A 72089-nucleotide genomic window follows, 5' to 3' on the forward strand; every position below is an offset into this window, starting at 1 on the left:
ATCTTTATATTAAAAGTGCGGCTCACGTTTCTCAATTACAAGGAAATGTGCTGCTACTGTAAACTGCAATAGTAGCAGGTAGAGAGCAGAAAATAGGAGCTCTATGGAGGGAAGCAAAGTGCAGCATGGACCTGTGAGTAAACAAAGACGAAAATGTGCCTTTTGGTCTGTTTAAAAGAACAATGAATCAAAAGAATTCCTTTTAAAAGTGTTATATATGTTATTTTATAGTAGCGAACATATAATAGAAACCTAACCATAAATTCCTGATGGAAGGATTAGAGAAGAAATGAAAAATCCAGGTTTTTAAAAAAGAAATCAACTCTAAGTGTCTGCTTACTTGTCTTTTTTCCCTATAGAAATAATTCTTAATTGAATATTTTTCTATAAATAAATAAACAAATAAATATTCTTTTGTTGTTGTTATCATTAATTAGATCAGAAAATGTAATTATGAAAACCTCCAGAAACAAGTCCAAGATAATTCTGACTAAAAGCCTGTCAAGAATTAGAATATTTTAAGATTTAACTTTTGTTGCAAATAAAAAAAATAAAAAAAAACACCTGAAATTGTAGCCCAAATGAAAATCCACATTGTGAGTTATCTTTTGGGGCCCCGAGCAGGGGCCGCCCCTGTCGAATCAGGGATTTCCTAAAGCAGAACAGAGTTTATGAACTGGGTGACATGATTTTAAAATAAATACATCTTAGCATGAGTGGATATTTGTTCCCTATGCTCCCTTGCTTGTGTCCAGAGGTTGACCCGTTAATCCTGTATGTAAATCGCAGCCAATGGATGCTGCTGTTGAGCTGGGCTGGGATTAGCAGGAGACGAATGAGTTTCAATTTTACTGGATTACAGAACAAAGAAAAAGGGGAAAGGGACACCCTGCTCTGTTAAGGGGCATAAACAAGAAACAAACTCAGAAAATAAGACAGAAAATCACTCGGCTGCAGGAGTCGAAGCCGTTGTCTGGAGAGTGATGCGGATTACGGTGTTTTAGCGGACATTGTTGGATGGGAATTGCGGCTGTTTCTGATGGATTAAAACGGGGGAATAAACCGGGATTGACAGCAGCAACAAGGCTATTTAATCACTAATTAAGGTGGGATTTTACTACTATCTTTTAATAATTCTAAACGTCTTGATTGATTAATTTAATGTAGCGTGGTTTTTGTAGTGACAGCGCGGTGAAAATGTACGGATTATAACCTAATTTCTGGACTGGGGGAGGAGATGAAAGGCTAGCGTTAGCAAGCAAGCTAACGACTTGGAGCTAGCTGGTTAGTTAGCTTAGCGTCTGTTTTTGACCGTTAAACGACCCAAAACGGTCACTGAGACTAAGTTTGAAGACTTTATAATGAGTTTTCCAATATTTCTTTTTGAGTAAATTGCTAGACTCTATTTTTAAAACGCGCAAACAGCCTCTGTCTGCCTGTGAATTATTCTGGCTATCGCTGACACGAAGGTTACCCAGCTAACAACAAAGCCAGCTGGCTGGACGGGAGGTTGCGCATTTTAAACCGAAAGCGACGCGGTTGAAGTGTTACTAACACCTTAATAATGACGGTGTTGCACCGTTAGCAACACCTTACTATGTAATATAGAGCTGTCATCGGTTACAGCTTGTTTAAAAAGTCCTAAAAACTTAAAACTTGAGTGTATTGTTTTCCAGCTCAAGACAGACTTCTGACAGGGTTTGAAATTTCAGACTTTTTTCTGCTTTACTTCGGCTAAACTCATCTTTATATATTGACTTATTTAAATATAACCTAAGAACACCTGCAAACGACAGAGAGAAGACGTGGTACTGTATGAGGAGGTCTAGAGAGTCAGATAAGTATATTAGTGTTGCAGCATATAGAGCAGTAAGGCAGCAGTGAGGTGTCCTGTAGGTGTTCAAGGAGGAGGTGGGGCTGGATCATGGATCCACTCTAAACCCCGTCTTGTTTGCTTTGGTGATGCACATGCTGACAGATGAGGTCAAACAGAAGTTTCCATAGAATATGTCATTTCCAGTTGACATCTTGACTTGCAGTGTGAGCAGGGTGCAGGTAGCGCTAAAGCGACCGTAAACATCTATAAACAAAATTCATACATTTGTTTTTGCATTTCACTTTTCCAGGTTCACATTTTCAGTTTAAAACATTCGTGAACAAAAAAGGTCCTGCATGTTTTTCCATTGTAAAGTGACATAATATTCCAGACTCACATTTTTGCGATCTGAGTCACAATAATATCAGGGGCTTGTCACAATAATCCATTAATCACATTACATAAAAGCTTGATAACTTCCATTCTATTGATTTATATTTGAAGGGAAATTTTGTTTACGGAGATATGCATTTTATTTATAATTTTGCTTTTGCTTGGTTTTTATTTCTGTTTTATATTGTTTTTGGTTATCGTATTTTGGATATTTCAAACATCTTCCAGTTCCCTTGTTAAGCGTTCATTGCAAAATGAAAATAAATTAAAGATACTAACATTTGTTTTTACAGATACTAATATGTTAATGAAAATATGTTGTGCATTCCTAGTATCTGTGTGAACTAGTGAAAACTAACTTTTAGGCAGGAAATTGGTCCAGTATCCCAAAACATATTTGGAATGGAAACATTTATAGTTGATCTCCTTACTTTTTTACACCTAGGAACTTTGTTAGGAAGCTTTAACACTTCATTATGTTTTCTTTTCAGTTGTCCATATGTAGTTTGCGCATGTCAAGGTTGTAACAATGGAGAAACTGTCACCTGTTACAGGAAAACAGTTACAGCATTTTCTCGCTTTAACTGTGAGAAATCAAGTAAAAAAAAGTTCAGTGTTATTTACTGAATCCTTTTCTAAAGTTCTGTGGTTATGTTTTTTTTTTTTTTTTCCCAAGACATTTTTGTCCATCATTTTTCCAGCCCACAACTCCTCCAGAGACCATGCTGGGTAGTTGACAGTCATATGTCTTGCTGCTGGCTGCATATTACTCAGATCACAATTTATTTTCTTGACTTCCTGCTGCTCCTGTCAAATAAGCTCTAGTGATTCACTTGCATGGAGTCCTTTTGCTGTTGAAGTGGAACAACTGCTGTTACTCAAAAAATGTGTAGTTATTGTTTCAGTTTGCCTTATTGAGGCTTTTGAACATGACTAAAATCCGACCCTTCTTACACAAATGAAGCAATCCAATTGAATTTATTGACCTCATGCATGTTACTATAGTCCTACATTTGATAATGATGTGGCCGTTGGTACCTACTTCAAAGTTGGACAAAGAGGATGGACAAGAATTCACTGTTTTGGTCGACATCAGAGTTCCCTTACGCATTCACACTTAACCAGACTTTCTAGGCAAATGAACTAGAGTTCAATTAAAGCGGACTAAAGAGGGCTGGAGGGAATGCACCCTTAGAAAGACAAGTCCTGTATCTGAACTGTGGGATTACCCAGAGACAGCCCACACATGGATCAAGTCAGGATTTCAGTAGGTGCAAGCTAACAATGGTTAACAATTCTGGCTAGCACCAACAATGCTAACCAGGAATGGAAATGTGACTTGGTCTGAAAACGCAGCAGAGCTATCTCAAGGTCAAGCATGTGGTTCTCTTATATCTTTGATAGTGATGGATCCACCAGATAGGACTAACTCTGTGATAGATTACCTGTCCTGCCAGCAGCTGCCCCCTGTGGAGTGGAGGTCACACTCTCAGGATGTGCAGATTATTAGCAGTCACTTTCTGAGAACCAAGAGAGATCTTTTTACCGTACAGACCACAGCACATTATGCTCTTGGTTTTTTCTCTATTTCGAGGTTAATACTGTCCCGTTACAAGGTGACAGTTTCTCCATTGTGCCATTAGGCTGTATCCCTGCAAAATGCAGCCAAAGAACCATCTACTGTGTTAGCCACATTCAAACTTCAAACACAGGGCCTTGCAAAAGTGTTTGACAAATGTTGAGGTTTATTGGGTATATATAGCGTAAAAAGGAAGCTATTATCAACTGTGTTTGAAAGAGCACATCTGCTAAAAAGCAACCAAATGGATCTGACCACTCACCTATAGTCATCTTGATGACAGGCTGCTCTTTGCTGCCTGCATTTTCAGATGATCGTCATCATTTTGAAAACGTAGTGTTTCTTTAAATGGATACTTAGTTTTTAAGCAGCATTTTCACTTTCAACTTTCTATTTTTAAGACGCCTTTTTGCACCATCTTGTGTTAGACGATAAATCAGTTTTGAAGGTCGTCTGTTCATGTGACAAAAACTTCTTTTTCTAGGTTGTCCTGCTTTGGATTTGCAGAGATTAAACATAATATGACACAAGACAAAAGGTGGATGCCAGACTTAGAGCACAAACATAGGGATTATGCTGTTTGTTATGAAAAGCAAAATTTTAACTGTCCAACCACTCCCTGTCTAAAAGGTAGTAGAAGTAAATTAAAATATTGTTCTGCTTTTGTTTCCTTACTTTGTAAAAGAAATGCAACAATTTGACCCATTTTCAGATGTTTTCTTCCTGAATGTCTCTCAGGATTGTGTCGCCCCATTCAAGCTGCACTTGATTTGGAGATGATGACAGATTTACCTCAGCATGCGCAGTGTATTCTCACCGGACCAATTTAGCTTAGCTGAACACAGCTTCAGAGTAACTGTGTTTATGTCAGATTCAATGGATGGGATTGTGTGGAATGTAAATATACTAAAACCTTCTGTGAAATGTGGGCAGAACCAGAAGCAGCACAACTAAAACCTTCCTCTTAAAGGATTGAGATGTTGATTTATGGTTTTCTTCACTCTACGTCTCTCCATTGTTTGTGATCAATTCTGGGAAAGTCTTTAGGGCGCATTCACACCAGCCACTAGTCGCTTTAATCGAACTCTAGTTTTTCTAGAAAGCCCAGTTTGTTTGGGGAGGTGTGAATGTGTAATCGTACCAAAAAAAGAGAACCCTGGTCCACTAACAAACCTCAGTCTCTGTTTGATTTGGGAACGCCAACAACACCGCAGATAGCATGAAGTAGATTAGAGAGCAGGGCATTCTGGGTAAATACAACCAATACAAACGCACGTGTCCAGCTTTAGCGGAAGAAATGGCTCATCGTTTTTTGCCAAAGATAAAACAGAAATCTGACACCTCTCCATTTTTGTTTACATTTTGCAAGGAAGGAAGTTGTACTCAGTGTCTTCTTCAGAAGTTTTCTCATTGTTTCCTTCAGTGGTTCTTGGTGCAGGCCCATCCACAGGTGAGGCATTGAACCAACCAATGCCAAGTGTTTGGTTCGTTGGATAGTGCTGTGTGAAAACACCCTAACTTTTTGTAGACAGATTCAGATTTCACATCGTTGTTAATCCATGTCTAAAACAAATTCTGTACAGATGCATATCTTTTGACATGCTGGACGAACAACATACAGTCAATATTTTATATAATTAGTGGTGGTAAATTTTACTATTCAGACATTTTACGGACATTTGGATGTAGCATGTAAAGTCCAAGCAGTTTTGGTGTATAAAAGTGTCAACACAGTAAGATCAAGTGGGAGATGGATTGACTCTGGCTGCAGTAATATGGGCCTTACTCTAATCTGACATAGTGAAGAAAGAGCTAAACCAACTGAGCCACGCTTTCGATTTACTGTTCTGTTTACCTTCTGACCCCCACTTGTAGTCCTGAGATATGGACTGTGACTGAAAGAATGAGATCCTGAATACAGCTGGCTGAAATGAGAATGACATCAGTAGAGTTTCCCCCAGAAAACTTACTAAACCCAGTGGTTGGAACGAGAGTCCACCATGTTTTTGTGTTAAAAAATGGAAACATGTATGCTCTCACATCAGTCTCACTGCACGCTCAGTGTGGACCTCTAAAATCGAGACAAATCTTTTATAGTTGCACTTCTAGAGGTTTGAGTTGAGCGAGTCAAGCAAGCAGTGAGGCTTGTATACGCGTACGTTGGGGCAGTACGCACTGAAAACGTCTGCTCCACAAGAACACCTCCCAACAGACCGTTTTGAGTGTGTGGTGTTGTATCCGATCTCCAGCATATTACAGAAGTTCAGAAGTGCACAACCAGGTGCTGCAAAAGCGTGCGAAGACGTCGTGATTAGTGCACGTCCCTTGACCTTGAGCTCAGTTCAATGCTTCACCTGTAATTTTGCTATCAAAAGCTGCTTTTCGATTAACCATAGAATTGCCCAAATTGAAATTATGAAAACAAATTTGCTCGCTTTCATAATTGAAAAATGGCAGTTAAAAGAATCCTCCTGTTTTTCAATAGAAGGTCTTTGCACTAGGGTGAGGTCGTTTTTCAGCTGTATCAAAGTAGTCGCAAAACTGCAATGGAAACTTTTTTTTCGCATTGTGAGTCACATAATCGACAGCCAGATGTTACTACTAGTGAAAACGACAAAAAAGACGACAGAAAGGGGTAGTAGGATGATGGTTTGTCTTGTGCTTTTTGGGACAATCTGCTGCTGGCTCCACCAGAGCTCCCACATCATCGCACAGCTCATAAAAAGTTGTCGTTTCAACGTGTTGAATCCAAAGCTCTTCCATAAAGTTGCCGACTACAAATATCCAAAACTTAGCCACTCCCAGGTCTGAAGGACTTGTTGCTCCAACGCCTGAATAAGACGCAGATGTCTCCTCTGATGGCTGATAGATGAGTGCTAGCGCCACGGCTCAATTATCAGGATGATCTCTGTTTACATCTGTCGCTGCCATGGTTTTTAATCACTTATATTGTGAACAAACTTATTAAAGCCTAATTTCAACTTCATTTCTTATTTATTAGAAACACTACTATTGCAAAATTGTTTTTTCTTGACATCAGAATAGCAGCAAAGATTTTTGCACGTTTGCAATGGAAAGACAGCTACTGTTACTGTTTTATAAAGAAACTCTTTAAAACGAACAGTGCTTGGCCTGGTTGGGGTCCAAGTAAAGCCTGCTGGCCTGCCAGGCTTGTATGCTGTGGGGAAACTCTGCATCAGGAGCGATTGAGACGCTTTTGGTTGAGATAATAACTACTAAACTTTTTCTTTGGATGAAGTATTAGTGACTAATATTTGCATGGCGACCACCAACAGAGCAGCGGAGATCAAAGACTCCACCGAAAACCTTCATCTGGGTTCCTTAGAAACATGACCGTCCTCCCAGACTGATTATCCAAAGCCTCTGCTTGCTTATCTCCACCGTCCTCCTCCTAGCCTTCCGCCTTTCTAAATATGAGAGGAAAGCAGGCCATCTATTTTGAGGCCATAATAATTTTGGAAGGGAGGGAGGGGGTCTAATGTTTGCTGTGTGGCCTGAGGGAGGCAGATTTAGATGGACTTGGCACGCTCAGACTGGTGTGCAGCTGAATCCCACCACGCCCACCCTCCTCTGCCGCTCTGTCCTCGCCTCTATTGAGTCAGTGGTTTGGGTTTGCCAGAGGCTAGGATAATGGCTCCCAGTGTCTGGAGAGATTAAAGGCCAGAGCTGCATTGTTCAAATGCCCTGAGATTAGTTTCCACGGAGACGGGTTTCAGCGCAGAGCATTTTTTATCTTCTCTTTTCTTTTTGTTTCCATGACTGTTTGCCCCTTCGTGCGTGATTCAACTGGGATGTTTTTCATAAAACGATCTTTCGGCTGCATATTAACTGCAGTTGAACTTCTGATAGAAACTTAAGAGTCGTCTTGTCCACCTTAAGTCAATACTCTTCCTGCACCATCTGTCAAGGAGAGAAAATCCGGTGTAAAGGGGATCATATGACAACCTCTGAGCGCTCTAATCATCTTTAACTGACAACGGCAGCTTTTTGATGAATTTGCCTTTTAGATATTCCAGAAATATGACTCAAGGGATACAGGCGTCTGTCAAACGGATGGATGGATGGATTAGCGTGATCTTTTTTATTTTTTATTTTTACCATTTTGTTCCCCGGAGGATCAGCTAAGACAAGAGCAATGTGGTGAAGTCATAAAGATGAAATGTGAGAGGATAGATCTAACATGGTTTACAGGAGAGCATTAGAAAGAAGATGGAGAAACATGTGGAAGAGGTGCTCTGGTCAGAAAATAACAAAATGAAACTTTTTGGCCTAGATGCAAAACACTGTGCATGTTATTCTCAGCTAAAAAGTGATTTTACTGATTATAAATGATTCTTTTTGTTTGTCTTTGAAGATGACATTTTTGGGAAGTCAATTCTTTTTTGGTCTTCTCTTTTTCTTCTTCTTCTCTTTTTAAACGTGTTTTACAGCTTCTATTCACTTGAACTTTAAATTCAGGTCAAGCCTATGATGGGATATTAGGCTAAGATAATTTTTTTTTATTCATGAGAAGAAAGTCATAATATTTGAAGAATTAATTTGTAATATTAGAAAAATAAAATAGTAATTACATGAGGACTACACTGCAAAAACACAAAATCTTACCAAGTATTTTTGGTTTAGTTTTAGTGCAAATATCTCTGTGCACTTGAAATAAGACAAAAACTTTTTCAGTAATATTAAGAAATTATTGAGCTCCTATATTTTTGCTGAAAAATTACTTTTAAGTTAGTTTTATCTTATTTCAAGTGTACTGAGTCATTTGCACTATAAACTAGACCAAAAATATTTGGTATGATTTTGTGTTTTTTTTTCAGCAAAATCCTAATCTATGTTGTGCTAGTATTATGAGCATATTGTCATAATTAAATAAAAATTCTCATAGCCTGGCCCTAATGCAGAAGGACTTAAAAGCCACTTTTTGAAAATATTTTCTGTTATATGAATTTTTTTTTAGAAAAGAATGGTTAAAAAAACAACAACAAACCATTAAAACTGTCTCTGTTTTAAAACTCTTAGATTTGGTGAACAAATCTAAGAGTTTATTTTTAAGCCATATCGCCCAGCTCTTCTCAGAACAGCATTCCCACAGTGAAACATGGTGGTGGCAGCATCATGCTGCTCAGACATCTCACTTTTCAGATTTTATTTATTAAAAAAAAAGTTTGAAAAGCATGTATTTCACTTTTTCTTTGTAAGTGAAGATTACTCTGTGTAAAATAGATTAAAACTTGTTTGTCATACAAAAGAATATGAAAAAGTAGAAGATGCATAAGTGTTTGAAGGTCTAGTTTTTATTTGATATGTGCCTCCTTAAATGCGTGTTTGTCTTTGTTTTTTGCAGAGGTATGGCTCAGATGAGGAAGCTGGCGTGTGACGGCCTGAGGGCGAGCTCCCGTGGCGAGCCGCAGGTCCAGCTGCTGTCCGCCAGGCAGGAGATACTGACCAGCCTGGTGTCCGCCCTGGACTCTGTGGTACGTTCTGCATCTGCTGCCGTTTTCATGATACTATCAAACTGAGATCTACCCAAAACCGGTACGGATTTCGAAAGCTACTTTAGAGTTTGGTTCATTCAGGGTTTTTAGAGGTGCTTGAAATCCTTGAAGATGCTTGAATTATGTTTTCCAGGTTTGGAAAGTGCTTGATTTCTGTATGAAGCCCTTGAAAGTGCTTGATATTCAAACTGCACAATTTAGTAATAAAGTGCAATCTAATGTTTGATTAAAAACCTAAATTGAGTTTTCAGAAAAAAAAAGAAAAAAAAGAGACATTTTCTCCCTTCACTCTTCTCTGGTTTTAGGTCAGTTAGAACTACCTAAATTATTTCTATTTGCTAAACACCAGAAAACTTGGCAATAAATTTTTTGGATAGATTTTATTCTAACTTTCTTTATGTGTTGTGGTTGAACATTCCTGTAGCATTATTTATTTGGATTGTTTCCATTTAATGAATATTTATTATTCCCAATGGCTCGGTGACTTATTGATCTGTGTAACTGAAACAAAGTTGGATTATGTTTCACACATTAAGCAAAGTTATTGAAATTTTAGGATTTTATTTTGTTAGTGCTTTGTTCCCAGACCAGTTAGATGTATAGGCTGTGTGTATGTTCAAAACATGAAATTTAGTTATATTTTAGATGACTGCTGTAGAGTGTAGAATACTACCATCAGACATTATTAATAACAGTAATAAATAATATCTCATTTCATAGTGTGATGCTGGGAAAGTTTGAAAATGCTTGAAATGTGTTTGAATTTTACTGTGGGAAAAGTGTGTCAACCATCTAATTGGAGTATTTCTGTCTCTCGCCGTGTTGCAGTGCATGGCGATGTCTAAACTCAACGCAGAGGTGGCGTGCGTCACCGTGCACGAAGACAGCGTGATCGCCGTGGGGACGGAGAAGGGCCGAATGTTCCTCAACTCCAGGCGGGAAATCCAAACGGACTTCTATAAGTTTTGCCGTGAGCCTCACCGCTTTCCCGCTCTTGATTAGACCTTTACTTATTCCGTTTACTATTCAATACACAGTTGCGAGTCTTCGTTGGGTTCTAACATTCTGATTGAGCCAGAAGCTTATGTAACCGCAGCTGTTTGTGTTTTAGCTCAGTGTCAGATTACTTCAATGTGAAGTGATCAAATCAACAGAAGCGTAACAGAATCATGTTTTCTCTTGATCTCTTTAAAACTGCACGGTATCTGCAATTTGATGCATTATACGGTTTGTAGTTAAGGATCAGGTGTGAGAGGCTTACAAAAATTGCCAAAACAATCTGGATTAAATTTAGTTCCCTCAATAAAAAAAAAATAATAAAAAAATCACTACAACATGCCTCATTTGTTATGCGGTTGCTTTTCCACCTTTGTGTTGTGAAGCAGGATAAAAATAAACCTGTTTTAGGCTTTAAAGTGTGGGAAGGTATTTAATTTCACACTGTGTTCCTAAACTGATCAGTCATAAAACAAAATCAGTTTGAAGGATAAACTCCTGACCTTTCCCAAAAATCATTTCAATCCAGACAGTTTAAAGTTTTTGGGTTTTTTATTTACAATTTTGCCATTTCCATGAACCTTGTCTAATGTGATACTTAAAAATGCGCTTAAAAAAAGCACATTGATGGAAACACAGTGGGTAGAATAACCAAAAAGGACTTGACTTTCTTGGACATCATTTATTGTTCCAACAGTGAACGGTGAGAACCAACCAGAAAATAAACTCTACCTGGCCTCAGAAGAAAGGTCAATGATCCGGCAAGATTCATACCAAATTTTCTTGATGGTAGGGCGGCCATCTTGTTTGACAAGCATGTTTCACAGCTACCATTTGTTTAGACTTTGAATTCAGGTCAACTATACAACACAGTTTTAGGGCTTGGCTAAGATTTTAATTTATTTACGAGAATAAAGTCATAATATCACAAGAGTAAAGTGGTAATATTAGGAGAATAAAGTACGGTAGTAGCTTTTTCTTTTTTTACAGATATTGTTTTTGAGAAAAATAAAGAATTGAGCATCTTGTAAAGTTATACCAATGTATAACTTTACAAGATGCTCAACATTCCTCATTTATAAAGTTATACATTGGTATAACTTTACAAGATGGAAATACTTGATCTTTTAACACATCAGCAACAAACTATTATCAGCAGCCAGCCTTTGAAATGATTGTGCAGCTGAATGTCTTATTTTGAAGAAAGCACCATATGAACTGAGCTGCTCACATTACGTCCTGATAATAAAGTCTTTTTCCTCATTAAAACAACTTTTTTCACATAATTTTAACTTAAAATTTAATCTTTTCTTGTAATATTATGATATTCTCGTAATTCAGCAACAAGACAATTCACAAGGGATGATTGAAATAAAAGTAACTTGGAAATATTTTCTGTCATTTTAAATCTCTCTTTTTGGAAAAGTAAGTGAGTGAAATGGAAAAAAACCCAGAAGGATTTATCTTTAAGCCATATCGCCCAGTCCTAATTGAACTACAGTTGCGTATTTGTGAGCCGTTTTCAGCATATCACTTTTCATCCTGGCTTCAGGAGCGCCGTGTTTGCAGAGTCTGACTGCCATAAACACCCATACCAAAGACCAGGAAGGTGATCCCATCAAGCTGAGTAAAGACGGCGAGCATGCGAAACAGCGAGCGCCGTCAGACCCCCAGTCCAACGTTTTCGTTCTGAGGAAGATGGTGGAGGAAGTCTTCACTGTCCTCTACAGTAAGACTGTTCTGCGCTTTATTTGAAGGGTGGGGTTTGATTTTATCCGCCTGAACCGTGTCTTGTGACTTGCAGGCGAGGCTCTGGGTAAAAGCAGCCTGGTCCCTGTGCCTTACGAGTGGATCCAGAAGGACCCCGGCTGTGTGGTGGCCCACGGTTTGCCTGAGGGAGTCATCCTGAAGAAGCCCTCGGAGTACGACACCAAGACGTTGATGAAGATCCTGGAGCACAGCCACCGCATTCACTTCACAGCGAAGAGGTGAGTCCTTGTGGGGAAGCAGAGGCTTGCTGTTTAAAAGCTTCTATCACACATGTAACGCAGCTGTTTCACATTAGATTACTCATTCCAGCCTCTAATGGTTTGCAGAAATTAATACTTGTGTGTTGCCGGGAGCAGACTGCTGCTTCAGCAGGGTTTTCATCCTGACTGGACAAGATTTAGAGTCAGTTTGGAAGAAAAAAACTCCCACTCATATTACATTTTTAGTGTCTCCAGGACACATTTAGTAATATTTACTGGTGTTTAAACATGCAGCTTGAAGAGAAGTGGTAATATATTTCTTTTCACGCCACAAGAATGCTTTTAGGGAACAAAAATTGTCCCTTAAGAGTCAAACAACAATTACGGTGACACAAGTTTGAAAAACACACCCATGAAATTAAAGGATTATCAGCTGCATCACAGCTGTTGCACTGAGCTTGAGGATTTTACAAACCCTGGTCCAGGATGTGTCATAAAAACAGAAACCAAACTTTTTATTTGGTTGTAGACCCAATGAGGTCATAATGTTTTACATACTTTATACAACATTAAAAATGTGTTAAAAAAATCAAATAAACAAATAATTCAGCTCTGTTTTAAAGAAGGACACTAACATTTTACTGCCTAAAATACAATAACAGGTTTTCTTTAATGTACGTTTGAGCTGCAGATTCTGTTAGTTGAGCTATTGATTATTTTTTCAAATTAACCTATTAATAATTAAATAGCAAAAGGTGCTTAATAAGAAATCCTTTTAGATCATTTGAACCAGGTGAAGCCAAGTCTATGCTATTTAAAAAGTTCCAGGTAAAAAATATCTGCAGACGAATGCAACATGTAGATATCTTTTAAACAGTTTTGACTTAGTTACTTCTCTGAGTATGTTGTTCTTTTAGTAATTGGTCTTTTCAGTCTCTGTACTCTAGCTATCAATTAATCAGTTACTAAATTAGTTGACGGTTATTTCAGTAATCGATTCAGTAATCCAATTAATCGTTTCAGTCATTTTAAATTGAACTTGATATACATGTGGACAGATATTTAATGCTGCTTTCCAAGAATGTCCTTTAAAAGTTTGACTTGAACATCAGACCTCATCGCTTTTCCAGTCTGCCAGCTTACATGGAAATTAAACAGAGTTCTGCTACACGTTTATTTTACCTCTGGGCTTTAAAGTTTGAAAAATTCCAGTAAAAAATGTAACTTTTTCATTTTTCTTGTTGTTTTAATCTTTATCATTGATTTTTGAGAAAAACACAAGTTTAATTTGAAATACTCTTATGCAAACATTTTGTCCAGAAGGAATTTTTAAGTGTGGTGAATCTTGTTTTCAAAAGATTCACCACACACAAAGCAGTGTGTGGTTGAGGCAGAGCAGCGCGCAGGCAGACGCTCAAATGAGGCATTTCATAGGCTTGATGATAAAAACAGAAACGTCCAGGCATGGAGCATGGAAACGGAAGATTCCAGCTAGGAATAAATGAAACCAGTGAGCTTTTAAGCTGGGACGGAGTGCAGAATGTCGTTGGATCCAGGTGAGGAAAACAGCTGTTGAAAATGCAATAAAAGCATTTTTAGAGCTTTTTATTTTATTTGCACAGTTTTGCAATAAAGGTGTAATAAACATTATGGATAAAAGGTCAAGTGATTACTTAGATTGTGCTAAAGCATTTCATTTGAGCAGGAAGGTCATTTGCCTTAACACAAAGCAGTTTGTTCAATGTAATGCATATTTATGGTTCTTAATGGCCCAATGAGTTATTGATCTGTGTAACTGAATAAAGGTTGTCTGTTTTACACATTACTTATTGAAATTGGGGGATTTTTTTTTTTTTGTTAAATTAGTGTTTTTTTCTCAGACCAATCAGGTGTGTGAGGGATGCTTTGTTATATTTTAGTTTATTTTATCTCTGCTATGTGAAATACTGTCGTAAGACATTAATGACAGTACTAAATAATGATAAATATACATCGAATTGAAATCTGGTGTTGGAAAAGTCTGAAAACTAAACTTGAAAAGTTCTTGGAGGAAAAATGTCTGAACCCTAAAAATATTGAACACATAAACAACAATAATAAACGCAGAAATTAAATGAACATGGCAACAAAAACTAACACAAACTCAAGGAACGTGACAAATTTGTTGGTCCTTCAGATAAAATGCCATTAAACCACATTGAAGGTTGACAAAATTTACAATCAGCTGTCTCGTGTGTTGAGTTGACCTTTCACCTATTTGTGCTGAGATAAGAGCCTCCACATGTTCATCTCACCACAAATGAGAGATTTTCTGTTTCAGTAAAATATCTGATCAGTAAATACATGCCAATGTGCTTCATTGCTGCACAGAACTAAGTGCAGGCAACTAAATACAGGTTAGCTTGAAAATGTTCTAATTTCCTTCATTTCGACTGTGTTTTTTTGACTTTTTGAAGGCAAGCTGAGGATTTGTCTAGAGAAGCCAAGCCGAGCATGGAAGTGAGCAACAACCCCTCTGCCGCCGCCGCCGTCGTGACGCCGAGCAGCCACGGCGCGGCAAAGGCAGTCACCTCGCCGAGTCCCGCCACTGCCAATAACTCGGTTCTGTCAAACTTCCTGTACGGGATGCCCATGTCCTCCAAACCCCACCCTGACAGCAAGCTGGACTTCAAACCCGCAACCCTCCTCAACCTGGGCAAGGACAGACTGGCCAACTGGACAGAGAAGAGCTCCACTGGGAAGGACGGTGGCAACACTGGTTAGCCTGGCCTTTAAAAACTTCTTAAGACCCTCAGTCCCTTTTTGGTATCCATGGAAACTAAATAGGGACTGTATTTACTTTTTTTGGCATCAGCCAATATTTTTTCAGTAAAATGTGCCTAAATGTGTTGTAATTTTTTTTTTTTTTGCATTAGATTCCCAAAAACTCCACTTTGATTGGAATCAAGTACAACTATTTGTTACTGTTCTATTATAATTAGATGAATACAATACAACAGCGTATTTGGGCCATTGTAGAAACAAAAAAGGGATTGCATTTCCACTAAAAATAAAAAATCAAGGAAAAGTCAAAAATAAATTGAAAAATAAATTGTTTTTTTTTTTTGCCAGATCTTAACTCCTCTTTTTTTTTATCTATAATGGCCTTAATACACTGTTGTAGATAAAAAGTAAAAACAACCCCAACAGAAGTAGTTCTAGACAATTTTAAGTTTAGTAAGTAAAACAAACAGGACATCATTAGGTTGGAAATATTGTAGCCCAAACAAGAATTTTAACTTAAATTTCAAGCTCTCACAGCCTACAGACACCAGGTATAAATTATAATCGGAAGAATCTAATTATAATTTATTCATATAATTTTCCTCTATAAGCTTTAGAGGAAAGTATGGCATTTTTATATCATCTTCCACCCACTTTATTGTGAAAATTTTGCATCTTTCTTTGTTTTAACTCCTAAAAACAGAAATAAAATGATGGTACTTTAAGCATTATATTGTAGACATTTATGAAAAATCATAAGTAGTCTCGTTTTCAAAAGATTAAGTCAGATTAGTGGCACTAAACAAGTTTTATTTAGCTGGATTTATGACAAATATTGAACATTGCAGACCCCTATTCTAAACAAACCACAACCTAAATGATAGCTTCGCCATTGGATCTTTTTCCGTCGGAGTGATTTGACTCGAAGCCCAAAGATGTTTTAAATCTCAGCTTGACAGCTCAGCAGCCAATAAAACAACTTTAATTCTTTCTATTAGAGTAGTGCACTTTTACAGTCATTATGAAGGTAATTAAGAAAATGAGAGCTGGAATGCTGAATATGTGGGTACTAAATTAACATTACAGCCTTAAATGAATTGAGCCAAAGGTACTTAATTTGCCTTGTACTTTTTAGATGAGCCAACAAGGCTACCTGCTGAGCAGGGTCAGAGTCCGCCTGGAATCCACATCTCAAAGAGGCTGCTCTTCTCCATCGTGCACGAAAAATCAGGTTGGTCCAAATTTAATTTAAGAGCAATTACTTTGTATAAAAGTAAATTCATTACTCATATGTTTCTGAAGGAGCATTTTTATGGCATGCATTATTATATAGTTATCCATCCATCCATTTTCTAACACCCTTGTCCCCTAATGGGGTCAGGAGGGTCCTGGTTCATCTCCAGCTAACGTTCCAGGCGAGAGGCGGGGTCAAACTGGACAGGTGGCCAGTCTGTCGCAGGACAACACAGAGACACACAGGATACTCAACCATTCACACACACACTCACACCTAGGGAGAATTTAGAGAGACCAATTAACCTGACAGTCATGTTTTTGGACTGTGGGAGGAAGCCGGAGAACCCGGAGAGAACCCACCATGCACAGGGAGAACATGCAAACTCCATGCAGAAAGACCCCGGGCCGGGAATCGAACCCAGGACCTTCTTGCTGCAAGGCAACAACTCTACCAACTGCACCACTGTGCAGCCCTTATATGGTTATATCATAAATAATGTGATGACAGAGAGATAAATCTTACGTATTTGAATGGATTTACAGACAGTTTCATGTATTGTTCATGGAAACCAACATCTGTGTTCACTTACTAATCTGTTTGCTGTAATTATTTAAGAAGATGGTTTGGGGTGTGCTGTGGTGGCGCAGGGGGTTAGCACCCCCCCACGCTTGGAGGCCCTAGTCCTCGACACGGACGTCGTGGGTTCGACTCCTGGTCCCGGCGACCTTTGCCGCATGTCTTCCCCCCTCTCCTCGCCCTCCTTCCTGTCCGCCTGCTTTAGCAGAAATATGAGCCAGTAGCACCGCAAAAACTCTTTGGAGACAAAAAAGGAAAAAGAAAAAAAGATCGCTGTGGTTTACCAAGTTGGCATTAAGTGAGAGGGAAAAACACTATTTTCTGACATTTATTTGACTTTCTGAAGGTTTGGTTTACCGCAGCCATCAAATAACCAGGATATTGAGAGGATTCTCTTCTCTTGCAGAAAAATGGGACTCGTTTATTCGGGAAACTGAAGACATCAACACTTTGAGAGAGTGCGTTCAGATCCTGTTCAACAGCCGATATGGTGAGAAACAGTTGGTCGTTAATATCCCAGCTATTTTATAACCAGTCAGTGCAACTTCTGTTTTGTATGGAAGTTAGCACTTTATGTGATCATCTGTTCCTTCCCTGTAATGTCCATTACATTGCTTATTTTATTCTAAATCAGGGTTTTCAAAACAGTTTTTACAGATTGCAAACTAATCTCTAAAGAATATGTATTTGGTGTAGTATAGTCCTGTTCTAATTTCACAGTTTGCATAAATTGGTTGAAATGGACCACATGTTTTTGGTCGTTATGGTTTCGGAGTTCTGTTTTTTTCTCTCCCTGTAGGTGTAAGAGGCAGACTTCTATGATCATGTCTTGTATTTTTTTCTATCCTCTACACCTGTCTTCTTTTTTCCTTTTAAGCATTTCCTCCATAGTTTTTCTTTCCTTTGCCCCTTCCTTTTCCACCTTTGTTTCCTTTATATTTTGATTCAGAGAGAAAATGTCGGTGGAATAGCCCTTTAATTTGAAACCCAACTTCAGCATAGTGCTAAATATGATTTGTGGAATGTAAACATTTCAAATGCCAACAACATCAATGTTTTCCTCCTAAACGTCTCGAAAGCTGCAGAAATTTCACAAAAGAAAATCTAAGAATTGGATTTTTTAAAATGTTGGAAATTGAAAATAATTGAAAATTAGTTGATTCAATCCAGTCACCAAGTCCAGTTGAAGGCAGCCCATTGGTATCCACTGCCTGTAAAATGATGATGTTGCCTGTGTATTTACAGACCTAAGGAAAACATTTTATTAGAGTTAAATCACTAAACCCTTTTTTTTATTTTTTTTTATTTGTTCTTTCTTCAGCGGAGGCTCTTGGTCTCGATCACATGGTGCCTGTCCCCTACCGCAAAATCGCCTGCGACCCGGGAGCCGTGGAGATCATCGGCATCCCAGATCAAATCCCCTTCAAGAGGCCGTGTACATACGGCGTGCCCAAGCTCAAACGCATCCTGGACGAGCGCCACGGAATACGATTCATCATTAAACGGTGGGAAACGCATCCATTTGTGACCCCATGGCGGCGGCGGCCCAGAACCGCACACAGATCACAGCCGCTTTATGTGTCATTTTAAATTTACATTCAGTAAAAATGAATCTCCCAGCCATCTGCTTCCTTCAGCAACCGACTGCTGAGTCCTTTCTGTCCCGAGCGACTCTCCGACTCTCCAGCACGCTGCACTAATGGCTGCTCTTCCTCCCATTTGTTCAAGCTAATTTAAATGAGCCACCATGCCTTGTTTGAGATAACGCATCTTTTTACCCGTCCTGCAGGCAGCTCATTTGTGTTAATATAATTAGCAAAGATTGAAAATGTGATTAATTCACTATTATGTTACATTCCCATTGTCTCCCTCGGTGGATTTATGCCAAAACAAATGGACTGTGAGCTCAAAGCAATGCTTCAGCTAACTGAATCCAGAGTTTTCTTCTTATTTAAGCCACAGATCTACATGGTAGCACATGGATTATTCACTTGGTTGAAGTTGAATGTTGTGAAAACCTTAGTTTTAGTCTTTGATCAAGTTAAAGCTTGTCTGACTTGTAATAATTAAACCACATCAAGGCTTTTATCACACATGGTCACCACAGCTGCCTGCTGAAGTCCGTCCATGGACTTCATGGTTCCAGGACGGCTCTGAAACACCTAAACATTTACAGCATTGCTACTGTCATAATCTGCACAATTATTAGAAATGTTGAGGTTCAAAGAATATTGAAAAAAATTTTAATAGATGTTGTGTCTGTTTATTTATTTATTTATTTATCTATTGTCCCTTTGGATGGATAGCTTAATGCAGTGGTCCCCAACCTTTTTAGTACAGCGGACCGGTCAACACTTCATAAATGATCTGTGGACCGGGGTGCTTGGGGGCTGCGCTCGCGTGTTACAAGACCGCTGTTCCTCTTTCTTACGACACCGGGGGGGCGGCATGTGGCATTCTACCACTGCTTTCTACTCGCTGCTTTTTTACCACTTTACTGGAAAAAGCAGCTTTTTATACCATTGTACCTCAGATGAAAACCTTTTATTTGCTTCTCTGTTATTGTCTTTCTGCCACAAAGTTCAGCAGACCTCCATGTGTGTCACTGGTTTTATATGACAGGTGGCAAAATAATTACAGATGGATGAAATAAACACGGCTTCATTAAATCTGCTCTCCACAAACAGGTGTAAACAAACACGAGTCACAGAAATCTACCTTGAAGTGAATTAAAATCACAGCGAGAGGATAGAAAAGCAGCATGTGGCAGAGAGGATTAGGTTATATTTCATATCCAGATGACTATAATCATCAGGTTGTTTCAGCTGTAATAAGAAAACCTGACTGTTTTTGTGACACTGATTGTTCAAACAGCAGTTAATGTGCTGAACGAGTCAGTAATGACATCCTCCATTTGTTTCAGAATATTTTTTATGTCCCGAAAGCTGAAACAGCCTCTGAACTCTCTGACTAACATCCTGATTTTTTGTTTTTCTGTTGCAGGATGTTTGATGAGAGGATTTTTACTGGTAAGGCTGTAATTAATTCTGTTTTTCTTCTTATGCCATTATCGCTAAAATGTATAAACTGTTACCTGGGCCTTCATTACTGAAACCCTGCTGGGACTTCTTAAAATTACTGTTGGTGACTGCGGCTGAAAAGGTAGGGAAATTATTTCCAGGAAGACTAACTACCTGCAGAATAATAACTAAAAACCTTTTAGCTTTTCAAAAATTTACATTTGCAATATTTCCATTAAATAAGAAATGGAATTAAAAGTCACACGTGAATATGTTTGATCATGTGATATGTCATTATCGCCATCATGCTGCTACTACTACTTCCTGTCGTCTTCTTTGTTTTATTTGCCAGTAGTGACATCCGGTTGTTGACCATATGAGTCGTGTTTTGCGAAAATAGACTTTCCATTCCAGTTTTGCGGAATGGAAATTTTGGTAAAGCTGAAAAACCAACACATCATATCACAAAAACTTTTTAATTTTCATGTTTCCATTAGACAAATATATTTTCTTTATTCCAATTTGTGCACTTTTATGATCAGTGGAAATGCAGCCAGTGTTCTCTTGTTTTACTCATCTGTTGATATAAATGCTTTAAAACAATAATGGTACATATCTAAATAATATAAACCTTGCTAACTAAAAAAACTGTCAGGTTTTTATTTACCGGTGTACATTTACTCTCCCAAACACCCTCTCTGCTAATGTGGTGCTTTGTTTATTTATCCTCTGTTCCTGTTTGTTGAAGCTGCAGGCAAGATTGCCAGAGAGGAGGGCAAGCTTGACCCGGGCTGCGTGCCTGAAGACGGTTTCTCCGACTGCCTGGGCTTCCCTCCCACCGCAGCTGAGCTGCTCAGCAACGCTCACAGCAGCAGGTTGGCCCTCAGCCCACAGATTCACTGTCCAAGATAATGCCATAGTCTTAATGTGCTAACTGAACAAGGACACAACGTATCGCTGTCATCATTTGCTTGACGAGAAGTAAACACGAGCAGCTCATTAAAGCACTCTAATTCATCATGTGACTTCCTCTGCCAGAGCAGGAGTTTTGGCTCCTTCGTTGCTGTTGAACGTACAGGTCTTTATTAACACAATGCCAGGATGGAAAGACATCATCAGTGACTTTGGAGAAGCAATTATTGCTGCCAAAGAATATGGGAAAGGATGGAACAGTGTTGCTATTTAATTGCAAATATAATCAGACTGCAGTGTGGATGGTTTGCGCTCGCAAATCTGTTTATGGAAACAATACTGGATTGATTTTAAAATAGAATAGAATAGAATTCAACTTAGTTATCATTGCACATGTACAAAGCAGTAAAATGCAGTTTGCATAAATCCAGAAGTATATATGGATGTATATGTGCACCGATGACATTAAAACATTGGATAAAATATGACATGACAGTTCAGACAGCAGACTCTTTGAAAACTATCGGCTACGTATTCAATTTAGTACCATATATGGAAGTGTCACAAATCAAATTTTTGGGGAGTGAAAAGCTCAGAAACAGGCTGTTCAGACTGCTGTAAAAATCGTAGGTTTTTTTTCTTTCTCCATATGTGATGTAATATTTATGGGAGTACTGAGTGGTGTATAGGGAGCCCCTGCTTTACCCCACCGGGCTAAACAATGGTGGATTATTTGGAAGCTTTACCATTCACACAAGCAGAAATGAGGTGACATAATCTGTCAACGCAAAGAGCCAAGATGATTGTTGATGTGGGCTTGTTTTACAAGAAGAAAATCTGGGCACCATGCAGTCATTGACTGGACCATGAGCTTCTCACTACATGTATTCTAGTGTGAAAAAGAGAGGAAAATTATCCAAATCACAGCAGAAAAAGGAATCAAGTTGTCCGCAAACCTCCATAAACTGCAGCAGCTTTGTAAGGAGCGGGTAAAAACTCCTTCATGTGAGAAAATAATAAAGTCAGACAGAAACCCCAAAACAGAGAGTAAAGGTTTCTGGACTTGTTTGGTTTGTGTTGAATAAATACCAACACATTTTCTTTTCTACTTTCTCACAGATCAACAAGTGCTTGCGTGAGCCCCCAGGCTGACTCTGAAGCAGGTACCAGCCCAACAAAAATCCTCTCTCTCTTTTTTTTTTTTTTTTTTTTTTTTTTTTTTTTTAATAATTCAAAGTTGATAAATATTCTGGTTAAAGGGAAAGCTTCCTTTGTAAACACACTGATGACATCTGATTATTGATGGAGCGGTTAACTCTGGCAGGTCCTTCGGGAGACGGAGCTCCTGTCAGGCGGATTAAAACGGAGCCTCCAGATGGAGACATCATTCAGGTCACAGTGCCTGGTAAGTGAGCCGAGATCATTACACTTCCACCGGTTGCTCTCTTGCTGCAGTTGCTGACTTCTACAAAGGGCTTTTACTTACATTTTTTTTCTAAAACAAAAATTTCAAATAAAAAAATACTTTCAAAAAGTGGCTTTAAGCTTCAATCTTCCCTTCTGTGGGTTATGAGAATTTTTGTTTAATTTCGAGAATATATTCATTATATTGGTAGAATAAAGACGCAATTTTATCAGAATGTCTCAAGATTACAAGAAAAAAATCAGGGTTTTTTTTTTTTTTATATTTTTTACCAAAATATTTTTACTGAGATTTTTCACTTTGAAAATACAATTATGTACCAATCTTGGACTGTGGCAAGTCTAAGTCCTTAATAAAGTTAATAAAAGGACCAAAAATCTTCTCAAAAATATATTGTTTGGATTTTCTAATATATACTTTTCTTTCCAGCGGCCAATTAGATCCCATCTGCTTTAACCACTGGGTGGCGCTAGTTCTGTTGACATTTCTCCTAGCCAAAGCTGTACATTAGCATGTGTATGGATATCTATAGTCATAAAATGGGTACATCTATAAGAGTGCATCCTGTTTTACTAAAATTATGTTTCTCGGGTTAAAGCTGAAAAAAGTTAATTTGAATGCGAAGAAAGCTTGGATAATTAATTTTCTGCTATTTTTTATGTTGAAAATTAAAATGACTACTTTATCCTCCTAATATTATGATTGTATTATGGCAATAAAAGACTTTTTATTACTCGTACTATTTTGACTGTATTCTTGTAAAATTATGATGTTAATAATAAAAGTCCAAATAAATAGAAGCTGTAAAAAAAAATCTTGATTTTTACCAAAAATTAAATCTTCCAAAATCAAAAATCATTCAATAAAATCAATTAATTCTACATAATTAATACTCCAGTTTACTCTCTTCACCGTAAGCCCAGAAATAATTCCTAACTGCTTGCTAGTTGCTATTTAAAATGTCAGCCATGTATCTGTCAAACTAGATTATCACGTTTGTTGAAACAACAAATCCTTTAAGACAGCAGTCATACATTCCTTCTCTTCCAGAGCTGGTTTATGATCAAAACTAGAGGTCAATCTAATCAGCCACTAAAGGTTTGACTGTTTTTATTTCTTGCAACAAAGTAAAAAGTGGTTTTAAATCTGCTAAGGAGTAGTTTACTTGTTGTACTGAAGAATGGTCCCAACATTTGGAAGCAACTGAACTCTTAAAAGCCAAAATACAGAATTTCCCACGCTTGGCATTTATAATATAGTCTTCTTCCAGGGATTTGTCACATTTTTTCCCCAAACTTTAGAATACTGACCTCTACTGGCCTCGCTTTGGAAAATGAAGCCCTGAACTCTGGCGAGTTAAGTAACAATGGAACTGGGTATTTAATTTGAAGTAATAGTTAGAATGCGTTGGTGTGTGCTCTTGACTTGCATAAATAGTGTCATAAATAGTAAAAATGTATAAAATCTTAAACAGAGCAGCAGAAGTACAATGATAATCAATCAATAAGTTACAAATTAAAAAAAAAATTTGATATAACTTGGGGAAGTACTTTTCCTACAACTTGGTGTAAAATTTTACAATTACATGTAAAAAATTTTAAATACCAATGATTGAACCTGTTGTGAATTTTGCCGTTAACCTTGTTAGAGCACAGCGGTTTGTGATAAACATGCTGAACAGTTGTACCTGTGCATTCCAAGGTTTAGAGAAGGTCGATCTGGGGATGTTTTATTTATTTTCGTTGCAGATGCTGGGACGAATGGGGACGACCCTGTTGAGTGTTTGGGCGAGGCGGTTTCAGCCGCTCCGTGTCCGACCACGGCCTCGCCCAGCGCTCCCCCTGCGGCCCCCGCCCCTCCGGTTCCTCCTGCCCCCCCCCACCCAAAGGAAAACCACTCGGGTACGCTCATCCTCTTCAGATCAGTCCTCCATTTAATCCACCTCTTCACACTGCAGCTCCTCCCAACTACACCCTCTGACCTTCTTTAGATAGCAAAACGAAGCACGTATGGAACCACATTTTTGTCAATATTTTTGCTCCTTTTTTCACTTCCTCAGTCACTAGTGCCCTCTACCCCAACCTTATAAATGATCCTTTCCTTGATTTAACCTCCGTTAGCCCCGCCCTTTCTTTGAAGATTAGCTCTCATCTGTGAAAAGCACCATGCATCATCTGCAAGTCTTGATGCCTGTAGAGGGATTATTTGTTTGTAAGCCTGACTGTAGAAAGAGCCAGTCTGCCATTAAACTGTTGCTGATTGCCATGGTTACCTGCTGTTGTCTTGCTGCTTTAACATTAGCTAGCATGTTGTCAGCGTACTCCAGCTAAAATAAGTTGTGCTACCAAATTAACATTAGTGAATGAGATGTCTTATTGAGCCAAAAAAGTTACAAAATTCCCCAAACTTTTTTTTTTTGTACATAGTAATTATCTCTAAGTCAAGTCCCTCACCATGGAAACAAACATATCCATAATGAGCTAGGACGACGGAATAAAGTTTTTCTCAAACTGTAAATTTGAATGAAAAAAAAAAAATTCCTACTTAGCATTCTTTGACAAAAACGCTAAATGTCAAGGGTCAGATTTAATAGACAGATGGACAGCTCCACTGGCAGATTATTTTACTTTTAGCTAGTCCTTTTCATCAATAATAAGGAATTATTAATGTACAACAAGCTCCTATATTGTGCTGAAAGGTTATTTGTAAATTAGTTTTGTATTATTTCAGTTGTTTGTAGATATTCGCACTAGAAACTGGACAAAAACACTTTGTAAGATTTTGAGTTTTTGCAGTGCTATCAGCAGTCATTTTGACAGCAGGGAATTTTCTACTGTTCTAGTTCAGTTTCTTCAGCCCAGGCAGAATAAAAATAGATACCAGTTTTCTGGCGTTTGGTCGCCCTTACAGAAAAATCTGATGAATTCCACATGTGAAACATGGTTTCACATGTTCCATCAGAAATCAGAAGTGCAGCTGACTGAACGGGAGACACTTCACTAAAAATAAAACCTCTGACATCTGCAGATGCCACAAAGCTGTTGGATTTCTGCCATTCTCAGAGGTGATCTTGTGAATAATTTTGTCAGCATAATTGTAAATAGTTGAAATTGCTAGAATAATATCTTGCTTCCTTTCTGAAGGCGATGTGCGCGGTACAGCTGGTGCTGACGCAGCGTGATGTCGACTGATGATCCCTCTATAGTTTCTATTCATGAGTCACATGTTAAACCCAAACAGCTGGACATGTCAGTAATTAGAAATGGTGCATCGTGCATTTTGCAGGCTGTGAGTGTTAAATGTTGTGTAAAAAAAAACCAAAACACCCAATCCCTTATCTTTGACTTACAACTGGTTTCTCCCTGAAACTTTAGGTAGAGCAACAACACCAAGAACATTTGAGTAGACTCGACTTCTTTTGGTTTAGATCAGGAGTTTCCAACTTCAGACCTCCTGATCCACTTCATTCAAAATGATTTAGACTCAGATGCCCTGGTAGGATTTTCCTGACATTTACTCATTATATTCTGTTTAGCTCCATGGAGAGATTTGAAGAAAAGAACCGAAAGATCAGGGAAGTATTGGAATTTTACAGGATTTATGTTACAGTCCAAATTTCTGAATGTAAATTGAGATATTATATATATGGGGGATTTTTCTACCTCATTTGCTACTAGCAGAGTCTACTCAAAATGATCTTGGTTTTAACCTTTATTGCTTCGTAGAGGTGATTATCTTTTGGGTTTATTTGATTGTTCTTTCTTTAAGTTTTCTTTTCTTTCACAATTTACCAGTAAAGGAAGAAAAATGAAGGTAAGTGCTGACATCGAACGTAGATTTTCATTTCTGTTTCTTTGTAGGGAAACCCAGTTTGCAGTTGTTTATCTGATTTTAATTGAATCATAATCCTCTTTTGTTGTGTACAGTTGTAACCAGAATTTTACAAACACCAAATAAAAAGACAAACATTTTTATTTTCACTGTCTGAAGTTAAATCAGATAAAACTTCTTGTTAGATCAGTTAGAATTAACAAAATGATTTGTATTTGCTAAATGTCAAAGAATTTTGCAATAATTATTTATTTTTTTTAAAGAAATGTTATATTTCTGTATAGTTTAGTATGAGGTATAACTATGTTTTAAACTGTATGACTTCAGTCGAACCTTCAGTTACAAAAAAAAAAGTATTTAGCAAGTAATAATTATTATTAATGATTAATAATTTAGGTGATTCTGTCTGACCTAAACCAGAAGACGTTTGGTCTGATTTTATGTCAGACGGTGAGAAAACGTGTTTTTATGATGTGTATGTAAATGTCTGGTTTCAGCTGAATCAGGTTGTCTGTATCTAGGCAGATTTTGCTCAGTTTGGAAATTCATTCAACCTCAACTTGTTTCTTTATAGATTTTTATTGCAAACCAGTGCAATAAGATTAAAACTACCCTCAAATATTTATTTTTTAGGTTTAATATTACATATAAAAACATGTAAAGAATTTTACAGCTGAGTATGTGATTGCTGCTAATTATAAGAAAGAAATAGTTCTTATTTTATGTAATTTAAAATATTGTGAAGTTTGGTCATTTTGGGGATCACTAACGACTTTTTCCACTTGAAGCTGCTGTTGTTGAATAATTAGTATTTTGAGCCCTTGCTTCAGTTTTTAGTTGAAATTACGGTTCACATGGATTTATTTTGTTTTATACTATTATTTAACATCTCTGAACTTAAACATCCAGGCTTTTAACTGGTAATTAAATCTTTTATATTCCCTCCAAGTTTTTTTTTTCTTTCTTCTTTTTTTAATTAAAAGTTGCAGCGACTCACTGTTTGGCAGGTTATCGTAATATGATGTCTAGCTGGTGTATAATATGATTCCCGTCTCTTGTCAGTCTGCCCATTTATTCATGCAGCACATAAAAACTACAGATGTTGACCAAAGTGCTGCACAATTCAATGAAAGACGACAAGAACAAGAACAAGAAAAATATAGTTAAAAGTAAATATGACTATGTGTATACAAATATATTCCATATTCATACTTTATGCATTGAATCATATATTATTTGATTCATTTTCTTTTGGCTTCAAACCTGCTACTATCTCAGAGTTTAGTGTGTTTAATTGTTTAATTAAATAAATAAATAAATATAATTTTGCATGTGTCAAAGTTGGAATCTGCAGGTTAGATCTTTAAAAAGAAAAACCTGTTTTAGTCAGTATAAACTTGATTGGTGCATCACCATATAAAATCTGCAGATATTTCTAACATTGGATGCTTTTAATTCTACTCTGCAGGACGGGCATCTGTGGGTTTTTTTAGGACAAATTAAAAGTTGTAAAGTCTCTCTGCTGAGTCTGTGAATTAAATCTGTCCTCTTCATTGAAGAAGCTGAAGAAGTCGCGTGTTTCTCAGGTTTTTCTCTTTGCACCTTGCAGCTGAAGCTTCGTCTCCCAGTGGAGCGCCTCAGAGCATCAGGAGACCCCCTGAAGGTAGGCTGCACTCCTCCACAGTGAAACCTTGTCGAGACCCTCCTCCGTTTGTGACGTTCTGCCAGATTTAGCGTTAGTTGCTCAGTGGGTTTCCTGGTAGCACAGCTCAACTCTGCAGACTGTCATGTCTTCCTCTCACTGTGATTCGTTCAGCGGGGAGTCTGGTGGAGGACATCGGCGAAATGATCCTTCAGCTTCGGAGGAAAGTGGAAAACCTCTTTAGCATCAAGTACGGTAAGCAACAGGTTCATATGGAAAAATGAATAAAGATCACAATTTTGATGATCGTGGGATAGTTTTTGAAAGCCAAAAATCCAGTTTCACCAAAAATTGGACGACACAGCACAATAGGAATAACAGTTGCTAAAGAAGCTGGCTGATCAGAGAGAACTGAATGGAAATTTAGCGGAAGGAAAAACTGATTCACGAGGAATGTCTTGAGAGGATTGAGAAGCAAAGCTTGTCCTGCCAAAAATAAACAGTTACTGGAAAACATTTAACGATTCAGTTTAAAATTCAGAACAACTAGAAAAAACTCTTCATGTGTCAGTAAGTGTATCCTTAAACTGTGGAAAATTATATATAAGCACAAATGCAAAAAAATGAGCTCTGCTAAAAGCAGATTAGCACAGGTGTGTTAAGATTTATTTAAGATTTTTTTTCTCCTCTCCCGCATCCATTTAATTAAACTCTTTGTTTCTGTTACTATATTTCAGCAGCAAGTTTTATTTATTTAGAATTTTCTTTTGGTTGCTTGAATTAAAAATATGTTTCTATATATAAATGAGACCCAGGTTTGAGCTGGATGTCTGTCCTTGAATTATTTCCGTTTTGCGTCTCCAGCCGAAGCTTTGGGTCTTCCAGAACCAGCCAAGGTGCCGTACTCAAAGTTCCAGATGTACCCGGAGGATCTGTACGTCACCGGCCTGCCAGAGGGAATCTCCCTCCGAAGGCCCAACTGTTTCGGAGCGGCCAAGCTACGCAAGATCCTGGCTGTTAGCGGTCAGATCCAGTTTTTTATCAAAAGGTAGAGAACATCTACAGAAACATCCTTCATCCACTTTATCTTAAATGACGCCGTGAGGTTGTGTACATCTTAATGTTGAAATTTATTAACAAAGTCATTACTGACTGTCTCACTTTCCTTTTTCAGGCCTGAACTTTTAGCGGAGCAAGTTAAACAAGAGATGCCTTCGATGCCTGTTTGTGATGCAGGTACATCTGTCTCAGGAACTGGGACTGCAGTTTTCACGAGGGCAGCTGCTGGCATCTGATTTTCACTTCAATAAGCTTATTTTACACAATATTAGAAATACATAAGTGGAAAGAAATAATTCAATTTATTTTAAACTAAAAAAAATAACAATTTTATTTTTAAAATGCAATAATATAGCATTCCTTTAGTGTTTGCTTGATCATTCATCTGCAACTAAAAAAATACTTAAAATAAAACATCAGCATGTGTTGAGCTCCACTCTGTTTGAACATCAGTAGTGTTTCATTTTATGGATTAACTGATTAATAATTGGATAGCAAAAGTGCTTAGGAGGAAGTTTTGTTGACAGAGTTATGTCACAAAAGGAGTTCTGGGTAAAATAAAGTTGTTGTTTTTAATCTTAAGTGCAAAATATATATCTTTATGTAGACTTTTGTCTTCTTTACTGCTCTCACTGCGTTGTTCTTCCAGAAAATTGCATGTTTTGAGTGTTCATACTCCAGTTGACAATTAATCAGTTACTCAGTTAGTTGCTGATTCACGATTAATCCGATTAATCATTACAGCCCTAGTCATTTTTACTTTAACTTGAACTAGACGTGGGTGTTTTCAGGAAGGTTTTAACCTGAACTGCAGATCCCATCAGGTAGTTTGATTTATATAAATTCTGGGAAACCAATCTGTCTATTACACCAATAAGATCCAATTTTGGATGTTATAAACGTTGCTTTAAGCTGCAGGTTGCTGCTCTGTTCCTTATCCTGTGATATTTATAGCTCTGAATACATTGTGTCTATTCTCAGTGTACAGAAAAGAAGCATTACAAATATGATTATGCCTGTCCTCTCTATGATCAGAAGGACCGGGTCACTTTCAGTTCAGGCTGCATTTGAAAACGGCTTTTTTTGGAGACAGAACTGAAAGCTCTTACAGGGATTTCCTGCAGCAGCTTCTGCTTTAATCCCTGATGAAGCTCCGCTGCTGAGGCTGCAGGCTGCCGTCAACGTTTTCTGCTCGGTAAGCCTTGGGCAGACGACAAAAACAAGAACGTTTTGTTTTTCCACAGAGCCAGACGCCGAGGACAGCGCAGTAGCAGAGGACACAACGGCTTTATCCAAGAGACCCGGATTCTCAGGTACGTTCATGTTCCACGTTCGATCCGAGGCTCAGACATCAATTAACAGAGGATTAGAGCCTGACTACCTGATTGTTTTGCTTAACATTTTGAGAATAAAGTCAGAATATTTTGACAGTAGACAAAAACAACAACGTGTAATTTCTAGACAAACATTGTCTTGATGAAAGCAGAGCGTCAGTCCAGCTACTGATGATCATCTGATGCTGATGTGTTAACAGATTAAGTTTGATCTGTTTGTAAAATCAACACCAGAATATTACTTCACAAGATGCTCAAAATTCCTCAAACAATTATTTTTTTATTTTTTCCGCAATGAAATAACGTCTTCATTCGTTTAATATTTTGACTTTATGCTGGTAACATTCTGAGCTTATGCTGGTATGGTATTGACTCAGTTGTCATAAAACTTTTTCCTCATGTTAATATGACTTTATTCTGGTAATGGGACTTCATTCTTGTATTATTGCAACTTTATTTTCATATTATGATTTTTCTCGTAAAACTTTATTCTTGTAATATTATGATTTTCGTCTTGTATTGTTACGACTTCGTTCTCCTTTTCTTCCGACTTTCTGTCATACGACTTTATTACTGGAATTTACTTTATTTTTTCTCAGCCTGGCCATAACTTTACCATCACACCTTTGCAACTAAAGCAGTGTGAAAGGAAATAAAAGACTTTCAAAGTGTGCTGTCTGTGTCTGGTGTCCTCAGAGTGCATGGAGTCCAAGCTGTCCAGGATCGACTTGGCCAACACGCTGCGGGAGCAGGTCCAGGATCTGTTCAACAGGAAGTATGGGGAGGCATTGGGCATCAAGTACCCCGTCCAAGTGCCTTACAAGAGGATCAAGAACAACCCGGACTCGGTCATCATCGAAGGCCTCCCCCCCGGCATCCCCTTCAGGAAGCCCTGCACCTTCGGCTCCCAGAACCTGGAGCGGATCCTGGCGGTGGCCGACAAAATCAACTTCACCATCACCAGGTGGGGCGCAGGAAGGACGACTTTCAGGCGTCCTTCCAGCAGAGATCTTACTATTATTATTCTGTGTTTTCAGACCATTTCAAGGACTTATTCCCAAACCAGGTATTCCAAGAATTCCACTTTAGAACCAATCCATGCGTCAGAACATGGAGAACAAAGTTAACATGTTTTATGTCCTCCTATCAGCACCTCGTCGAGTCACTTTACTAAAGAAGGCCTACGCCTCAATAAGCGGTGAGGAGAAAGTCTTTGTTTTCTTCTTCTACTCCATCAAATGCTGCATCTTTACCCTCGGCGTTGTCGCTTTCTGCCGGCAGACGACGACGACATCAACCGCATGGGGGAGAAAGTGGTCCTCCGAGAGCAAGTCAAGGAGCTTTTCAACAAGAAATACGGTAACAATCATCCATCAGATCACTTCAGACCTGAACCTGATGCAGTTTGATGACGAGCCAAATCAGACAAAACTTAGAACATGCCAAAAGGTTCGAATACAAAGACAGAGAAGAGTTAAATAACAGATGTTTTCATCTGCAGGAATGCAGAAACCATAGATTTGACCATCTTTATAAAAAAATAAACAATGATTAATTCAGCTGGATTCAGAAGCCAATCAGTTTTTTTTTTAGCTTATCAATTCAAAACAAACATCTTTCCAACGTACTTTGTAAGAAAAGTAGGTCTAAGAATCAGTGAATCTATGAATCAACTTCATAACACAGTTACATAAACAGACTAGATGTGCCACACTGAGCCAGTCGTCTGTTAAATGAAGACATGATAGAAATATTTTATAGATGCTTCTGCTCTATAGTTTTGCAGCAATCCCTCCTCTGGAGCTGCAGAGTGATTTCATCAAAATGTTTAGTCATCAGTCAGTTTTATGGCCATTAGATGGAGGATTGCTGCAATCCCTCATATTAAACATGCATTTGCTGACAGTGGACATCTAATTATATCAAGACTGTGACTTTGCAGCAATTCCAAACCATACAGTAACAGTGGACATAAAGCTGTATTTCCACTAAAGCTAAGCTGAACTTCTTAAGAAACTAGCCAGAGCTTTGTGTCGTCAGCATGTGGACAGATACATAAATCTACAACAGAATTTCCTTCATTACTAATAGAAATGGAGGAAACGGTGAAGTATTGACTCCTTTGGGTTGCCATAGGTAACTGGGAGAGAACAAAGAAGAAATGATGTCATTTAGGATTAAAGGGAGAAGTTTTCAAACTTTTTGTCATGTGGGCCAAAATTATTCAAAACTACAAAAAAAAACATAAAATTGAATAAAGTAGCCCAATCTTTTCTTTTTTCTTTTTGCTGTTCTTTTTGTTTTTCTATAGAAAAGTGATGTTAATCATTGTAGAACATATTCTGTTTTAAAAAATGGCATTTAGTCTTCAAATCATTTTTGGCTTGGATAAAGAAATATATTCTGTTATAAGAACAGGACTTGGGTCACTTTATTTCAGAAGGTTTTCTGCTAATTTAGATAAGTATAAGATCAGAGTAAGTATAAGATCAGAATACTTATCTAATTTTAATAAAAGGCAATCTGGGTGCTGCAAGGTTGGATTTATTTGGAAAAGTCTCTGGACCTTCACTGTGGTTCTACTTCTTGGAAAGACTTGGTTATAAAAAGACAAATATTTTGTGCATTTTCCATTGTGAGAAGATTAGGCCAATAATACATTTTAAAATGTTTAACAGACAAATTTGTATCGTTCTTAAAATGCAGTCCAGAGCCACAAGCGGCCCGGTCAGACTCTCTTGCTCTGAACAATTCAAACGTTTGGGTAAAGTTGGTTTTATTCACGGCTCGGTTTAATATTTCCACTTCCTCTTCCTGTCTGCTCGGTCCAGGCGAGGCGCTGGGCTTGGACCGCTCCGTCGTCGTGCCGTACAAACTGATCCGCGGCAGTCCGGAGTCCGTGGAGGTCGGCGGTCTCCCAGACGACGTCCCCTTCCGAAACCCCAACACTTACGACATCGTGTGCCTGGAGAAAATCCTTCAGGCTGCGGATAAAGTAACGTTCAACATCAAGAGCCAGCTCCAGTGAGTGCAGAGCCGCCTGGAAGCTGTCGGCGCCTCGGTTCAGGGGAATTTAGGCTCACATTGTGTCGCATTAAAGCTCCTGACGGTTTAAACCCACCCTTTGATATGTCACCCACTGCATCCTCTTCAACAAATATATTTATATATATATGCATATAGAGATATAATAAAACAAAGCAGAGTCTGCTTTGACATCAAAGCGGCTCGTTGAAGGTGAAAGGAAATGAAAAATGTTTAAAATAATCCAGATTTCAGTCGGTTTCTCTTAACTTTTAGGTGTCAGAAAGTTCAGTAACCTGCAGGCTAATGGAAACCTTTTACCTCCCACAGGCCTTTTGCAGAGATCTGCAGCCAGGCTTGTAACACAGGTATGAGCAGCTCAGGTTGGATTTGTAGGATTCAAATGAACAAACCTCCCTCTGTTAGCTGAAACCTTCTGCTTGGTGTCTCCAGCAGGAACAGACGCCTCCACTAACCGACGGAAACGCAAGAGAGTCCAGGAGAGCAGCCGCATACCCGCCTCCTCCGACCTGGGGATATCAGCCAATCAGATTCCAGTTATGGTACTTTAACCCCGCCTCTTATTTTGTCCTAATTCAGTCTGTGATCCATTTCTATACAATAGACACCCATCCTTTAATCTAACACTGTTTATGTGGGACTTTGTGAACTCAGTTCTCCTCAGTTCATGTAACTACAGCTCATCAATCTGCTGGACATTTACTCATTTGCACACTTCAGCTAAAAACACAGTTTGCACGGAGGTTAAAAAGGATCAAAATGAACAAAGGTATCAGTCAGAAGAAGGATACAAAAAAATGAAACAGTGCTATGTTGTTTGTAAGCTGCTGTTTATTTGATCGATTAACAACCTGATGGTTATTCTGATAAAACAAAATATCGGCGCCTGCAGATGTTCCATTTAACCACTGGACTTTTGTTAGACAGTATTAGAAATACATCAAATAATCAAGTAAATAAATGCAATTTTAAAAAAGAACAACAAAAAGGTGCCTACAATGCAATAACAGCATTTCTTTAGTGAACGATTGATCATTTGTTGAAAAGGAAGCAGGATGATGGATAAAATACTTCTAACATCAACATGTGAAGAGATATTTTCAGACAAAGGGATTTTTTTATATCTTAACTGCTAAATGTTTTGGCTTCACTTAGTTCAAATTCTGTAAAAAAAAAAAAAAAAATGAAGGAAATAAAAAAAAAGCAAGAAACAAGAATCCCATTGAGCAACCTCTGCTGTTTGAATCAGAGCGCTGAGCTTTTCACATTGACTGATTTTAGCTGGACATGCATCCTTTGCTGCAAATGATCAAATGTTCACTGCTGTTGCATTTTAGGCAATAAAATGTTTATTTTATTATTTTTAAATGAGTTGAATTGTTTCTTTGCATTGTTTAATGTATTTGCAATATTATACACAAAAGGGTTCAATAAAAACCCTGCAGAATCAGCGGATTACTAAATGAATCTCTCGTCGCAGCGTTCCTGTGAAATAAAGCTGTGGTCAGAGGCGTTGCTGTCTGCAGCATTTTGTCCCCTGCTGACCCGTCCTCTCGTTGTGTCCCTGCAGCAGTGGCCCATGTACATGGTGGACTACAGCGGCGTCAACGTCCAGGTTCCTGGGAAAGTCAATTACTGAAGGGCAAACTCAGACTGCGGCAAAGAGGAGCTTGTTTCTCTTCCACAGAGGGACACCAGGACTTTTCCCTGGAGGAGTGAGACGTGCCCATCTCTGCAGGATGCTTTTCTAAAAGCTGCAGGTTCAGGTTCGACTCTTGAGCGGCAGAATGTATGTGCGTCAGAAAGCTTGGCTTGTTTTGCTTTTAAAACACAAGTTATTTCACTATTTTTTTATTTTTTAAAGCTGGAAAGTGTCATTATTTCACTTTGTTTGTTCCAGTTACAAACTGTCCATTCACTGAGTTATGATTTTAAATTGAGATGATCTGGTTCCACATTATTCAGATATTTGTACCTTTTATTTATTATATTTATTAAGATATAACATTATGTGCAGGGATGTAAAATATATTATTCTGTTTATACTTTGAGGAACTCACAACACTAACTCATAACTATAGGTTGCTGCTAAACACGAGACTGAAGCAGCAGATTTTAAGTGTCTTAATTTGTTGTTTTGTTAAACATGAGACTAAAAAAAAGGACTCAGTTTGGTCAGCAGGACGTACTGCTCCTCTTTATGTTAACACCACATTAACATGTAAAATATGTGTCAGCCTGAATGTATCATGTAAAGAAAAGAATGGTATGTTACTCTGCGATGACTGTCTCTGGACTAATTATATTTAATATGCTGTACCTTAACGCCAGTTAGGCCTTTGAAATAAAATGTGTTGCCTTGCACTTTGAATTTGTGGAGTTTGTTTTTAATTGGTTTTGAACGCAGAGTCCAATCGATTAGATTTATTCTTATAAAAATGTGTAAATATTCTTAGCTGATTTCTTTGTCGTTAGAAATGGATATTGTAAATGTTTTTATAGGGTTAATTGCAGGGTCTGTAATTAATCACATTTTAATCAAAACATAAAATAATCAATATTCAATAATTCAGTCTTGTTTTGCTGCTGAAACATATGAGCTCCAAAGCAAATCCATATTTCTGGTTTTTAATCTGTTTTAAGGTATTCAAACATCGGACCGGTGCAAAGTTTTTCCAAGAACCTTTGATCACCATGGAGCTTCTTTAGAAATGCTCACATTCGCATTGGGGACGTCTTTGCTGCTGCAACATGTTTAGCATTGAGATGCTACTTTAGGCTTGAACAGTTTAGCAGATAGGCTAAGTCCTGTTAGCACAATTTTAACACAACAGTCTTTTCCAGCGTCCAATCAGATCATTTTTAAAACAAAAATTAACCCTTAGTGGACCAAGAGAAGTGACTGTCGTCCATCGCGGCTTATAGATGTTACTTGTGCATCATATTTACGGGTGTACCAGAAACGTGCAAATAAAAAGGTTCCTGTGTGAACCTTTGCATGTTTAAAAAAAGGTAATAGCGTAAAATTTTACTTCATTAATTAATCAATAACATGTTAAAATCAGGGCAGTAGAAATATTATTACAAACCATAAAGAAACGGGTTACAGCAGAACATCTGTTAAAAAAAAAATCACCAGATGTTTTTGAAAAAACTAAACAAAAAACAAAAAAAGAACTTATGGCAGGTGAATCAGTGGTGCCTGATGTTGCTAATCTATTTAAAGGAATGGCGCAACATGAAGCACAACTGGGCTCCATATATATACAAATTAATAAAAATACATCCCCAGATTTCCAAAGCGTGTTGAATCATTTCAGGTGTAACCGTGTATGCAGATGATGCCACACTCTTTTCAACAATCTGTCCTGTCAACTCAACACACCAGAATGATTGGAATGATAAAAAAAAAAAAAAAGTCACACATAGTCATGGTTTTATTTTGCATTGTTTCTTTATTGCAGATCCATTTTTTCCCTTTTTTTTTGTAAGTTGTACACACGTCGAGGCTGAGCTGATCAGCTGTGACTGCAGCACTGTGAGCAGGATAATGTGAATACAGGAGGTTGCACCTCGTGGGAACATGGACACGTTGGCTGCAGCTTTGCTAGTCTTGTTTTAGTCAAGACAAAGTTGAAGACTGATTGTCACACTGTCAAATCTTCTTAACTAGAGATTTTTTTTTTTTTTTTTGTCTCAGAGGTGAGAAAATAACTGAGGTCAGAGGGCTTGTTGTTCTCTCTCGCACGGCAACTGCAACATTAAATGATGAAAAACAGCTGCAGAATGCCCCCAGTTTGAAGGCTTAAATAGAAGATGTCTAAACAATAATACTAACAAAAAATAAGTCACAACTTTTATGGCATTTTTTTTTTCTTTCATATTTTCGATGCATTTATATTTTTATTTACAACTGAAGTATTGCCTCTTCTCATCAAATCTATTTCGTTGAACTGACGTTGCTACTTGAAGTTTTAGTGTTCCGACTGCACGTGTTCCCAGCTTTTACCAACAGGAAGTAAAACAACTGAACAAAGTAGCTGTCGCCGTGTCAGCTGAATGCACTGTAAGAGCTAAAGTGCTTCATGAGATTCTCATTCCCAGAGTGAGCTCTGCTTCCCGCTGCAGCTGAAAGACCAGGATAATGAAGCGTCTGGGACGGGGAAGGGAGAAAAATCACGAGTTTTCCAGTGTTTTGGAGGTTTGAAGGAGCAGGCGAACACGGAGATCAGGCCTGCGGGACTTTTTTTTTTTTTTTTTACCCCCCTTCCATCGTTTCTGTTTTGTAACGTGCAGAAATGCAGCAGCAGAGATTATGGTTGTGTTTATTTCTTTTTCCCTCACCGGAGGGCTGAGCTGGCGGTTTGCAGTGGAGGGGAAACGTGTGAAGCTGCGACCTAACTGCTGCCGCCGCCGCTGCCCGGAGGTTTGAGGCAGTCCTCTGTCACGCCCTGCGAGGCCAGCTCTGACAGAACGTTGTCCAGGTAGTTTGGGTCGGGGTAGCCGTGGCCCGACAGGTTGGACATCATCTCGGTTTTGTGGTGGATGCCGTTCCACACCACCGTGTCGTGCTCCCCGGTGGTGCTGGACGTTCCCACGGTGAAGATCAGGCGCCGCATCCACGCCACCTTCAGCAGCTCCAGGACCTGACCGTGAGCAGAGAGACCGCTGAGCCACTTAAAGGAGACATCTTGCACTTCATTGAACAGGTTAGCATACATGCAAACATTCTCGTTTCATTTTTGGCACCAAATCATGCTTAGATGATGAGATTTTCGTCTGCCATTTAGGGCCTCCCTCAATTTAAATACAGATAAGCTGCTGCTGGCCACGCCCCCAAAGTCAAATTTCTAACACGTGAAAATGGCTGCCAACCGATGCATAGTTGTACAACCATACATCTTTGAAAAGCAAAAGTGGAGCCTCCTGCACAGCCAACAAGAATGCAGCAAGAGGATTCTGGATGGGAAGTCAACACTCTTTTCCAGCAGCCATTGTACAGCGCATACAGCTGCAAGACCAGCTGACCAAATGTGCTGTTGCTCAGCTTCTGTTGCTAGGTAACGACACGGTGCCCGTCAACGGTGACTTAACAATCGGAAGGTTTTAGAAACGGCTCATTGTCCAAACACCAAAAGCAACATTCATTTGTTACCATTAAAAGCAGTTTGGTGTTTTCAGCTCTTGGGTTGTTTTCAGAAGCAGCAAAAACCCAAATGGAAGTACAAACCTGCAAAACGTACATTTTGGATAACGGTCCCCTTTATGAGGTTCTGGGCGATACGGCTTAAAAATAACCCTCTGATGTGTAAGAGGGTCTTTTTGTGACCCAGTGATGTCATTTAAAAATGTATTTATTTTTGCAATATCTTTGTAATTAAAGTTTGAATCGTTTCACATTCCAAAAAACATCTTACTGACATCATGCAATTCAAATTTTTAATATGCCTTTTAAGAAACAGCATATAGTCTGCTCAGATATGACCTGCAGGCCTGGACACAAAAAGTGACCGGTTGGCTTTAATGTACAACATTTCCCTCCGTTGTTCTGATCATTAGCAAGTTGTCAGGCTTTGGTCTCCAGCTGCAACCGCCGACTATTCTAATAAACTTCATTTTGATTTGTTTCAACCATCGCAGTGATTGGTTCTACTCAACTCAATGTGGCTCAGTTTTCACCTGGTAACCTGATGAAACAGCAGAGCTGACACCAGAAACACTTCACTGGATGACAAACTGACTCAGAACTTATTACCATAAACAGGAACAATATTGTGTTGAGATCATTTAAGTAATGTAAAGATAATAAAGCAAGAACACATTCTCAAATCAATAAAGTTTAAATTTGAATGAAGATTTCAAACTGGAACCGGGAGACATTTTAAATAATAATAATGAACCAAAATAGAATTAATTAAGTTATAAACTATTATTATTAATATTAACAAAACTGTCCTTCAAAAAAGTGCTAGCTAAGACCAAAGCACCAGACTAAAGACTTTCATTATGCAGTTTCTGTCAGATGATTGATTGATTTATTGTTTATTGCACTTGGTCTATTAGAAAGCTGAGAATTTCACCACATTTTTACGTCGATTTCACTTTTCACAAGATAAAGAAAGGAACTCGGATTAACGAGTTGTTACCAACAGACAGGCTGGGAAGGTCAGAAGGTCCTGACCTGTTTAATGATGCTACTGACCATCTGGACAGAGAGAACTGAATGTTCAGAGACCGATGAATGTAGAAGTGGATGTTATGACCGGGTATGAAGCCTGCAGGTGGGCGTGCCTGCAGGCAGCAGCGACAGCCCGGATCGTTTATGATTGAATCCCAGCGTTAAGCAGAAATCTCCTCCATGTTTTACCTTCCTGCCCTTGTTGTTGTCGGGGAGGAAACAGAAGCGAGGAAACCCCCTGCAGGTGAACGGCTGTCCTGGGTTGGGATGCTCCGGGCCCTGGAGGAAGAGGAGGAAGAGGGACGAAGAACTGAGAACTCTTATACAGCTTGAGGCTGAATTAATCAAATTAATCATGATTGATTGTTGAGATTATCTTTGGGAGAGGCTTCTTAGCACCGCCAAAGTTTCTGATACTGGATGTTCTACTTTAGTTCTGGTTTCATTCGTCTTTGTTTGTATTTGCTGCAAGTATAGGAGGTGACATCAGTTCAATTTGCCACTTGAGGGCAACATGTTTACAGACAACAGTTATTTTTCACCTCAAATGTAAAATGTACATTTCTTGTATAATTTGGATTTAATTCCAACTCTGACTTCAGTTGCTCTTTCAGTAAATGGCCTTTTTTTTTTTTTTTGAGTCTGTAAACTCCAGTTAACGATTATTCCTATAGTTGATTAATCCTGATTAATCGTTCAGCACCTGTAAAGTGCGGTGTGGCTGGCGTACCTGTAACCCAGGTGGGATGCTGTAGATGATCTGAATGGTGCCGCAGTCGGGGTGACCAGGCAGCGACTGGCCAACGCTGTAGATCTCCATCTTGCCTTTGGGCTGCGTGCCGGTCTTCTCTCCATAGATGGTCTTGCAGGACGGACACTGGAGGCTGCCGTCCTGCGGGGAGGAGGCGGAGCCAATTAGACTGAACTCAGCGTTCAAACCAGCAACCCGATCAGGGCGTCGTCCACTTTCACAGCAACATTCAAGCATTTTCAAGGCAAGTTTAAACATTTCCAGTGCCACACCGTGGAGTTAAAAACAACAGAAATGAACTAAAAAAAAAAAGGCAATTTAATCACTTCAGTATTATTCATCACAGTTACTACTGGTAATTATTTTTTTCTGATGGTATTCTACAGCAGAAACAAGGTCGACTAAAATAAAACAATCTGATGTTTTGAAACGTCTCACTCACTGACTCATTTAACAAAATTCAATAACTTCAATTTTGATAACTTTATAATATAATGATGTTAGGAATAATACATATTAATAAGACCCAAACAAATCCTGTGGAGGTAAATGAGTGTCCTGCTCAAATGAAATGCTTGAAAATACAAAAAGTCATAAAAAATGTTTTAAAAAAAAAATAAAAATCTCACAAAGTTTTCGGGCATTTAGTAAATAGAAATAATTTTGGTAATTCTAACTAACATAAAACAATAAGTTTAATCTGATTCACTTTCAAACACTGAGGAGGAAAAAAAAAAGTCTTTTTATTAGGTGTATAAAAATGAACTGGTTTCAACTGTAAATATTTTCCACATTTAGGATTTTACTCAAACATTAGATTGCATTTTACTACCAAACTGTGCAATGTGAATATCAAGCACTTTCAAGGATTATATACAGAAATCAAGCACTTTCCAAACCTTGAAAAAAACCTAAGTGGAATTCAAGAATTTTCAAAGATTTCAAGCGGCTGTCTGAATGCTGCAGCCATGTTTGCCGTCTCTATGTATCCGTTTAGCGGTGCGTGGTTCTGGACCCTGGTCTGCGGTGTACCTTTGTTCCGTTGTTGTACATGGCCAGCATGCAGAGCATGTGCAGGGTGTGTCCACACTTGATGAATTTCCCCACGGCCTCCGGCACGATGCTCTGGCCTCCCTCCTCTGACGGCGGCGTCTCGTAGCTGGACGGATTGGACAGCTGCTCCATGCAGATGATGCAGTCCTGAGCAGGACAGAGAGCCACGCAGTCAGAAAAAATATTCACTTCCTGTCGTTTGCTACAAATGATCGGGTGTTCACTAAAGAAATGCTATTAAGGCATTTTAGGCAATAAAGTGCTTTTGTTTAAAAAGAACTGAGTTGTTGATTTGCATCTTTAATGTATTTCTAATATCGTATGAACAAGAAGACGAGAGCGGCTCCCATTCAGTCAGAACTTCATACAAGTTGTGAAGAAGGAGAATCAACACGGGAAATATTGAGTCGTTGCATAAATGTAATTATGTACCAACACATTCATCTAGAAGGAATTCATTTTAAAGTCCACCTCAGGAACAGGTTGGACACTAATTGAAACTGTTGTCGGTACGTGAACTAAGGACACAAATGCAGGGCGATAACTTTCCGTTTACTCGCCCGTGTCTGTCAAACGCTTCTCTGATTTGTTTCTGATCAGGATGCTGATGAGTTGGCGAAACGTGGGAAACCTTTACCTCCTCTGGAGCGTCAGCCACGACCTCCATGTAGCGCTGGATCACGTCTTCGGACCTCTGGCCTGGCGCTGGCAGTGGGACGAAACGGGAAAACAAACATCTGGTTATTTTCCTCAGGAAGACGACGTGAGAAATTCACGTCTACATGCAAACTGGTGAGGAGAGACGATGTGACGACGGGGAGATGGTGGTGATGGAGACGGACATTAATGATGGTTCATAGAAAACATTTCAGACCCGACGCTCAGCTCCACGTTAAACCATCGTTTCTTCCTTACTGTCAGTCAGGAGGGTGAACTGAACTAGTGCAGCGATATTATGACAGAGCACTAGAGTCAGACCAACAAATGCTTTTAATTATGAGTATTATTAGTATTGTTACCACAATGAAGTCAGAAAATCACTAGAAAAAAAAAAGTTGTTTTAAAGAGAGCAAAGTTTGAATAAGAGTTAAAGATCTGATGAGATTTTCTTCAGACTGGACTCGGTCGTCTCCACAGTCCTGCTGCTGATCATCTGATTTGATCATTTGTGTTAAAAGATTAAGTAAAAAAAAAAGGATTTCTTCACGATTCTCAACATTCCTCATTTTAATTCAGTTTTTGTGTCGCCGTTCTAAAACTACGTCTTCCTTCCCCTAAAACAACTTTCTTCTGGTAAAATGATGAGTTTCTCATATATCAGAACTTTATTCTCAGAATGTGCCATTATTTCATATTACCACTTTATTCCTGTAACATGACTGAGTTTCATGTAAAACGACTATCATGTTGTATGTTTTTCTTGAATTAACTTTTTTTCGTAACAAGTATTTTCATATGATTTCAACTTTTGTTGTATGATTTCATTCTTGTAACATAATTCTTACAACTTCCTCGTATCAAGTTTTTTTTTTATTGTATTACGACTTTATTCTAAACTTCTCACATTATTACAGCTTTTTCAGGATTATTTCAACTCTTTTGTATTCTGACTTTTTTTGGTAATATGACTCTATTCTTGTATTAAACCTTTGTCGTGCCACTTTTATTTCACGTATTTCAACTTTTTTCTTGTACTGTTACGATTTTATTCTTATAATGTGACATTGTCATAGGACTTTTTTTCTCCTATTATTAAGCTAAATTATTAAGCCTTTTTATTATTATTAAGCTAAATTCTTGCACAGCTTTTTGATTTTGATTTTCTGGCCCTGATACGTCTTGGTAGATGATAGATCCTCTGTCAGGTTTTCCAAATTCCTCCATGCTGAGCCATCAGGGCAGATGGTTACCTTCTCCAGCCGCTGCTGGTTGAGGTGGAATCAGCCTGAACTCCTGCAGGGCTGGAAACCAAAGGAAGCTTGAAATAGTGACATGGACTGACCACAACCATCACTGTCACTGTGTTCGCTTGTTATCCTCAGACAAATACCAGGAAAGTATACTGTGTATTACCAATCCAGCAAAAATATTCAAACCCATTTTTCTATTATATTATAGATTATACTGCATATTTTTGCCTTGCTCTTGAACAGACTTGAAATCAGTTTGCACACGTTTGTCAGCTTTGGTGAAGCAAAACTAACCAATCATTTTATCCCTGGGCCAATGGGGGTTAGGAGGGTTTATAGTCCCTACAAATATAAATCAGTTTAACTCTGTAATACTCAGAAAAGTATGTACTGGATTATCAAAGATTAAGAACAGAAACTTTAAAATCTTTTCTTTTTTTTTAAATCAATAAAAACAGGGAAACAACATAGAAATTTCAAAGCTTCCATGTTTGGTGCATAAAAACCACAAAGAATCCCAAAGTAAAGGACCAAAAATGAAGGTTGTCTTTTATGTTTATATCAACATAAAAGTTCCTCGTTTACTAGACACAAATTAATAAACATCTGGTAATTTGTTCTTTCATCCAGGCTATTTACATTTTTCCAGACCGAAATTCCAACTTTTTCAAAACCACAAGGAGCCTCAGAGCCTCAGAGCCAGGGTGAATCTACGGGAGCATCGCTGCAGGCACTAAGAGGATTTCATGTCTCTTTTTTTCTGGCAGCTTGTCGACACGTTCTGTTCCTTCACCGTCTCATGCTGCCGCGTCGCCTCCAACCCCACCTGCAGCCCTGGTGAGAGCTCGGATCTCTTCCTACAGGCACAGAGTTCCTCTGCTTCCTCATTTGAAAGCAAACTTTTTAAGTTCAGGAATGAAAAAAATAAATAAATAAAATTTAAAAAAAAAAGAAATCTGGTTTGAAAAGCCAGATGTGAAACAAAAGAACTTTCCTTTCTACAGCCTCCAGCTTCTTGACAAAATCTATTCCTTCATATTAAGCTAAACAAATAAAACGAGTCACACTAAGAGATTCATTTAGAGTGCAGGATCTCTGCACAGCAAGCACCAGCCTCTGCAGCTCGTCCTTCCATTAAACTTTAACTGTGACCTCTGCAGAGAGACGAGCTTGCATCACCAACTCCTGACATTTCTGGGGTTTTTCACAGCAGAGCTGCTGTGTTAAGAGTTGCTGCATCAACATAACAGTGTTACAGAAACAGCTCAGCCTTACTGTCAGCAGATCTTAAAAGCTTCTTTTCCTCCTTTGTTGTTTATTTTATTTAATTCAGAATTATTTTATTCAATCAAGTCTGGAGAATTAATAACTTTTACTGTCCACTTCTCGTTTTTTTGTTACTACAGTGTAAAGGTTATTGCATCCCTTAAAGTTGTTCACATTTGTTTTTAATGGATTTTATGTGACAAATAGAAATTATTAATTGGGAATGAAGATTTTTTAGTTTTTTTTTACTTTAGTAAACAAATACAAATCTGAGAAGTGTGGCATGCTTCTGTAATATGACCCCATCTCTACTGGTGGTACGGCTCATCTAGAGGTTCAAAGATAAGTTCAGTTTGATGGAGAACATCTGGGAACTTCAACGTCCTGCCTCTGACTGGGCCGTTCTAATGCGTGAACATAGTTTGGTCCTAATCCTTTTCCCTGTCAGCTGTTCTGGAGGAAAACCAGTTTCACATCACAACCATTCAGAGTGCAAAAATTCTTGCATCTGCAGAGCATCCAAAACCAGACGGAAAAAATGTCCAAAAGCCCAAAAACCCAAATCCTCAACGCCAAAATAAATTAAATGACAAAATCTACAGAGGAACAGCATGACGCTAGATGTCGAGGGACGCAGTAACCCAACCATGAACTGGTTCATTACTGCCCACTAATGGTTTCTAGTTTGCATTAGCAGAAGAATGTTTCTACAGTGGGCTCCAGCCCAGGGGCCCAGATTCTTGTAAGTCCGGCCCTGCTGATGCATTTGCAGCGGTTTCCAATCCAATGTGTTGATCTATCAACAACAACAATGAAGCTTTGGGCTGCAAAGGGAACCAATCCAAGCGGTTTGAATACTTTTAAAAGGTGCCGCGTTTTAAAGTTAAAAGCAGGACTTCAGCAACCTGACTGATTCTGGACATGAAGTAAAACAGCAACAATTATTTTAGTAATCGATTAATCAACTATTCTGAATATTAACCGATTAATTGCATGAAAACAATAAACATGAAAACAATTCTGCATCCTGGTGAGCCTTTTTTATCCTATCATTCTTTTTTTTTTTTAAATACTCTTTTTACTAAATGCAAAAGAGAATTTTGATTATTTGTAGCAAAGAATGAATATATGGCTAAAAAAAATACTTCAAGTGTGAAAATTAATAAAGACAATGAATGGCTAATCTGACTTTTTCGGATTAAAGGTTCTTCTTGTGGGTTTGTTCTTAGTGACATTTGGAGCTGATAGAGCTGAACTCGACCACTTGAGTTCTCCTTACAGAAGTATTATTTATTTTATTTTTTTAACTTGAATGCAAAATGTAAATATTTTACACAGTTTTTGCTCAATTACTGCAAAATATCCTTTTCTGAGTCTTTATAGTCCAGTTAGAAATAAATCGATAACTAAATTAGCTGACGATAATTTCAATAACAGATTAATCAGGATTAATTCAATTAATCAGAATTAATTGAATTAATCAGGATTAATTGAATTAATCAGGATTAATTGAATTAATCTGTTGTGGCCTCATTATTGTCAACAAAAAGCTACTTTTTAGAGCCAACAATCGACTACTAAATTAATTGACAATTATTCCAATAATCAATCAATCGTTTCAGCCCTAGTTGTTGTTGTTGTTGTTGTTGCCGTTTAGTTCCCGATGCTGAGAAAACACTTTTACCAAACCTGACATTTCCCACGCGTCACACTGACATAACAGGTGGAAGCAAATGTTTGAAAGCAGCGACACTGATGGGAACGTCACGATGAGATGACAAACCACACAGAGCGGGATTAGTGCGAGACACGAGAAAACAAAAGTCAGCGCTATGTGGAGGATGGAATGCTCCTCAAGCCGGTGGAGGATGACGATGGAGATGAAGAGGTGGATTTAGGCTCGTAGCGAGGTAGCTACCTCTCCTGTGCTGCCTCTTTGCTCTCCTAACTGAACTGCTGCTGCTGCTGCTGCTGTGGGGCCTGCTGGCTGTGGGGAGGAGAGGAGGAGGAGGAGGAAGAGCAAAAGGAGCAGGTTGTTGCTGCTGATGCTGCTGCTGCTGCTGCTGCTGAGGGAGGGGGGCGGAGGTGAAGTGCACGCCGAGTCCCACCGCTGACATCAAAATGGAGGCCATGCCTGGAGCGAGGGTGAGGTGGGGGTGGGGTGGGAATGGGTCGGGATGAGTCGGGAGCGAGTGAGGGGTGCAGGAGCAGAAAGGAACAAATCGAAAGAATGAGTAATGCAGCAGCGGCGGCGGCGGCGTCTGCTGCGACTCTCACTCACGCACAAAAAAGTCACAAAGTCTGAACAGCAGTCGCAGGTTTCAGCGGCCGAACTCTAAGGGATAACGAGACGGCGCTCTGGAACAAAGCTTTGAGCGGAGAAATGTAGTTTGTTGATGCAAGTAAGGTGATAAAACCCACTGCAGTGAACGCGTCGCACCTTAAAATGCATTCAAACCGATTCCAGATCGTAAAATTGTGACTCCAGAATCTAAATAGGAAGTATCAAATTTAATGTTCGTTCTAAAAGAAAAATAAAACCTCAATGAGGCTGCGGGGTAGAGTGATAAAGAGAAACTGCATCCGAGTCTGAACTGTAACTTAAACTAACTGGGATTTTGTTGCATTTACAACAAGTCATGATTCTTTAATGAGTTTGTTTGGAAAGTGAACATATTCTACCGTCAGCTCAGGAGGAAGCAGCAGAAACAGGTCAATATGGCCTCACCTGCTGAACATGGAGCACCTGAGCAACAAACAGTGTGACCAGAGAGTACAGCCACAGCATATTTGTCCACGTGAGTTAAGAAGAGCTATGGAAAAAAATTAGGGTCACTGAAAAAAAAATAAATTACCAGGTCATTATATTTTTTATTTTTTTGCACTGGCCATAATCCTTTCCTGTAAAACGCCATCTAGTGGCTATCAGCATGTGCTTTCATCTGGTCTAGTATATTATTATTATGAACCTGAGGAGTATTTTGGTAATTGAAAAGAAAAAAATATATATAGTTGAAAATGTAGACAAACCACATAATTTGGCAATAATATTGCACAGGTTTCCAATATGGTGTTGACTTATTTTTGTCACACTTTAAAAACTAATCAACCTCCTACATACAGCAGTAAACATCTCAAAAGGACACGGTGAATCTTTCTGTATGTTAACTGAACTCCTGCTTAAATTGTAACAGAAGATCTTCGCTGTGCTGTCTGCAAAAAAATAAAAAGACTCACTTAAAAAGTTTTACTTAAACGTAAACCAATTTCTTCAGATATGTTAATATCTAGGTTTTTATTGTTGTGGTTTTTAAGGGCCCAGAGATTGCAACCAAACAGTCCTCATGCAGTTTTTGTTTTTACTGCCTTTTTTACTGCCCCACATGTATTTAAACTCCAATTTAACGACTTGCCGTCAGGAGTTTTAACTGTACTCTCAGTCGGTGCAAATGTAGGTTTTCCTGTCTACTAAGCAGCTCTTGTTGTTGAGACATAATGACAACGATCCGAACGAGCTCCAAGAAGGAATCGAATTAGAAAACAGCATGTTTACAAAATGAAATGCGTCATCAAGCAAGCCATTTTCTAAACCGTAGAGCTGCTTGTGTTGAAGTTATTCTTGGTTGTCTGAAATTTAGATTTCAGACAAATTTGTTTTCTTTTTATATGCTGAATATTTCTGAGGGATTCAGTTCTCGGGATTTTATTGCCTCTCGTTTAACTTCAAACAAATAAAGAGCTGATGATTTCCTGCCCGTGTTCAATTAGACCAAAGATTCTCTACAACTTTTTTCTTGTTGAGAAAAGAAAGCAAGAAAAAGTCAATGAAAATCCAATCTGGTATGACAAAAATCTGAGATATTGTTTGTATTACATGTTGACCAACAGGAAATGTGAAATAGCCACATATGAAATAACACATTGATGTAGAGAAATACTAAAAAAAAAATAAATAAAATAACAAAAGAAAAGCCTACAGGGGGAGCTATTAAAAAAAACTTACAATTTTTCTTCTTTACATTTTCTTCTCCATCGCGTCAATAAACACGCTAAGCACTTAAAAACCAGCTGGGTGATTTTTGGAGTTTTTTTGTTGATGCTTTTTGGTGTCTGAAAAACCTCCAGAATGTAACGTCACAAATCAACAGGCGCCGTCCCTCACAAAACCTAACGTTACCTAGCAACCCGTCAGTCTCAACCCAAGCTGAAATTCAGAAGGTTTAGTCAGCGGGTTTACTACTGTATGCACAGTGTGTTGTTGACTTACAATCCAAAAACCACTTCACACATACAAGTGGCCAGCTGCTGCTTATTTAGATTTAAAGTGACAAGACGCCCTAAATCAGCCAGGCTTGAAACAGAACAGACTAAAATCCCATTATCTGGGAATCAATTTGTACAAAACATGAAACGAAAATGTTTGTACCTATTTTAAAATGTCCAAAGTAGCATAACATGTCACCTTTAAGAACTGAGAAAATTCATGTCCCCCTGACCAACACATAACCTACTGTGGTTCAAGCTAGTGGACGCTGCCTGTTTCAGACATGTTTCAGGGTTACTGCATCCGTGCACATCTGCATCAGCTGAACACCTTCAGCCTTTAGCTCCACATGACGACAGAAAAATAAATCTCCAAAACTATTAGGATTTCTGCCGCTGCAGATGTTGAAACATGCATATGATTCTTTAATATTTATGTTCCGGAGCCACCAGTATTTGTTCTGCGTGTTTGGTTATCATTGCTGTTCACTTCAGTCTGGTGAGCAGTAAAGCTGCATTAGGAGAAGATGCTGCGGGGGTGACCTTCCATTTGAAATCATTTACTCAAAGTCTCAGCTGGGTGCTCCCGCCTAATGAGGTTCTGGTCCAGCAGCCTCTGATTGGACTGATCCAGTCAGCTCGGCACCTGGCTTTTAAATTAAAAAAGGTGCGCAGCAGGAGAAAACAAAGTGACAGAAAATACTTTATCTCACATTTAATGACAGCCCTATCTAACGTTACCATGCTTAATTATGCAGAACTGCTTTTTTTTCCCCTCTGCTGAATGCATCGGTTCATTTCAATTAAATTCCTCAATTTTTACTCAAACATCGCTGATTAAAAAAAGGTTCAAAGTGAGGTTTGAAGCTCGACCTCAGAGCCAACTAGCCGGACTGAATGTACGATTTTGATCAAACCGTCTCTTATTTAAATACGATGACTTGATATGATTTTGAATTGTGCTGACGTTGGGGAGCCGAGCAGCATGAATATGCATTAAATTATGAATGTTTTCTGCTCAAGCTGAGCCTCAGTGAGTCTGTAGATACTCTGTTCTAATTAAACATTGAAGTATCTTATATACTTTATGAAAATTGAGCGCTTGGAACAAAAAGCAGCAGGGAGAATATGGCAAAATACAACTTTGAGCAAATTTGTAAAGTTGGTCCAGCAGAGCAGATTTCAATGCCAGAGTCGCTCTGAACATGCATAAAACAACAAGGCCCAACATGGAGAACGCTTCAGTGTAACAGCAAAAGTCTCTCCCCGTTTTATTCTGTTTTATTTAAAGCGGAACTGGAATCAAATCTCAAAATATTGATATTGCATGAATATCACTTAGTGAAACATTTCCCCAAAACATTTTAGGGAATCATTTCTCCGGCCCAAAACTTCACTTGTTCCGAACGTCTGTGTTGATGATGTCATTGTTTTAAAACGACTCTACTGTCCGGTTATTTACCAGTGGAAATGGAAGAAGACTGTTGTATATGAAGAGATGCTGGAAGACTTTATGGGAGTAAATGATGTACAGCCATGACAGGATGAGTAGTAGCACAGAATACCATAAAACTCACTTAAAAGTCTTTAAATTTGATCAAAAAACGACTTAGAATCTGGAGCGCCTTAAATATCGTTCTGGAGTTAAACCAACCAACCATCTAGTGAATGAATTAACAGAGCTCTGTCAAAATGCTTTACTCACGTTACAGCTACCGTAGTCAGGAGCGTCGTGGAGTTTTGTTTCGCTTAATGTGCCTTATGTGTGAAAATATGAAATTTGTGAATTAATAAAGATTTCTACTCTGGTAGTTATGTGCAGCACATGTTTGGTTGAGATAAGCCCTTTGTCGTTTTGTCTCATTGTCCAGGGCTAAACCAATAATTCATTCATGATGAAATGCTTTTAAGTTGTTTTTTTTGTTGTTGTTTTTTGGTCTGGACGGATTGTGATACGAATTTGGTCGCCCCACACAGGTGTGTGATGGCAAATTTATATTTTTAATTAGGAAGAAGCTATTACAAAGTAATACATTCTGACAACAGAAAAGAACGTATTTATCTCTTGTAAGAACCAGTGACTTTGATGCACCCAAATCTGCTTTCAATTCATTTTATAAACTTGGCTAAATATTTTCAAAGAGAGTGACAAAAATCCTGATATTGTTTTTCAAAATCGACTAAATTGTGGTTTTTTTGTAGGGTTTTTTTTTTTTTCAAAATGATTGGCAAAGTTACTTTTAATGACGTAAACTTTAGAACCCTTTTAAGTTTTGGATTTAGAATCATTTACAAATCCTTTTCCTGCAATCAATCTGACTGATTTATTTGTTTAAATAAAGTATTATATACTGAGTTTATTATTGAGTAGGCAAAATAACCTTTTTTTTGGGTAAGTGTCGAAAGTGAAGATTCAAACATGACATCCACAAGGTGCTTTTGGTTTTTGACATGCTGGGAAAACTATTGTGAAATCGAACTGGAGCAACAGAGGAACTGGTTTTTCAGAAACCGGTTCATCTGCATGCTAAACGATGGTTGGCAGAGATTAGAAAAGTGAAACCTTTTAATGTGGTTAAAAATAAATAACACATGCAAACCGTTCAGCGGTCAAAGACCTCTGGTTTTTCCATTTGAAAAATAATGAGATTTTAAATAAATGAGCTTAATTAGGTCAGAATATGTTGAATAGATTTTCACCCAGGAGGAAATGTTTCCATGTACTCTTTCTCTTAGCATTTTTCATCTCTAAATTCATAAACGTTGGACTCTGCGCTTCTTGTTCCTTTCCAGATTTCGGTCCCAAACAGGCAGAGACAAATGCAGTGTGGCGGCACCGAACTCGGCAACAACCTGCGGCCTGAAACCTGCATCCAGACGGAAAATGTGGTGTGGAGGAAACTGTGAGGATGGATGATTAGTGACCCGGTTACCTGCCAGGGCAGAGCTCACGCTGGTGGAGCCGTTCAGCTGCACAGAGATGGAAGGAACACTGCAGGCCGGGAAACACACACAAAAACACGCAATCAGTAAAAACACACACTGGGAAACTCAAGAGGAAGTGCAAAACAAAGACTGGCAACTATTTTAGTTTTCAACACACGTCACAGACTCGATATCGGCAGAAAAGGTGCTGTGACATGAAAACAGAAACCCTGTGATGGATCCGACATCCTTACTGCTGGGCCTGATGACTCCAGGTTTGACTGAATGACTCCACAGTCGATATGTTGATGGACATGCAGGAAACAAACCCCATCACAACCTCATTCAGATTTAAAGGTAAAAACAGGAGCGGAACGGAGCTTCGGTGCAACGTTAACATTTAAGTGTGATCCAATTTTTTTTTGAGGTTCTCATGGATCTATGGAGGACCGATCCTGTCAAAATTGGCAATAAATGAAGAAATAAATGAATGGCTTGATAAAGTAATTAATATTGTATCCCAAAAAAAAAACTTTCCCAACTTATTTGATAAAACAATGAGACAAGTTGATGTTTATCATTTTAACTGTATTAATTCAACAATCAAAATTATTTAATTTCCAACTTATTGCTAATCTTTGAGTTTATTTCTTTATTTTTTTCATTCTGAATATAAATAATAACAATATAGCTAAATTTAACATTAAATTGAAAAATTAAAAATGGAACAAGAGGGCCGTGCTGTGGTGGCGTAGAGAATAGCACGACCCACGATTGGAGGCCTTCAGTCCGCGACGCGGCTGTCGCGGGTTCGATTCCCGGACACGACTGACACTTGCTGCATGTCTTCCCCTCTCATTCCCCCTTTCCTGTCAGCCTGCTGTCATATAAGGGACACTAGAGCCAAGAGACCCCCTGGTGGGGAGAAAAAAATGTAACAAGAAAAAAAACTAATAGAACAATGCAATAATATTGATCATGTCCAATTAATAAAGAAATTCATTCATGCAGCTGGTTTTTTTTTTGGATTCAATATTTTGCACAATAATTACTTCATTAAGCCATTTACTATTTATCCAATTATTGCCAATTTTGTAACTGGATGCCTGCCACGCCGACAGGATTTGGAAATTTGAAAACCACGGATCGTTTTCATTCCATTTTAAATTAATGCACTACGGTAATTACATAAAGTACGACATCTGCAGCTGCAATGTGACAAAATGTCAAAAAAGGTTTAAGGGGTTTGAATATTTCTTTGACAAATCACCATCCAAGTCAACTACGCACATCTGTTTATATGGGAACAGCTGCAGAAATTAACTGGTGGATTAGCTCTGCAGTTTTTTACCCCACAATTATTAATAACCTGTGGTTGAGAAGAGACCAAATTAAACTCTGTGTTGAAGAAAATTAGACCCCAAATGAAGTGCCAGTGAACTGTGTATTCATTACAGTCATCAGTTTCACCGTTTGTCTTTTGGAAGCTGCTTTCTTCAACTTTAGAACAAAAGGAACTGAGCCAGAACAAACATCGCTAAAACATTCCTGTCTGACGGGACGGGTCAGCGAAGAGACAGACGGAGAGAAACGAAGCTGGGATCAGGGGACGTCAACGTCGAGGCTCGGGGGCCAAATCTGGCTTGATACCGTCAATCAATCAATCAATCAATCAATCAATCAATCAATCAAATTTGATCTGTATAGCACATTTCAGCAGCAAGGCATTTCAAAGTGCTTCACATCAAATCAGACACAGAAACACAATGCAACATAGAATCAATAATCAAAACACGACATTAAGTCAGGTTCCTTCAATAAATTTGTAATTGATTATGTTTAAAACACAATCCTAAACAGGTGGGTTTTTAGTTGAGATTTAAAGGAAGTCAGTGTTTCAGCTGTTTTACAGTTTTCTGGAAGTTTGTTCCAAATTTGTGGTGCATAGATGCTGAATGCTGCTTCTCCTCGTTTGGTTCTGGGGATGCAGAGCAGAACCAGAACCGGAACCTTGTTATGTGGCCCTCTAGATCTCAGAGACACATGAATAGAACCCACACAGTAACAGTTAGCTACATATTATTTTATCAATCAAATCGGAGCAGTTTTTAATCTGTTTGCTGCCTTTTTTAGCCCCTCCAGGTTTTTATTGCAATTCTGTGACGTCGCAAATTCACGCAAAAATCAACAAATGTGTGCATATTCTTATGCCATCGCATAACTGTGAGTTTACAGCAAATTTTATCACTACGCTGCTGCCTCAGTCATAGTTAACATCAAATTACAGTTTGTGATTGATGATTGATACGGCGGCTAACAAAAAGTTACATTTACTGCCATATAAGCATAAAGTTTCTAGCAAATATTTTCTAAATTAGCTCCACAAAATCAATGGTTTTGATTACGAAAAACCCTAAAAAGATGGTTAGAAGATGGTTAATATTATTTCCTTTTGAGGAGCACTTTGTAACGACAGAGTTTTATAGAAGAAATAAAGTAAAAATTACAAGAATAAAGTCCCAAATTGATGAGTGCGCAAGTGCATCCTGCTGCAAGTGATTCACCCCCATAGCAAGCGGCAGACACCAACCTTAACCCGTTAGCACTTGGAGAGCCGCTCAGATGAGGCGCAGACATCTGACCAGCAGAGGGCGGCGGCGGCCAGGGGCTGCCCCAAGACATCCCCCCCACAGAGAGGGGTCTCCTGGGGTAGGGCGAGTAGACGGAAGTGGGGTGAGCAGCAGCGACCCTCCCTGTCCCCTGGAGGATGGGCCGGTTCAGGCTACTGGAGGAGAAGGAATGTCGCGAGCGGCTGGGCATTGGTCCCGTGCTGCTGTGGCTCAGACACTGCTGGCAGGAACAGGTGGGGGGTGGGGGCCCGGAGGAGGCCAGTGGGTAGGGCAGGTTGCACTGCCGCCGCACCTGCCGCCTGAAGCCCGTCGATTTATTGACCTGGGCCAGAGACGTCAGGTCCACGATGTAGTTGTATCCGTGGGGGCCGAGGTCGGCCGTGCCCTGGCGCGCCTGGTAGCTGTGCTCCAAAAGGATGGAAGTCCGGGTCTCGTACGGAGTCCAGCTGCCTTCGTCGTTGGCCCATTCCCAGTAGACGCCGCTGCCGAGGCCGGAGGACTGGGCGAACAGCGACCGGCGCACGGAGCGCGTCTTTCCTGAAATTACACAGGAAGGACTTCAGCAAAACGGCGACACAGAACACCAGAAACATTCAGCATCTAAAACTCCTACTCATACTAAATATCTACTTTTTTATTTTTCCCTCCACGTGAAGAGCTTTTAAATCTATTTTTGGTATTAATTCCTCTATTATTCCATGCTTTAGTGTTCATTTTTTACTACAGTTTTGAATAAACCTCATTAATATGTTGCTAATGTGTTGCTGTCTTAGCAATAAGGCTGAAACGATTAATTGGATTAATTGTGATTAGTCAATTATTGGAATTATCACAATTATTAGGATTAATAGATTATTGTCATAACGATCAACTAATTCAATAACTGAATAATCATTAACTTGAACATACAGACTCTAGAACATTCAATTTAAAGCAGACGGACAGACGGATGGATCTAACAGAGCTGCAGAATGTACCAATTTGTTATGTGAATACTGGCCAGAATAGTAGATTACTAAAGTCATTGTTAGTTAATTTTATTACCAGAAATGTTAGCATCAAGTCATTGGGAACGTCCTAAAGAGCCTTCACCTGTGACTCAGATCTAAACTCCACACATGTTCATGGTCTGTTTGAATCATGTGAAATCCAAAAGCTTTCAGAAAGCCTGAGATCTAATTTTTAATCACACCTCAGAAACCTCAGGTACAAGAAGTTTGAGGACAAAAACTAATTCAAAACTTCAGCACCAGCTGGAAATCCAGTTCATTTACTTTGCTGCTCCTTTTCAGATCTCAGTCTGGCTGTTGGAAGACGTGCCCGACAGAAAACACTCTTCTGTTCGACAGTCTGCTCACTCTGGCCTGTCACATCCTTCATCTTATGGAGCATTTCAATTTGAATAAACATTTACATATGTTAAGAGTTACATTTTACATTTGAATTACAAAGCTAGGTAAATATCTCTTTTGTTTAATGTGACTTTTCTTGGTTCATTGTCACTTTTCATCTGGATCACTACAGAGTATTTTAGAAATTCTCTTTTTTTCCCCACAGATGCTCTTCAAACATTAAAATTAAATCCCAAACTTCTCCCATTGCATTTTTAAAAATTGAATATGAATTATGTTCCTATGTGTTATATTGTATTTTAACCATTTCTGCAGCACTGTTCATCTTTTTACCAATTATTTCTACTTATGAAAGCTTTTAGTATCCATTTAGTCACATTTCCAACAACAACAACAACAACAACAACAACAAGCACATTAACAAACTCAGCATTGCGACTGTTTCTAGTTATTAGCTCAATTATTAAATGATAATATAAAACAGTGAGCGTATAAAACATTGAGGCCAGCAGATAGAAGGCTGATTCTGTTCTGGGGAAAACCCTTTAACATCAGGAGATATTATTACTTTCAAGAAAGCAAATGTATGCTACAAAAAGGCCTTTATCCTCCATTTTTATTCATGTTTGTCAACATTTCTTTGCATCTCTTCAGACAGCACTTCAACTGTGAATGTTCTGCCGTACAACATTATGCTATATGCACTGGGCTTATGATAGCTCAATGTAACCCTAGAAATCCAGCCATCTGTTGCTATAGCGATACCTTTTGCCTCCTTTAGCATCTGAAGAACTTGCAGAGCTCATATTGCTTAATATCTTGTTGCAGTCCTATAAAATTAAGCTAATTATGCACAACACTGAACATGCATGTGACAGTTATAAAACAACGTGTCTTCAGTCAGTTGCTTCTTCAAAATTGCTGTAATACAGACTGCTACAGGAGATCTTTCCTGCCCACAGCAATCAGGATGTACTAAAACTCTGAAAAAATTTGGATGATATGATTTAAAACATTTAAATTCCCTTTGGGATTAAAAAAAAGTATTTTTAACTGAATTAAATAAATTTTTTAAGGAAGCTCGTCTGAAGCTAAACCATCTAGGCCTGTTAAGATATATGTGAGACACCATTATAAATACAACACATTAACGGCCTACAGAGGTCCAAACGCGTTGAATTTGTTCACCTGTGTCCTGTCGGAACTGCTTCAGGCTCGGTATGTCTATGAGGTAGGGCGACAGGCTGGGGTCCGACTGTCCGAGGCAGATGCTTGTCACGCCGGCTCCTCCGCCTCCCCGGTGGCCGCGCGGTGACAGACACCGCTCGATGTAGGCGCTAACCTGGCCGCTGTAAGGCCGCCAGTAGCCCAGGTCGTCCTGCCACTCCCAGACGGCTATCATGGGCTGAGACTGCCCCACGGAGCCAGAGGCTGTCGTGGCCGACACCGAAGGCCCGTTTCTGGAGCCGTTCACCCTGGCACAGGAGCCAGACACAATCGCCATGTTCGCTAACACAACGACTGGTTAGCCGATTGTGGCTACGACGAAAACAATGTCCGCAGCGAGGCTAGCTGGGCTCGTTAAAAGACTCCATTAGGAATGTGTTAGCACGCCTGCGAGGAAGTTACGAGGAGGGGATCAAACTGGAAACGGCCTGAATAAACATGTTGACCATGTTGACGTAGCTGAAGCATTCAGATCGCTTTACATGAGCAGAGACGTTAACAGGAATCCTTCCTTCTTGAGCGGCTGCCTTCACGGACTGTCGGAAATAGTAGTGGTCCGTTCCATTTGCGCTTCTAAGCAGGAGATTTACACTTCCGAGTCAGAATTATGGTATTCACATAATCCAAGCAACAGAAGCAGATAGCAGTCTATTTCGAATAGAATAGGATAAATGAGGAAAAAAAAAACCTTTTGTTGCCTCAGTGGGAAAATTCAGCGGCAAACAGGGAAGCACAAGCATGCAGATTTAGACAACAATAAAAGTAAAAAAAAAAAAAAAAAGAAGAAGAAGAAGTAACAATAATGTACTGTACATAAGGGGTATCCAAAGCGGGAGTCACAAAATGATTTGCAAAATCATATTATACACCGGAGGTGTACGACGGTGTTCTAGGGAAATAATAGATAAAAAAAGAGTACATTTCCGTCGTAAAACCCAGAATTTATGAGATAAATCTCTAACGAAATAAATTTCAGAAATTGTCTAGAAAAAACAAGAAATTGTATTAGTGGAAAATTTAACAGAGAAGACTGTCAAAATCTCAAAACTAGATGCAACTTTTTGAGTTTGAAAAGCCGATTTTTAAATTTTTTTTTTACTTTTCTAACTCCGAGATTTCAAAGTTTATTTTGAGAAAGATTATGAGATTAATCTAAAAAAACTTTAGGCTTTAACTTTTCAAGCTTGGAAATGTTTTTGTTTTTGTTTTGTTTTTTTTCTAAGAAAAGTTGTAATTGCTCTAATACACTGCCATAGATGTATGGGTCAAAAAGAACGAAATCAAATACATAAATATACCATTAAATGTCTCATTACATAATGTTCAATAGTATACCTTTAAATTGTCTTTATAAAATAAATATATTTTAAAATATGTGTAATTATTTGACTCCATATATGTATTTTTAAATAGAGTTAAATATGTGTATTTTTAGGTGATCTCCAGGTAGCTAATAATGAGTTGCCATGCAGTCTCTAGCATTATTATTTTTTTCTTTGAACCTCATTCTCAAAGAAATGTGAAGCTTGTGTAGGATAGCTGAAAAAAATCTATAAAATGTGCATGAATGATAAACTGACAATTACAAGAAGTAGATGCAAATGACAACATTATTTTAATTTTTTTTTTTAGCTCTTATTTTTTCCAACTTATTGACTTTGTTGGGAGCCTGGATTAGGTCCTTAAAGGTAGACCACGATACCTTGAAGCATCTCTATTAAAAGCTTTAATAGACAAACAGAAAGGAAGAAAAAAATCATGATACCACAATGTTTTGTGAGGTCTAACCACACATATCTTTTTATCTTTACATCAAATTGAAGGCAGGTTCTTCTTGTTGCACACCATTATTGTCTTTCCTCTCTCATTTGACTATGAACGATTTCTGCCCTCAGCTGGAGATAAACATGCATGACATGAGCAGCAGTGCATGTAAGCTTTCCAGAACCTCAGTGTGCTTGAGTTCATAACGGATGAATCATGACTTACAGTTTACAAAAGAAATAATAATACTAAAAAAAAAGAAACAGTACACTTTAGAAAGGTGGTTGTTGTTGGAGTATATGGTGGTTAATAAAACATGAATAAAATCTGTGCAGAACAGCTTATGGTAAGTGGCTTAAAGCTCAAAAGAGCTTTAAGCCAATACTGCAAGACAAACCTGGGCCTCATTAATTAAAACTATGTTAACAATTGATGAAAGCATTCATATCTTGCTTTCGATAAATTGACTAGAGCTCTACTTTGGACATGGTCTTGCAGGGCCGTGCAGAGACTTTTGGAGGAGCAGGGGCTCAAAGTTAAAAAAAAGGGTACATTGAACAAGATCTTAAAACACTGTACAACAACATAGCAACAACCCATATTGATCAAGAATTAGTTATTGTCATCACGTTGTGAAATGCAAAGCAAATATAGTCTATATTTTCCCCAGCAGGTATAAAGTTTCTGTTTCTGCTGCTGACAGTCCTGGAGGGCTGATCTGATCTGAGACTGTAGCTGTTAAACAGACCAGAGGAGAGAAGGTCTCTGGTTATAAAGTAATGGAATAAGCAGATTTGCTGCCATTTTACTAATTAAGCCCTAATAATATCTATTTAACCGCTACAACAACTTGGCTGCAGACTGATATATAGATCCAAATAGCTCAAAGGGGTTAACTCTATATAATGTTTTGATGTTAGCACCTCTGAGATCTAGAATTGTAAGACTGAGATATCAAGGTAAAGAAAACTCAGTAGCTGCTATGGGCCTCCAGACATTCAGGGGCCCCTAGAAATGGTTTAATTGTAACACAGATCATAGATCTAAACCTGTAGCATCATTTATAGAGAATGACAATGTTATTAAATTTTATTTCATGCATTCAGTTGAGGAAAACAAATTGTATATTTAGGATTTAATTAGGAAGTTTACTTTGTAAAAGTTTAAAGAATTATCTTGACAGTTTGATTGTTGTTACCATGGCTACAATATGGTGTAATCTTTGTGTTTCAATTGGGTTTGTTCACAAATACATCACAGCAAATAACCAATAATCAGTGATTGATTTTGAATTCAGCCAATAAACCTGGTCTCCCTCTCACAGATTCACCTTATCGATATTTAAACATGTTAGTGATGCTCAGGTTCTTAGTAGGACGGTTTTCGGGGGTGGGGGGGTTCTGTCTAAGACCCCATATTACCTTGGGCCAGCCCTGCATGAACAGTCACTGTGATGTGCATCTCTGAAATCTACCTGGAATCTACCTGGAATCTACCTGGAACCCTCCTGTGGCCTCTATGCCAGTCTGCCGATGCTTTGGGGACATTTTGATTTATTTAACTGTGGCATGTTTGGCTTTATGCTGCGCTTCTAATAATTGCTACAGTATTTTTGCTGATGTTTATTTCATGAACTCCAAGTGCTCTTTTTTTATACGACATCCTGAATTAGTTTTCAAAAATAAATCCACCAAAATAGAATTTAGTACAGTTAGACAAAAGTAGCTGAGAAGTTTCTGAAGTGTGGAAAATCTTTCAATTTTGCTGAGCAGAAACTTTTGGTTTGATGCACTCAGGTTGTAAATTATGTAAGTAGAGGATTCCTGGCTTCTCCCCGATCCATTGGAGGTAAATAAAAGTTTGAGTTTCTGCTGCGGCAGTGAATGATATCAGAAACAGACTCCCTGCTGAAAGAACGTGGAAGTTTTACCTGCTGAAAAAGCAGTTTTCAGTAGTTGGAAACTCTTCTACTGCATTTATGTCAGAGCAGATCAAAATTTTACATCAATCATAGATAGAAATTATGAACACTGACCAGACAGTGTGAAGCGCGGACTGCACTTGACCGATAAGGTTAGCTTTGGTATATTAGCTGCAGATCCCTGTTAGAATCTAACTTCTAATTTAAAGTTTAGAACAACAAATGTTAAGGCCTATGTTTAAGAAAACATAAAAAAAAAAGTTTTTACCATAATTCCTAATTAATAAACCCTTGTCATTTTTAGTGTGCTGTTGATTCTATCCCCTGTTTATGTTTTCAGAACAGAAAATAATTAGTTAATGTAACAACAATTAGTGTTTAAATCCCCTGCCACTGAATCAGTCTGGATCAGATGTTGAAGGTTCTTTGTTCATTGTTTTATATTTTTCCCTTAAAACATTAGTTGTATTTGTCATGCAAGTATTTATGTACTTTTATCTATTACAATATTTATGCAAGAGCTGACATTTTATTTTGATTGCCGTCATTAAATTGTGAGACAGATGTCTTTGATTAAATACGAGGCGCTGTCTGATGGAAGAAAGCAAAGATCTCTCTTTGCCATCGTTGTGACAAAGGGATGTTTCAATGATAATCTAGTTTCAGAAAATAATACTGTTTATTTGATCACAGTTTTGTCTTTTCAGCTGACTACAAAAGTAATCGGCTGAACATTGAAAGTTTGCGACACAGTAAAGTCCTTCCAAAAGTACTTTATTACAAAGTGTATGAAATCATTTCCTCCACTCTCGGAGAAAACAGAAGAATGCTGCTTTGCTCGGTCTTTTGTGCTTATGGATGATGACTAAATGTGACTTTTTCTGAATAATTTTGGCATTTTCTGTACCATAACTCAAAGGTGACCTTTGATTTATAGTTGTTCTCCCTGGCTCCAGATGTCTTGTGGATCCCTGGTTGTACCTCCCTGCCCTAAAGGAATTTCCTGGTAAAAGCTCAAAAATGTGAAATAGATTTCTGCTGAAGGAACGCTTGTGGACGAAGATCTGAGTATCTGGAGAAATTAATTTTTTTATTTCAAGATACTGCAGCTGCATGTTAACCTGGAGAACATCTTTGTTTTCATCTGGTCACAAGATTATGGGGGAAAAAATGTTGAGTTTCCTGAGAACCCCTGATGTGAAACCAAAATAAGATCTATGATAATAAGTAAAGTCAAGAATGTGACACAAAGTAGTCCCAAAATATAGCTGAGCACAATAGTTAGTATTTGTGCTGATTTGCAGCATTTTGTGGCCTTTTCACTTTTTTTTTGGCATCTTTTTATGTCTTTCCATCTTGAAAAGAACCCTTCTTTCAATTTGTGTACAGCAGTGCAAATGTCTGGCAGCAGTTGCTTCTTTATGATACATTTTTGTTTGTTTCATACATTGAGCCAACTCACTTGTGTAGAGGATCAGGAAGCAGCCAAACGTTTGCTTTTATAGAAATTTTAAGGCTTTTCAGTGATCAGTCTTTGAGTCACATTTGAACATCTTATTCCAATTAACCCTTTAATTACTGGAAGTAGCAACAATGCTTTTAGTATTATTACTTATTTTTCCTCTGGTCTTTCCATTAACCATAAATTTTAATTTCATTTCTTATTTAATGGAAACTCTGCTATTGCAAAATTGTGAGTGTGTTTTTTTGCTCTTTTTTTAGACATCAGCAGAACATGGACAAATATTTACACACATTTGTAATGGAAACACAGTTAAGAATCTGGTTAGAAAACATTGGGAAATTTAAAATAACTTTCTCAAACACAGTTGGCCTAATAAGTTCTGACGTAGCGACCGCTCCAGCCCACTGATGGGTCTATGTGCCTTACCAGGGGCACAAAGCCTTTCAACCAATTCTTTCCATTTTTCTAAGATGCGTGGCCCATTCTTCTTTGAAATCTCTACTTCCTCCTTACTGCAGCCATCTGTAGCATCAACGTCTGCCTTAATTGTGCAGCCTGGCTCATTTGCTCCTAGCCAGTTGATAAAAATACGCCTACTTCACATTTTCTTTTATGGGACATTTTAAAAGTTTGCTCAAAACTTGCACAATTGGAATTAAACGTAGTTATTGTTAAATCAAAAAAGTGTTCATCAGCAGAATATAAAGGCTCACATTTCCACACTAGACCTTCAAACAACAATCCATGTAACAGTGATGTCCGTGAAAAATTCCATAGAAAGGGCAGAGGATGCTTTCTATTTCTCAGTCACATCACACATGTTAAAAAATGTACAAAATTGCCTTGAGGGAAGAGTTAATGAAGACAAATTAGCCGATGTGAGTCATGACTCACAGATGACTGGATCACTTTGATGAGAAAAGACTCATTCTTGTACAACATTTCCGAAAGAAAAAGAGCATTTCCGTCACTGCGAAGTGACAAAGAAAGTAATTTTCCACACCACTGTTCGAAAACCCGCCTGTCGCCCTCTCTGTGGTCAGGGCCTCTGCACTCTGAATGGTGTCAATTACATGAATGAGACCCACTGCATTCAAATTATGCCTCTGATATGCCAGACTAACAAGACGAGGTGTTCCAGTTGGGGATGAAATAGTGGAATACATCCTCTCAGGAAGCCAGGTGCCAGGATAGAAAGAGCTGTGGCTGGCGTCAGGGGAGCAGAACAATTTCCATTATCCAATGGCTACTTGCCCACATTGTGGCCATCAGTATCAATGAAAGATCATCTCCTTCACTCCTTTTAAGACCATTCTGGAGAATGGGTCGTTAAACCAGGGAAATATAGGAAAGGCACTGAACATCCTTCTTAAAGACAAACGGGGTGTTTAAATGCTAATGGGTATTTTTAACTCAAAAACCAAACCGTGCAGTGATTAGCTAAATTCTAGTGGTTCAGTACTTGTCTAAGGTATCCCAGACGTGGCCACAGAGAACTTATAAAACATGATAGTTAAGAAATATAACTGGAAGACGCACATCTTTATATTTAAAGGAATATCATCAGTAATTTAGTTTTCTACAGTAAGGGAACTTCTTCATTAGATCACATAAGATATTTTCCAGTAAATGTTGAATCTTCTGTTGTGTTCTGAATATTTTACATGCTCATGCAGTGCAGGGAGAGAGTTTAAATACACATGTCGCTTTTATCTAATGCTTTCTGCAAATGTTCTTGCAACATTTAAACAGCAGCCTGTGCTTGTGAAGGCTGCTTCCAATCCAAAACAGCCTTTCCAAACTCAGCAGTGCTGTGAAAAGGAGTTACACACTTCAGAGAATCAGAAGTTTTGTGATGGACACAGAGGTGGTGTGTGTAAACAAGGCTATGTGTACAATGTTTATAAATCCAGTCCAATTGTGAGGATTTGGTTTTTCTGCGTGTTAATTTAGTTTCCTGTGTTCAGCTGAGTCTCCATGTTGTCCCTCCTACCCCTTGATTGTTTCCAGCTGCCTCTTGTTTGCCCTTAATTACTCCCTGGAGTGTTTAATGCCACCTGTGTCTGTGTCTCCTTGTTGTATGTTGAATGTCAAACAGTTGCATGTCATGCCTTCGCCTGTTACCTGTTACCAATTGCTACCAGAGACTTTGCTGCCTGGATTTTGGACTTTCTGTAAACCATCATTAACATTAAATCTTCATTTTTCTCAATACAACCTGGGTCCACCATGTCTGCCTCACCCCCTAAAACCGCAACTCATGATACCAATTCTTTATTGGTGTCAAAGGTCACTTTTAAGGGCATTTTAGACACAGTTAGACCTGTAACAATAACCAATTCTGCCAGATGATAATTTGTCCCAGAAGTTATTGAGATGAACAGTAATACTGTTGTTTTGCAACCATTTTCAAGTAATATAATGGTAATGACATAATAAAGCATGAACACATTTTTAAAGCTCAACAAACTTTAAATACGAATCAACATTTAACATAAGAACCGGAATACATTTTAAATATCCAAAATATATAAACAAGACAACATGTAAAGCAAATAAAAAACTTTGGTCCTTCAGAAAAAAGGCTGGTTGAGACCAAAGCACCAAACTGAGGACTTTTGTCATCCTGTTTTTTGGTAGCAAGAGACAAAGGAAAAACGATTAATCATGCATATGGAAATGATTTAGTTCATTTTAATTTATCATGCAATCAATTAATTAATAGATTTATTGCTTATTGTGAGAATCTTGGGCATAGTTCTCACATTGTTGGGTCCTTTGCTCTGACCAAACTAACATAGGTAGACTTTATAATGGCAAAAAACCCCAAACCTTTTGTGGAAATTCAATGATAAATAATAATGTAAAAAGTTGTATTTGTTATTATTAGAGTTGTATTTAAAAACATTAGCTGAGCCACTGTGGAAGTTCCAAAGAGCCACTTGTGGCCCCAGAGCCACAAGTTGCAAGGTTGCAGACCTCTGGTCTAAATAAAGCGCTACATAAGTACGGGACATTTAGCATTTAAAATGCCTCCAGAAAACCTGAGGAACTTCATAAGAGTACTAAAATCTGGCTGTTATAACGCAAAACATGAAGAGATAACTTGACAGTTTGGCACAGTACTGTGAATACTCACAGAAGAAGATGAGTCATGGAGTTGTGCTTCTTAATTCCCCTTAAATAAGATGCAAAAAAAAGAAAAAAGGATTAAAATAGGGTTTACATAAGAGTTCTTTAGTGGATGTAATCCTTCTGCATTCAACCAAAGCATATCACAGATTTCTTTAAGAACGGAAAATTTAGTCAGCACGTGAAACACAAGCATAATATATCTCCTTTCGGTTGTTAGTCAGACATTCATACATCGGCATTCAGCAGGATGTTCTGCTGCCAGGGTTCATCATCTCAGCCGACGCAGTCTTACACAACGATTTCCAGGTTTTCTACAAACTCTTGAGAGAGAGAGCGCAGCTTTTAGAGAGGAACAAAGACAAACAGCTGGACTAGAAGACAATGCACAGTGACATACAATCTCATCAGCTGCGCACAGTCATAGAAAGTCTGACAGTTTAATGGGGTTGTTAAGTTAAACTATGAAATCTGAAAGTGTATTTTTGGCAAGCCATAAGAAAGGTAGGCTTTTACTAATGAGCAGTGACTCAAATATGGCTAACACCTTGTTTACAATTCAGTCTGTCTGTCAGATGTCACATTGTGTCAGAGCAGACATGCCGGCACGGGGCTTGAATTATGCAGAAAAGTTTAGTTCCGGCTGCGTAGGTTTCCAGTGACACAGATTCGAATTCTGCTTTAAACTGCACTTCTTTTCTTCCCTGCAGAACATTGGAAAACACCCCTCAGAAAAAAAGATTAAATTATTTGGATGGTGTTTAGTGGAAACCCAGCAACCTAAGCAGTTTTGGGAATAGATTTGTAACATTAAAGAGGTCTGAAAATGCTTTGCAAGCCCCCTAAAGCTAAGATCGTTTTCACACTTCATACTCTAAACGACACACAACTTGCAGAGAAATTAAGACGCCGTTACAAAAAGAAAGACGGTGCGAGATTTGGGGACTTCTAGAAGTAGCTTTTGTAACAAGAACACACCATGTTCTGACGTTTTAAAAAAGATTGTACATGTGTCGTTTGCATGCAGAGATAATAATTTCCAGAGTGAGTAAAACTGAAACCACGTTAGGGAGATGGCTAAAGTTTAAGTAAATAAAGTAATTTGAAAATTAGCCTGCAGGTTTTTGTCATTAAACTCAGGCAGAACACAGAGATTTGCCTAAAAGGAGGAAGATTTAAAATTAAAAAAAGATTCATAAATTCATTGCCCTGAGACATGATTACGCAATACAAAATGCAACCCACATACTGTTCTGAAATCATAACATTGCTTCTCTTTTTAGTTTTTACAGAAGACATTGTGGCATCTTAAGGTTTAAACATGTGAAGTAGGAACTTTTAAAGCAAAATAAAGACACATTATCAGGACAACACAAATTTATAGCAGTGAAAAGCTTATACAAAAATTAAAATTGAAAAACAATGGATCAGCTGTGCTTTATCTTATATGGAAACATTTCTGGTTGATTAATCAGAGATATATGAAGTACTGACGCATTAATCTGTGGAAAATAATAGAACAAATGTAATACATTAACCCACCGGCAGGTAAAGACAATTTAGAAGATTGCAAATCAAAAATTAATCCCAGATTTATTCTCACCATTTTTTTTGTGCAGATAAATGTTGATGCCTTTTGGCTGCTTAGGCTGTCAGTATTTTAAAAAGCTCAATCAGACGCAAAAAGCATTTTCAAATTCAGTTTGTAAAAGCGCCACAGTTGGAAATCCAAACTGAGCAAGTTGAGGAGTTTTGGTTTAAAAAGCCACTGAAACATGGGCAACACTGAAACATGCTGTTTGTACATCATATTCACAGAAACCACAGAATAATTAGTGTCAAAACTAGGAATTAAATTATATCACTGTGACTGCTCAAATATATATTTAGCACTTTTTAAACTATTAAAACAACTTGGCTAGAGTGCAGAATTTCAGCATTAATAATCTTCTGATGTGAATGAAAGTAGTAAAGTTGCTGATTCGTGAAATCAGAAGGTGGATTTTTATGGTAATGAGATAGAAGGGATTCATAAAAAGTATCAAGGGAGATTTAGATCATCCAGATCTGTCAATTAATCTGAAGCAATATCTGTTATCAATATAAATTTGTGATGATGAAATATATACATCTTTTGAAATCCCCTGCTGATTAACAAACATCCAAAGTTTATTTATGTTCTGCAAATTACACGATTTTACTAAATATGTAAGAAATGTTGGTTATGTTGCCCAAACATTGTTGATTAGATATGAACTGATCAGGCTCTTCCTGGTCAATCCCAGTTTCTGGTTTTCTTCCAGATCTATTTTGAGATTTTTGTTTTCTTTGGACTTTGATGCATAAAAGACAAAAACAAAAAGTGTCCTACTAGTGTTTTGATAGAGGTAGGAGTTTTGATTCCACCAGAAAATGAAGTTATTACAAGATTATACCAATATTAGCCCTAGGGATGTAAAAATTTGGGTCAACATTAATATCTGACGTCATTATTGCTGTTAACCCACATATACCAATATTTTATATATTTCTCTACTTTTTAAACACCATGAGGAAAAAACTGACATTGCCTCTTTGCTTATGTATAAATAAAGTTTTGATGCAGTTTTGATTGATTGTTTCTGGGACATTCTGAGCAAAAAGCTTCACAAACATTTTATCCATACAGCTGTTAGCAAAACATTTTCAACTTGAGTTTCTTGAGTTTCTTCAGTGCTTCACATTTACTTTGATTTAAGTACAAAAACTATAACCGTCTGCCCAAGCAACATTTCTTCCAAACACATAAGACATCAGCAGAAAGCCAGTTGTTTGCCTGAGATGTTTGGGCTCCATTCCCACTGATGCTAACATGCTAATGTGTTCACCGAAGGTTATCAGATAACTAAATTACTAAAGTACTCGTTGCAGATTTTAAAATGTAATATTATACCACGCTGGACAAAAAACATGCATTATGTTACGGAATTAAATTTTTTCTCAGGACAAGCGGCACTAACATGATTAGTTGTTGGTTTTGAGGGATTTAACATTTTTAACATTAGGCCCTCTGGGTGTTCCCATTCTTACCAGGTCACAACTCTTGAACTTTTAAACTTTTGAACTTGAAAACATCAGATTATGGTGCCCTTTTCAAATAAATAAATAGATAAATAAATACAACTAAAGTGAGGATTTTGAAAAAAACCAAACAAAAAAAAAAAAAACAGCACATGGCAGGAACAGTTTGATCCAATAACACTGGGATATTTCAGTATCTCTTACAGGACTAAATCCTGATTACCTGAGGATTCATTTCCTGAAGTGAATAAATTTTTTTTTTTTACCTTGAATATTAATGTTTTTAATCATATTCTGCAAGCAAAAAAAAAAAGTAGAAGATTAAACCTACTCTTTAAATTAGTAATACCTCTTACAACACAGACAGTCTCTAGTCTATCATACTGTCCAGAAGGTTCGGCTTTACTTTCAATGGATAAAAAGATAAGCCTATCTTAACAGTCTTATCTCTGGATTGGTGAAGGCATAACAGCAGTGAATATAAAAGGAGTAGGATTTACATACTTAAACACTAACATTTAGCAATTGGGATGTAAAATAAGTCTGAATTAACAACATTTATGCACCTTTAAGATTCACATCCTTGTCATTACCATTTCAAGCTCTCAGCTTGAAAAGCTTGTTTGATAGTAACATTGTGACACAAACAGACTTAGTGGATAGGTTGAGTGTGATTAAAGGATTTGATGTGTAAAATAAGGTCACTGCCATCAGGGAGCCAAAGTCTTGATCCTCGTGTTCCCAGCAAACCGTTTCAAGGTTAAGGATATAATTGTTATCCCTGGAGGGCAATTAGTTTTACTGCTAGTAACCCCAGATTCTTAAATAGATGCCAATTGGATTTACCTTCTTGGTTCCTCTTTCAAGACTTTTCACTTCTCACTCAGGGCTTTTTGACTGCTGGAGAGCCCCAGGGTAGTGTGTCACTGGGCTCTTTGTTACCTGTATAATCTGGCCAGATGAGATTATTTGGTTGCATATTTTAAAGTGTATTTAGGTTATGAAACCACGGTTTGAGCAGAGTCAAAATTTTGTAGTAAATCGGTTTGGAGGGCTGTCAAATGTAGTGGCAATTGTAAATTCACGCATCTAAAATTAATGCCTTAAAATGTCTTTCATTCATTAAAAAAACATAAGTTAGCCTTGAATACGTTAATCACTGGTCTTATAATTTATCTTGAGAAGTCTATTTAGTGGTTTTTTTGTTGTATTTTTCTTCTTCTGGGACTTTTCAAACGTTTGAGCCGCATTCAGATTTCTATGTGACTCTAGACGGATGAGGCTACTGGTAGCTCACTGGTAACATACCCTTGCTAGTTAGCTAACTAGCTAGCTATTTTTTTGCATCTATCATGGATGGGTGCAAATTTATAGCCAGTTAGCTGGATGAAGTTTGCACATTTCTGTGAGGATACAGGTCTTAAATTTCATTCATAATGGTCTGAAAATGTTAAGTCTTACATTTGAGTTGGTGAAACCTTAAGAACAGATCAAGACAGTGTACAAACAAAAAACAGAAAACACCAACCAGACATGGTAGCATGCTGCATATGGATGATTTACACACATATTTTTCTGAGAAATGATCTGAATTGATGTTCTTTTGTGCATTAAGTAGACTTAAATAATATTTTTAGAAATCTAGGTTTTCTGATAGGGCACTCAACTCTTTTCTTTAAGCTGCTAAAGTAGCCTACACTTTAGGCTTTCACTCCCTCTGCTCAACATTTGATTCTAATCTCCCAGAATCATTTTAGACCAGCACAAGTTCTTCTTATTGGTAAATTAAGTATGGGATCAGTATTCTCTATCATGTTAAAGAGGTCTATTATTGGATTCTACAAAAAAATCATTCTGGCACAGAATGTTTTTTACATAGCTGGGGTACTTTTTACCCCATTTGTGGATTATAAAACTTTAAGGTTTAATCAGGAATAATATAAATTTGCTAAATCCTACAAAAGACTGTTTTCTTTAACATATCTGGACATCGGGATACTTAGTACAGTTTTAACAATACTAAACATTTCAATGAATTTAGAGAAAAAAAAAATCCTGATGCAATGGCTAATTAAAACTAAAACTTCATATAAAATATGTGACATTCGTTACCCTTTTCAATAAGGTGACAATATTTTTGAATGTAGAGGGCTCTTTTATTGCTAAAAATAATAAGCTAAATTATGACAATATTTTAACTTCTTTTATTAGGGCATCACTAATAACTAGGGAACAATTCAGCCAACAATTCCGTGTCATTACCAAGCTTGTCAAACAATCTAGTTCCTTGTATGTGTTAATATCCTTTATTTAAATGTTTATTTTTGCAATATTTGCTCCTCTTTAGTGTACTATTGTGTGCTTCGTTTGTTGATATGCTTGACGAGACATTTTACTACCTAGCAACAGACAAATGATCAAAAATGTGTTTGAAACCAAGATCTAGCAAATGCAAAACCTTTTGTTTTGTTTTTTGTTTCAGAATCTGATTCATGCAGATGTTTTCTGCTGCAACCCTTTTATAATTACTCTCTTTCTGGTGGTTTTGCTATTTACTGATTACAGCAGGAGGATAGGCTGCTATGAGTTTCAACTTTTTCTGCTCTAATTACACTGGTTTGTTTTGTAGCTTAACATTTCCTGCATTAATTCATATCACAGCGGAACGGAGCGTAGTATGGTCTGGAGTTTTGCTGCTGGGAAGCGTGTCTTTACAGCAGAACTTAGCCTGACAGAGCTCTATGGTATGGTAGCATGTTAGGGCCATTGTAGATAGAAAAAAAGGAAAACTTTTGAGCTCCAAAATTTGAAAATTTGCTCAAAAACCATCAGCAATATTAATATTAGTCTCAGAAATGCCCTTGCTTTTTTCCTTTTCTTAGAAATGTTCAGTTTCAGTAGTTGAACAAATGTTTGGCTTTCAAAGGTTTTCTGAGTTTGCTTTTACAAAGTCAGAAATGTTCCGGTTTCATCTAAAAAAATTTCAGAGATTAATCACATTTGAGGTTTCTCTTGTAAATTTTGGTCTTATCAGACTCAGAAATGTCCATGTTTTTTTTATTTCTGAAATTGATCTGAACATTTCTGAGTATTTTTCTTCATGGTTTAGTTGTGACAAAGTATCTGTTGCTGGGGTCAACACCTGCCTACAGAGGCTCATCAGGATGTACCTAAACACAAAACGGACTAGTTTTAAACTAACTTCTTTACAAATAACAAAAAGAAAAACTACAAGACAAACGGCATAATTATAAGTCCAGAATTCTTTGATGTCTAAAGTGACATTTTGATTGGCCATTATATAAACACATTATTTGAGAATCAATGTATTTGCGTGGTATTCTTCTTTCTTTGCGTTTTAAATCATTAATTCCTTTCCTATCATTTTGCACCATTTTGATTCTTTTGTCTTAAATTCCCTATCCAGTGAGAATCTATTTCAGCTCACGGTCTTGAAGAATGTCAGTATTCTTAAAAGGCATCTCAAGGAAAGAGAGGGAGGACCTCTCAAAAGAGAAGAGTTGATGAAATTAATCAACAAACTGACGCATTATTTCATCAGCGTTTTGAAATGAAAGCGGGACAATGGCTGCCCTGTCGAAGGCCAACTGCTCTCTCCCACCTCGCCGCTGAAACTCCTCTGGACCATAACTCCACTCGCATCAGGGCGTTGGCATGATTTGTTGTCTGCAGAAGAATTGCTTTTAGACGGGGGGTGGGAGAAGGATGTGTTATGGAGCCACCATCTTTGTTTTGGATGGCATATTTTTCCTTCATGGCTGAGAGGCTGCAGACAGTGGACTTTTTATATGAAGTATTTTCAGACTGGTTATAGTGGAAATATCTTGGTGCATCTCTCCAAACATCATTTTGAAATAAGACAAAACTAACTTCCAAGTGTTTTTTTTTTTTTTTAGCAAGACAATGTAGCTTTATTAAGTAAATAATTCCTCAACGTTGGTTCAAAAAGTACTGGTCCATAGGCAGATTATTTCTTTCCTTAACAAATAAAATAATTTTTTATTTCTTTTCCTATTATAACATGTTATATAACATGTTATTTTATAACATAACGTGTTA

The 72089-nt window shown here is 38.0% G+C and overlaps 2 protein-coding genes across 5 annotated transcripts; one reads left to right on the forward strand and one right to left on the reverse strand.

The window, feature by feature from the left end:
- The first annotated feature begins 817 nt into the window (after positions 1-817).
- Positions 818-35483, forward strand: gtf2ird1 (GTF2I repeat domain containing 1). Of its 3 annotated transcripts, none has more exons than XM_044139954.1 (27): positions 818-1106; positions 9154-9283; positions 10133-10274; positions 11853-12029; positions 12105-12288; positions 14727-15028; positions 16169-16264; positions 17253-17336; positions 18168-18351; positions 19850-19875; positions 20615-20741; positions 21898-21941; positions 22103-22183; positions 23950-24102; positions 27642-27695; positions 27849-27929; positions 28539-28722; positions 28849-28910; positions 29978-30046; positions 30764-31031; positions 31105-31133; positions 31218-31265; positions 31349-31426; positions 32899-33091; positions 33422-33459; positions 33545-33654; positions 34683-35483. In XM_044139954.1, exons 2-27 carry the CDS (start codon positions 9158-9160, stop codon positions 34749-34751), a joined length of 3009 nt encoding a protein of 1002 aa, XP_043995889.1. In that variant the 5' UTR covers positions 818-1106; positions 9154-9157; the 3' UTR covers positions 34752-35483. The 3 variants fall into 3 exon arrangements, with proteins under 3 accessions (XP_043995889.1, XP_043995891.1, XP_043995890.1); XM_044139956.1 differs by lacking the exon at positions 818-1106 and adding an exon at positions 1606-1698; XM_044139955.1 differs by lacking the exon at positions 818-1106 and adding an exon at positions 2890-7970.
- Positions 35484-36547: 1064 nt separating this feature from the next.
- dtx2 (deltex 2, E3 ubiquitin ligase) lies at positions 36548-57255 on the reverse strand. Of its 2 annotated transcripts, XM_044139958.1 has the most exons (9): positions 56629-57232; positions 54049-54625; positions 51467-51525; positions 46189-46404; positions 41732-41799; positions 41074-41241; positions 40021-40182; positions 39480-39569; positions 36548-37758 (listed from the first exon to the last, which is right to left on the reverse strand). In XM_044139958.1, the coding sequence occupies exons 1-9, from the start codon at positions 56942-56944 to the stop codon at positions 37510-37512; spliced, it is 1905 nt and encodes a 634-aa protein (XP_043995893.1). In that variant the 5' UTR covers positions 56945-57232; the 3' UTR covers positions 36548-37509. The 2 variants fall into 2 exon arrangements, with proteins under 2 accessions (XP_043995893.1, XP_043995894.1); XM_044139959.1 differs by lacking the exon at positions 46189-46404 and having other exon boundaries at positions 56629-57255.
- Between the last annotated feature and the right edge of the window lie 14834 nt (positions 57256-72089).

Source organism: Gambusia affinis, linkage group LG15, assembly GCF_019740435.1.
Source record: "Gambusia affinis linkage group LG15, SWU_Gaff_1.0, whole genome shotgun sequence".
NCBI lineage: Eukaryota > Metazoa > Chordata > Actinopteri > Cyprinodontiformes > Poeciliidae > Gambusia > Gambusia affinis.

What these genes read in the sequence shown, in the direction of transcription:
- gtf2ird1 (XM_044139954.1), top strand. Translation starts at nt 9,158, where the DNA reads ATGGCTCAGATGAGGAAGCTGGCGTGTGACGGCCTGAGGGCGAGCTCC. An exon ending in ATACGATTCATCATTAAACG is followed by an intron (nt 18,352 to 19,849) that starts GTGGGAAACGCA and finishes TTTCTGTTGCAG; the next exon opens with GATGTTTGATGAGAGGATTT. An exon ending in GCTTTTCAACAAGAAATACG is followed by an intron (nt 31,427 to 32,898) that starts GTAACAATCATC and finishes TGCTCGGTCCAG; the next exon opens with GCGAGGCGCTGGGCTTGGAC.
- dtx2 (XM_044139958.1), bottom strand. Translation starts at nt 56,944, where the DNA reads ATGGCGATTGTGTCTGGCTCCTGTGCCAGGGTGAACGGCTCCAGAAAC. An exon ending in TGTACAACAACGGAACAAAG is followed by an intron (nt 40,183 to 41,073) that starts GTACACCGCAGA and finishes TCCTCCCCGCAG; the next exon opens with GACGGCAGCCTCCAGTGTCC. An exon ending in ACAACAACAAGGGCAGGAAG is followed by an intron (nt 37,759 to 39,479) that starts GTAAAACATGGA and finishes GCTCACGGTCAG; the next exon opens with GTCCTGGAGCTGCTGAAGGT.